This window comes from Crassostrea angulata, chromosome 8, assembly GCF_025612915.1.
Source record: "Crassostrea angulata isolate pt1a10 chromosome 8, ASM2561291v2, whole genome shotgun sequence".
In the NCBI taxonomy this organism is placed as follows: Eukaryota; Metazoa; Mollusca; class Bivalvia; order Ostreida; family Ostreidae; genus Magallana; species Magallana angulata.
The window spans coordinates 2,448,947-2,521,035 of record NC_069118.1 but is presented as its reverse complement, the minus strand read 5'-3'; the positions used below and the strand labels follow the sequence as shown (position 1 = coordinate 2,521,035).

The 72,089-nt window shown below is 33.9% G+C and overlaps 5 protein-coding genes and 1 long non-coding RNA gene across 6 annotated transcripts; 3 read left to right on the top strand and 3 right to left on the bottom strand.

The window, feature by feature from the left end:
- Positions 1-1,242: 1,242 nt before the first annotated feature.
- LOC128161623 (uncharacterized) lies at positions 1,243-21,037 on the top strand. Its single transcript, XR_008240395.1, has 3 exons — positions 1,243-1,515; positions 1,666-1,720; positions 20,633-21,037. It is a non-coding gene; the product is annotated as an uncharacterized LOC128161623 (long non-coding RNA).
- Positions 21,038-39,869: 18,832 nt separating this feature from the next.
- Positions 39,870-45,727, top strand: LOC128160607 (F-box only protein 7-like). The gene is made up of 11 exons (XM_052823941.1): positions 39,870-40,044; positions 40,710-40,834; positions 41,141-41,538; positions 42,476-42,704; positions 42,834-42,914; positions 43,372-43,461; positions 43,722-43,774; positions 43,865-43,988; positions 44,510-44,547; positions 44,746-44,920; positions 45,276-45,727. Exons 1-11 carry the CDS (start codon positions 39,917-39,919, stop codon positions 45,473-45,475), a joined length of 1,641 nt encoding a protein of 546 aa, XP_052679901.1. The 5' UTR covers positions 39,870-39,916; the 3' UTR covers positions 45,476-45,727.
- A 34-nt stretch (positions 45,728-45,761) lies between these two features.
- On the bottom strand, positions 45,762-48,899 carry LOC128160608 (uncharacterized). Its single transcript, XM_052823942.1, has 5 exons — positions 48,747-48,899; positions 47,457-47,492; positions 47,010-47,197; positions 46,395-46,629; positions 45,762-46,039 (listed from the first exon to the last, which is right to left on the bottom strand). Exons 1-5 carry the CDS (start codon positions 48,808-48,810, stop codon positions 45,837-45,839), a joined length of 726 nt encoding a protein of 241 aa, XP_052679902.1. The 5' UTR covers positions 48,811-48,899; the 3' UTR covers positions 45,762-45,836.
- A 731-nt stretch (positions 48,900-49,630) lies between these two features.
- LOC128158278 (paired mesoderm homeobox protein 2-like) lies at positions 49,631-51,069 on the bottom strand. Its single transcript, XM_052821037.1, has 4 exons — positions 51,007-51,069; positions 50,758-50,859; positions 50,291-50,487; positions 49,631-50,094 (listed from the first exon to the last, which is right to left on the bottom strand). Exons 1-4 carry the CDS (start codon positions 51,067-51,069, stop codon positions 49,791-49,793), a joined length of 666 nt encoding a protein of 221 aa, XP_052676997.1. The 3' UTR covers positions 49,631-49,790.
- Positions 51,070-57,340: 6,271 nt separating this feature from the next.
- On the top strand, positions 57,341-61,595 carry LOC128159579 (uncharacterized). The gene is made up of 5 exons (XM_052822707.1): positions 57,341-57,515; positions 59,079-59,318; positions 59,795-60,485; positions 60,579-60,633; positions 60,887-61,595. The coding sequence occupies exons 1-5, from the start codon at positions 57,482-57,484 to the stop codon at positions 61,319-61,321; spliced, it is 1,455 nt and encodes a 484-aa protein (XP_052678667.1). The 5' UTR covers positions 57,341-57,481; the 3' UTR covers positions 61,322-61,595.
- Positions 61,596-61,631: 36 nt separating this feature from the next.
- On the bottom strand, positions 61,632-63,095 carry LOC128159580 (ninjurin-1-like). The gene is made up of 2 exons (XM_052822708.1): positions 62,864-63,095; positions 61,632-62,238 (listed from the first exon to the last, which is right to left on the bottom strand). The coding sequence occupies exons 1-2, from the start codon at positions 62,894-62,896 to the stop codon at positions 61,909-61,911; spliced, it is 363 nt and encodes a 120-aa protein (XP_052678668.1). The 5' UTR covers positions 62,897-63,095; the 3' UTR covers positions 61,632-61,908.
- Between the last annotated feature and the right edge of the window lie 8,994 nt (positions 63,096-72,089).

Genomic DNA, 72,089 nt, shown 5'->3' with positions numbered 1-72,089 from the left:
CACATGAACAGAGTGCGTAATTTGCTGCAACTCCAAATAAGCATTTATGTGAAATAGATTACATGATTCTTCATAGCATTTCTGCCATAAGAGGAAACGCACAAATGATGCTGAGCATTACATACAACCTGAAATGGTGACGGTAATGACCGCAAATACCGCTCATATTATTAAAGGCAAGAAAACAGTCTCTTTATATTGCAAAACGCATTAGAGATAATGGAGTACTAACAGAAAAGGGGGATTCGCGCTAGGTAATGGAGCAATTCTTCTTCGGAAAGACGGACATTTCTAGGACTTTTTACAGTCAAATGATTCGCCATAAAATCTAACGACGCGATAAAATATGGAGAGAAGCAAGTGATATACATTACTGCTATTGACAAACAGTTGTAACGCCATCCAGTTCTTCAAATTTATAATTGTTGATTAAAAATCTGATTTGTTAATGCTTGGTATACAGAATTCAAATGTATTTTGAAAGCATTTAATTAATTGCTAGTATTGGATTTATTGTTGATATATGTAAATAGAAACTCGATTATAGATATCATTATTATATCTCTACGTACATATTATTAATTTATTAAATGTTATTTTTACGAACACAAAAAATTAAAATCATGAGAAAAAAACCGAAAGGTATTCAGTTTTGTTTTTTTTCGAATATGCCAGTGTTGTATTCTTTTTTCTTAGAATCTCATAATTCAATTCGTTGTTTTGTGCTTTTAAATCAAATTCTGTAAGAGAAATGTATGTTCATGGGCAATATTTTTTGCTGAAAGCATCTGTATTTTTTGTTGTCTTTTGTATCGTTTTTGTGGATATTTGTTTAAGTTTGTAACGCTGCAAGCTGCCCCTTTGGTGTGTTATATCGTATTGCAGTGAAAACTTTCAATTAAATTTATAAATCTGCCTGTCATTTCCACTGGAATTTTAAAATTGCAGCCAAATAGTTAAGTAAATAGAGCTCAGCTATTTGAATCGAATGAGGAATTAGACACACGAGGTGATAACAGATGGAGGGATAAGATTATGTTCACCGATTAATTCTGTCCACGAAAAATATAATACCCGAGTTTCACGATACTCAGATGTTACATTCAACACTCATAATCCCATCATTAGCTGTAATATACAAAGTCCTGGAAATGATGTCCAGATATATACCCAGCAGTCGTAAATCAAGCAGTGATTATATCTAGAAGAGTCACAGAGCGTACTCAATGAAGCAGCGCCGCATTATAACCTTAAACGAAATGAAAATCAAGCAATATCGGGAGTTACTACAGATTTATGTAAACAGAAATTTAAAAGATTTACTCCACCCCAGGTGTGATTTAATGAATTTTCTGCCTATTCATATCAATAGGGGAGTTCAACACACATCTTGTAACATGGCTTTTTGACGGTAGGAAGCGCATTCATGGCTTAAACTGATCTCTCCTGTTACACCAATGGTGAAACGGCAAAAGATGGGGTGATAAACGGCGGGAAGATACCGTACGAATGCTGGTAAATGATATCTTGTCTATCAGCGTCTGAAATATCAAAGCAAGAAAAATCAGATTCCATTGTGGGTTAAAGTGAAATATTTTATCGATAAGCATGTGTATTTTATCCCTATATTTCTGTGTGTGCATAATATCTGTACATTTATTTCAGGTCTGGCTCTTGAAGAGGTGTCGAGGATTGGATTGCGTCCCTTGTTTTTTGAGAGGTAAGCTATGGAGATTTTTGTTCAGTGGATTTTTTAGTGCGTGATACCATTATTGATTCTGTGTAGTTTATATAGCGGCTGCGTGTATACCATGTTTATTGTGGGAACACTCACACCAGCCAATGCTTTCCAGACAAATAAATATCGTGCGCAGTTAAAAAATATATAAACATGACCATAAGTATTATTATTGCCACAAAGATACTTTTTATAGGAAAAAAATTCTCAGTGATTCAGAAACTCAACTTTTAAACATGATTGAAATATATGTATATGAAATGATATTTTTACGTTAGAATTTATTATTTTAATAAATTTCAGAAGAATGTTTTATATATATTTGTTTATTTTTATATAAAAATCAATTATAAATTTTAAACGGAAATGTTGTATATCACGTTGATACACAAGTAGATTAATGGTTTAGACTGACTCTTTGCTTAACGTTGAAGTGCCTTCATTGTAATTTCTGAGCCGATGAATCGAACTCGGCCATGGCTAGATAGCAAGCATTGATTCCTGTAGTTTACAAGTTTAATTTTCAGTGTCTACCTTCTATAGTTACATGTATAGTACATATATCTTTCACCAAAATTTTGTATCATATTGTCAGATTATTTTATGGACGTAGTTTTTTCTATTAACTCTATAATGTTAAAAGACAAACCTAAAAAAAATACTGTCCAATGTAGGGGGAAAGTTTGTTTATATATTTTTCAAAGTTTGAAACAAAAAATAAAATACTACCTTGACGCTTCTATATTTTTTAGTTTCGTTAACCTAATGTAATGTAAAGAATATATTCAGTTTCATTAACCAAAAAATACCTCTTTTTAAATTTGGAAATTAAAATGTATTTTTTCTAAATAAAACACATATCGTTTTCTTTTTTAATAAAACAAAAATTTAGAGAAAAGTAAGCTAAATAATTACAGGTAACAAATCTTTCCAAATTTTCAACATTTCAAAAACTTTAGATAATATTATTTTCAACAAAAATTATATACGTGTGCGGTCCAGAAAAAAAGACACAGTTAAAACTAGTGGGACACAACTGCACGTGTTGGTGATTTTCTACAAGTCACGTGCATGAAAAAGACAAAATGTAAAGGGAATGTATCTTACACACGATCTTGTATACAGGGTAGTTTTTGCCAATCGGCGCCAAGCTATGAATTCCAGGAATCAAAATTGCTCTCTTTATGATAAAGGCACAAACAGACACACGTGCAGCTGTCACTCAAAACAAAATCTTCACCACGGCGAATTAAAAATTTATTTTCCTATTTACCGGGGAACATGGTGTAGATATTAACGATGTTTGGAAGACGGTGATGATGTTTTCATGAAATGTTGTCTGTTGGTCTCCCCTCAATAAAGACGTTGGTATCTTGGTTTGTTTCATGGCTTTGATAAGCCAGTTTTACTAGCAGTTATCTTTATCCCCATCTTAATAACGGTGTGTTGAAAAACAGCTCCGCTGCATCTCGACTCGGATCTACCGCTATTTACCACCTATTCCATTTCTGAAATAGAATGTTAGAAACCTCTTGTATGTTTTGAACTGAAATTTTTAAAATATTTGCAGTTAAATTAAGTTTTTGCCTTCCGTGCCCACAAATAGTTTCTCATGGTATTTCATGGCCAAAAAAAAAAAGTAAAAAAATACGTGACTCTGAAACAAGATTATCGTGTTGATAAGAGGTAACAATTTCTCAATATTTCTTTTTAAAGTTCTTTGACTTCTCAGTTCAATATTTCCCAAATATGAAAAAAAAAATACAATATTTCAAATCAATTCCGATGCAAGTCGGATTTTTATGAACTTTTACAGTAGAAAATACTTATTGGTATTTGAATGATTTTTTTCTAAGATATCTATTTGCACTCACCGCATTGTCACTTATATGTCATTCATTAAAAAATAATTTTTGATTAATGACAACGAATGCGGTGATTTGGATATCTAGACAAACATTTGATGAATTATAAATTCTCAGATCCTGGACGCGAAATATGACGAACAAAGCCTTGTCATTATTGTGTAGATATAAAAATGAATATAAATCATAATTAAGCGTAACGTTAATACTCGTGGTCAGAACCTAATCAAATTCAAAGACAAGTTCACAGGACGTGTAAATAGAAGTCGATTCGATTTAAGAGCAATTAACAGCGATCAATCAACGGAAGATAGGCTACCTCTATCCGGAGAATCGCTGTTCTATCGTCAAACGACCATCTGCTCTCTTCTTTACAATGCCTCCTCTGTTTTATCGCCTTTCGAAGAGACTACTGCGAATCATCGCACCTCAATTGTTTGTAGCGCACTATCTACTCCCAACCAATGCTGAAGCGCCTGTCAGGTCCAATGTGACTTTATCATGATAAATGTATCAACATCATTTGATTATATTAATCACCGTATAATTACACCGAATATTAGCTATTAATATTATCAGTTTCTGCTTTTTCCTGAGCAAAAGGATGCCTAATGAAAAACATTGTCTTATTATGCCCGCGTTATCTCTGTCTCTCATTACTTGCTTATCGGGGTGGTTATGGTGCACTATTGGCAGAAGTCACCTTTAGGGAATGGTAAAGGAATGACTTGATTCAATAAATATTCCTTTTGTAAATGCTTAATGATGATAAATCGATCGCGATAAATGTTTAGAAGTTAAGAGCTCATCTTGGTCTCTAAGAGGTCCGCTAGTCGAGGACACTCTATTTTTCTCCCCTTTAACGGCCCCTTTGGTCAATTAAATAAAACCCTGTTTACAAAAACATACCCATCCGGTGACCGCAGACCTCACATTAACATAATGTTAATTTGTTATTTTATGACAAGAAGTTGAAATTTTAAAAGCCTTTCTATTGCACCATTACTAATCATTAAACTTTTATGTTAATTCGCAGTAATCCACGCTTTTTAGACTTTTAAATGAAAATACTCTCCTTTTAAATTTTGATCAAAGGTTGATGCCAATGGACTGCCTACAATATACACAACATAATAATTTATTCGAATCGACGCTGGCGCCGCCGTTTACATTACACACAATAGAGTCCTCGTATAAATAAAATTATGAGTTAGTTAAATACAGAGAACTCTCCCCATTCATCAGAAAATAAACACAGTCCGCCCCGAACTTAATCATCCAGGGGCAAGCGTTACAGCGAGGGGGCTCATCTCCCTGTGTTCAACCACTGGACGAAATTGAAACTTATTACAGAGAGAGGGTACTCATAAACACTCTCTAGATTCTCTTTCTTTTTCTCTTTTTCACTTTTTTTATCAGATTTTGGACTACGATATCCTATCTCTTGTAAATATCAAAAACCCAGGTGACCCGCGCTTTTGTCAGCGGGCTTGTGTTCTTAATCTGTTTACAATACCTATTTAAAGATGATCGATGATCTATTTTATTTTGATTATGTAAACGACGTGGAAAGATTTACCATTGATATGTATTTATTTATGATGAAACTAATTTCTACTTTTGAGGCAATGATACGTATAAATGAACATACACATTAGAAGTACACGAGTTTGTGTGTGTAATAAAACAGTCGACATTTTCTAGTTATTATTTTAATTTGACTGACTTAAATACTGGTAATTCAAATGTATAGTTTTGTTTCCTGACCCATAATTTAATTTCTTTTATTTACAAAGAATTTAGCTTATTCTTAAAAGATTAAAGAAAAAAGGTTTTAAAGATTTTTTTAGAACAACTATGTAATAATACTAAAAGTGAACACATAACTTATTTCTTCAATAGATAGAAATAATATTTTATTAATTATAAGTCAAAAATATTTATTCAAAATTATAAAATAATGATAACTGTACAGATAAGAATAATAAAAAAATATATTTGATTCAAATGTATGTTACTTTAAAAATTCCAATGTCAACATACATGTATTTATTATTTTAAACAGAAAAAAAATATTTGTGTTTTCATAACTTTGGGTAAAAATTCAGTATTCAAAATAAAAGAATTAAAAGTTGTCAATGCAAATAAAATAATAAACATGTTACCATATACAAAAGTAAAAAAAAAAAAAAACCCTGACATACAATATGTCAATTTAAATCATATTAAAAAAGATTTTGGATTATAGGAAAAAAGATCAAGTTTCGGTTTTAAATGTAACCAGGTAAATTTTGTTTTGCATAAAACAACACATCATGTCATCTTCCTCATTTATCTTAATTTTAATAACAAAACCCCGCAAAATAAAAACATAAATGTATTGATAGAATCAATAATATCGGCGAGACCCTGCATACAATGTACCTTTAACAAAAAATGACAAATAACGTTAAGTTTACAGTACATAAGGATTGAGTCGTAATCATCATTTATTTCATTCATAACAAACCAATCGTTGAGCTCATCGTTTGTTTTGCCTGGACAATGTACACTATCAATGTATGATAATATCATTTTAATTACAATGTGTTAAAAAAATTTACAACAGAAGAAACAAAAAGAAACAAAAACAAAAAATCTTACAGATATTGTCTGAATTTTCTACAAAATATTTTTGTCATTTGACTTTCTCATTTTAACCACTGAACACATGGAACAGAAGTCATAAGTTAAAAATATCTGATAACTTTTAAAACAATCAGAGATTCTGCTTGTAATAACTAGACTTTAAATAAAGCAAAATATTTCATATTCTTTGGATATTGATTTAAAATTGAATATTCAAACTTATCTGCATTAACCCAATGAGTTCTAGAAAATAAACAAATTTAAACAATAATATAAAAAAGTCAAAATGTTTTACATGCAAAATATTTGACAGCGTTCTGTGTATTGACAAAGCTGAAAATAAGAATTAAATACTGTAGAATAAATATATAAACAAAATTAGTTTATAACCTAGAATGAGTTTCTTCAACAAATAAACATTCAATAATTATTTGTGTTTCACTAAAAAACAGTTCAATCAATTATGACGAAGTCACATGACCAGCCCTGCATGGTCATGGAACTCTCTACTAGCAGAAAAATGATTGGTTGTTTTTAATTTAATTTAACCAATATTTTGTTATGCAAATAAATACAAGTACATTGGACACGAGGCAGCGCCTATCCAAGTCCTGTCCCCAACCTACTGGTTATCACTATAGGAGTTGATTCTAGTGAATATGTTGCCATCTACCGCTCATACAGAATTTTGTTGTTCAGTCTTATCAAAAGGACTACATCCAATAATCACGTGTTGTAGAGTTTTTGTTTTTATGAAATGTTATTTAAAATTCAAATACAATACACCATTAGATAAAATATGTGTAACACTTAATAATTTCCATAAGATTCGAAATTTCAAATTAAAGGTTTAATATTCGATCTTTTAACATGACTAAAACTTTTAAGATTTTAGGATATCTCCGACTACTTTAAAGCACATTAATTCAAGTATGCCAGATGGACTATAATTTCAATTCATCTAAAACTTTAAATACTGAGCTTTGAAAAACTGGTACTTCTTAGTGTGGATTTTGAATCTTTTGTACTGTAAAAAAATATAAATGTCAATGAAAAGTGTTAGTTTGGCCAGAAGAAGGTACGTTTGCTTCTTTTTAGGGGGAGAAAAAAGAAATCAATATGAAAATGTAACATAATGAAGTCACCTTGTTGAATGGTGCATATCTAATCATTATCTTATTTAGAATCTGATCATGTTTCAAACGGGAACCTGAACCCGGCAGCAGTTCATTACATGGCCGTGTGCTGGGTTATGAATACCATGTCGGTTCTTAAGCGGCCTCCTTATTAAATATTAAAATTTTATACGAGGATGGCCATATCTGTAACTAATGTTTTTTCAAGTTGGATTGAAAATTTCATAACAGATTTCAAGGGAACTATCAGACTGTCCTTTCTGATACAATTTATTTTACCAAATAAAGTACACATTATCATATTGCATACATCAGTTGATAAAATGAAGTATTTCAAGTTGTACTTTAATTTAACAAATGAAATAGGCATCATGAGTACTAGACCCATATTGTGTATAACTTCGTTTGATAAACTAAAGTATTTTCGGAAGGAAAAATGTGAAGGTGTTCATAGAACGTGATTTTGAATTAAATTTAAAAAAAAGAAGAAATGCAAACTTGTTGGCCTTAAGTTTTTGTTAATTCACGACTTGCAGACATGCGGGCGATGAAGATGAGGTATATTGTATTACAGATATATGTTGTCGCCGACTCGTATCAAATAGATCACCCTCCGTATCACATTAGCTGAAGACTGACCCCCGACTAGTATTGTTGTGTTAGGGGCGGGCGAAGTCATGCATGCTATATATTGGAATGCAACACTGGATAGTGATGGTATTGTACCCCCGCTGATACAGGCCATTATTCGTGGAACATTATTTAAACAGTGAACATTCTTACATCAAAGACCTGTCTTGTTGCCATGGTAGAACAGGAACCTGTTTTACGTTTGTGGATGATAAAGTTAAGTTTATAAGACAAATCTTGGTTCAGCCCTAAACGATCTGTAGCAGGGGACACGACCATAGTCTTAAAATATCACGATCATTCGTTAAGGTTCCGCATCAGATTATCTCAGAACCATCTTCCGTTGTGTGGGGGTTCCGAGTTCGTCCTGATATTTATAGAAGTCCCATTAATCATTCTCTTGAAATAAATTTATGAATAAGTTCTTTAATACACTCATTCAAGAAAATCCGGAACATTTTGTCATGATTTTTTCTATCTTATTTTGAAAATATTTAAGTTGTTTATTCTCAGTGTTAGGTCAGAAGTGATCACGACGTTTTCGCAGGTTTTTAAGTGACATTGAAATTCTTCTGTTCCCCCTCATATTCCATTTCTGTAACCGTAAATAGAATAAGTATGCAGCTCTTTTACACAGATAAGAATCTTATAGAGGATTGGGAAGAATATATGAAATGAATCTACCAACTTAATTTCTGATAAACAAAACAATCATCAATTTCAGAAGCGCGATAGCACAATCCGGCGACCTCCAGCCATCGTGAAATTAATTCTTACATAACGCGATAACGGCGAAAATCAGGAGACCTGTCGATGTCTCAACGATTAGATGGAATGGTTTAACATTAAACCTCATTCCCTGCGACGATATCTCGACATCGATTCGATGTTTTGTTTCAAATAATGTTTAACAAAGGACAGTTCAGATAAGGCGTTTAATCGTTTCCCGCCTTTATCTGATGTGCCAGCATAGATTCTCCAGCCCCGTCCGCCAAGACATTATCACTGGCGTAAAATTGTCGGCTCAAGGGGGGGTTCGACTCACGCCGGTAATTTTTCACTGTTAATTGTTGAGGCTAAGTTGATAAACGAATACTATTTATTCAATATAACTGGACGTTTATAATCTTTCGTACAATTGTTTCTCTGTAAAATTACCAAATAATGGACTTATTTTTTCTGGAATTTGAAGTCAATGCGCAACTATTTACATAATATTTGCATATATAAAAGAGTGTTCGATTTGACACGTGTATTTTCTCTTATTAAGGGAAATTAGAGACATTTTATATTGCAGGAATCGTATTAAACTTGGTATTTTCGGTATAAAGTGAATATATTATACGAAAAATATAATCCCTTGCACAATGAAAAAAGCGCTTGTTTGACAGTTGCGGATCAGTGTCAATTCAAACGTTTTACTGACCCAAAAGGAGACGCAAAACTGTGGCCTTTCCGCGGGGAACTCAGCATCGTATTACATCATATTATGTGCCAAACTAGTAAACATAAATGAGGATTAATCAGCCTTTATAACATTAACTAATGCACGAAATTACCTCAGCACGGTGAAATACGAGAAGACTTGTTATGTACACACAAAGTTGACGAGGGACATTGGGAGATTATGCATTTTCACAATATAAAGACGATTTTACTGTGCGGAAAGTTAATTCCTTCTATACAATTAAAAAAAAAGATAAAAGCATGGTATAATTAATAACTCTAAGTATTTTTCTTACACCTCCAAAAAAAAGTTTTTGATTTTTTAAAGAACGTGTAGTTGCAACTGAATAATAATTTCTTACAAAGTCACGATAAAAGGCATTTGTGTTTCGTCACAATCGGTTGAATCAGGACATTGCTATGTCGAGATATCCTTAAATCAGCGATAATGGTTAGACACCATCAAAGTATACCACGATGATACCACTTGGGTATTCCCTACATTTGTAAATAAATACATTGAATTTGATCAATTCAGAACAGTTTTTCGAATTTACCTTTCTGCTCTTCTTATTTTGAAACTGTAGATGTCTCAGACATATAATAGATACTAGGAAATTAACCCAGGGAAGTTCTTTAATCGTGTTGTGTATAGTTGAAAAAAAAACCTCTTCATGTACAATAAAACAATTCTAGCATCCTCTGGAAACACTATTTTTCTTATCATCTTAATTCCACAATTTCCCAGATAATATTTTGTACGACTTTTCCTTTTTTTAGACATTATAGACTTCACTTTATTCATGCATTGATTATTCATTAAGAAATAAAAGGCCGTAGTCAGTTAATTGTAAGCACTATGAAGAGACCATCTTTGCTAGAACTTTTGGCTATCATTGCCTCTTGTGGCGGTCTTCATGTTGTACAAAAAGTCGTTCGTGACAATAAACGTGGTCTTGATACTTTTCCTCGTCTGATGTAGACTCTGTTAATTTGTTCTTTGATCTTTGTTCTACGAAGGTCTGATTCTAATCCAGAGTGACCATTTAATCAGGAATTGGTCAGACCAGACCGACCAAAAAAACTCCCAAAAAACAATAGCAGAGACAGCGTGCCCCATTACAAAGTCTGGAAGCGGGGACTTTTTGCTTTTTATCAGACGGTTTAATATTCCATTATCAGATTCCTACGCCGAGATACGATCATGAGGCATCCCAGATCTTGCTTGTAAGATCTAGGGTTCACATTATGCTATTACATTGACTTATTTCATTCCTCGCAGTCTGAGTATCGTACATGGCGTATCGCCCCTGCTCTCCTTTCTAATTTGACAAATATACTTTGACAGGACTATAATACCAAAGCTTGTTTTTCTAGCAAACTCCCTTCGGTTCGTCTCTGCGTTTTCTTTTATGTGCCTTTTGTACGTAAAATGTCTCTTGTCGCTACTAATAGTAGCAAAGTGGTTTTGGGGCGCCCGAAAGAGCCCCAGTTTATGTATATGGGTATCGGGTATCACACAACTTTTCTTTTGATATAGAGGAGACCAATTAGAAGCATATTTCTCTCCTCATTTTCTTCGATGTTCTTTTCTTTTTGGACAAGAGAGTCCTGTAGGCGATGAGGGGTCGCACTGTGTTATTTGGTGATGTTTTGTCAGCATTAATTTCGACATTCCAGCGAAAGTCATCATTGTTGCCAATGGGGAAATACATTTTTACGGCCAGAATGCTCTCGCCTTCGTTCAATCGAGCGCACCCTAAACAGTCCCTGTGACATAGATCAAAAAGCGGGCTGGCTTTTGGTTGGTGTGCTAGGGGGCCCTCGTCCAAGGCACATCATCATAAAAGTCGCGTATTGACTTGAATTTGGCTAGATACGATCAATTATTGTTCTATTGTTATTCAGAGGAAACTAGAGTTAATTGATGAAGGACGACTTTCAAGCTTAAAGACAAAAACCTTAGCGTTCCTTTCCCTCTATTTGTCCCGATAACATCTCCCGTTTTCCTTGTGGAAGCCATATTAAATCAGCCATGAATCTTCCCGGGGATTTTGTGTTACAAAACGAAGGAACATTCTCTATTTCGATTAATACCAACATTAAGTCTAAATTATAAATCTTTTCATTATATAATCATATTAATGTTCCATCTACGAGATTAATGTTCTAAAGAAATTTTTATTTAATTATCAATGGTTTAATATATTAAAAAAAGCTGTTGATTTTATCGTTTTGTCTTAAGTCATTTCTTTTTTATTTAAACAATATTTTATTACGTAAAAAATATTACATAATAGGATTGGGCAGCAGTCAATCTGCCTATTTGAGCCCTCTCCTTTGACAGTCAATTTGACAAACATTGATGGTACAATGTAACAATAGAATATAGTAGAGAAAAACAAAGGAATTATAAGTGGAATTAAGATGCTTGGTACCGGGTATTATTTATGTACAGACTGAAAAATAGTTGTAGAAAGCTAGCAGTTCAGCTGTTTGAATGACACTGTGAATAATGCATTAAAACTTAAATCTTTTGGTAGCTAATACATAATTTCTTTTAATTTGTCTATTAGTAAAACTATGAGTGTGGTGACAATTATATACATTTTCTACCCCCAAACAAATAATATTTTCGAAAATTTAATGGATACAAGATAAAAAATCTACCAGGTCTTATGTGATTTTTGCAAGATCATGATGTAATTTGTGATTAGTTAGAATACTAGTAGATTAGTAAGTATACTGTACTGTTAATGTCAACCAACAGTCCTTCGCTAAAACATGGTCATCCTATATTGGTTCTGATATACACTTGTATCAGTTTTCCTGATTGAAAAGCCAATAAGATATAAAATATGTAATAGATTGAAATTAAGCATATATGCGGTATTTAACCGTTATTTACTTATATGAAAGTAAAAGCGGAAAAAAAGAATGGTCCATAGAAACAGTTAGAGATTATATGTGCACCACCTTTTATTTATAAATCAACACTGAAACAGCAAAAGATATATGAACCAATGAAATACTAGTTATTTCACATGTTTTGGAGGTGCCTTACGCCAGCAGAGGGGAATAAATAAGAAAAGATCTTCAGATATACCTCAAATTAACATCATCAATTGATTTTGTCTCTGTCTGCTGATTGTAGCAATAAGAAGGCGTGAGTGGGGATTGTAAATAATGTCCATGTTGGCATCAGACATCTAACGAAAAGAAAACAAATACCGCGGAGGAATTTGATTGTTTTCATTCCGATAAGAACTGTACACGAGTTTTGTTTTTATAGGTGTGAGAATTGCACCCTTTGTAACAACAAACAAGAGGCGCATGCCCGCCCCTCTATGCCTTCAAGGGACGACAACTCCTTTACCGAGGTGGAGATAAAAACGTTTATCTTGTAACGAAACATATATAATTTAGCCACCGTAACGTTTTCCTCCAGGGTTCGGTGGAGAAAAGTGAAAATTCGCGATCGGTGTCTGTTTAGATTTGATAAAGATCAGCTCAGTCGATCAAAATGCTCTTATCAGCTCTTAAGATATATTTTGTGGGTTTATCTATAGTCCCATCTCTTCTCAAAGTAAATAACCACATTCCTTTTGATAGAAAACTACAAAAATAAATCTAAATGTCAAATGCGTTTTTAAAGTCAGTTTTTGAATATATATTTTTCTTATTTTGTTGGGGAAAAAGATATATTTTTGAATAAAATAAGCAAGATGGTCATAAAAATTTAACTACGGATTTTTAAAAAGATAGTGCAAGCTAAATATAGAATTTCAAGTACGCATACCGAGTTTAATAGTTGCGATGACAGAACTGCAATATTTCTTGATTTCGGTGCATTTGGTATGTTTTCCCCCTCTCTCTTATCGCTGTCTTTTTGTATCAGCGACCTTGATCACTCGTTCTGCTCCCAAAGATAAGCTTTTTGCTGCTCATGAAAAATTAATGCGGAACCCCGAGTGTTGCCCCGTGGTCGTTTCAGTTTTTATAGTGTTCCAATCAGTGCATAAATTAGCTAGAAGCAGGAGGCCTTTTCTGCATTCTGTTTTAATGCAAATTTTTTATGCAAAATATACTCTATTATTACACTTTTTATTTAATTTGATACCACATGTATAAGTCGTTCCTTAAATTCTTTTTTTGGCGGTAAATGAAATTTATATATTTAGACAGGGTTTTTTTTTCATACAATGTGGTAGTATATTTCTACTTTTTTACAAAAAGTTACAATATTAAGTTAATTTATTCATTGAAATGCTTGAAATGTCGTATAAAATAAGGTTTTAAACATATATATATATAGTATCAGGTTTAAAAAAATTTGTACTTTTCATTGAAATAAGGACATAGATGAAATTACAAAAAAAACTCCCATAACAAAGATGAAAGTCTTTCATTCATATTGAAAATCAGGTCACTTTTATCAATGTGTTAAGAGACATTAAAAAGATCATCTGTTTGTAAATTAACATATGAATCGCTCAGTCAGTCGGTAGAAATTCACACACTTTTTCAATCAAAATAATAATCTGATCTTTTTGAAACACTAATATCTTCCGAGATATTGAATATTATAAAGGCGGTATCTTAAGATGAATGTCATGATAGTTTTTAGGGGTGAATAAGTCATTTAAATCATACTTAAATAAGAGACGACTAACTTTTACCTCCATGTATGGGAGTTATCTTGTGGAAGTGGATATCGGGTTTATTACAAGTAAAAATCAAATTCTTTGGCCGTGAAAACAATTTTATTAAGATGTGAAAAACGCGATTGTGGCTTACATATATTTTGGATTTATATTCTGCTTTGAAAATGCTGCGAACACTGTACATATTATTCACTTATAATTAGCTCGATTACAGAAGAAAGATATTTTATATTCAGAATGTATCTTTGATGTTAGGTTTGTTTAAAAATTTTAATCTCTCTCTCTCTCTTTCTCTCTCTCTCTCTCTCTGGGCTTATTCTCTTATCTCCTTACATGCATATTCATGAATCTCAAACTGATCATTATCATATAATCTGTAGTTCGATCTGTATTGAACAGTTTATGCTTCTAGGCGAGAAATAACCTTCAACGGATTAAGCAAATCTTTTGATTAATCTAAATTAACATATATAATTCCCTCTTAAAGCATCAGTTGGATTAGCAATGCGCTGCGGTGTTGAATTGTAACTTTTGTTGTAGAATTGGTGCATGTTTTATTCCAGTGCAGAGGGCATTATGGGGTACATAGAGATAGATTTATAGTGCGATCATTTACACTAGGATTTAAAACTCGTATATCTAAATAAACCCTTGCGTATAGAAAAAAGTCCATTCTAACGTGCAAAATTTACAAACGGTCAAAATGAGTGATAGTTCATGTGACAATTTCTCAATTTTTTGTATATGAACAAATGAATAGATAAGAGAAAAAAATATTATTGTTATATTTTATTGTTAAATGAAATAGGCTTACAAATGGATTAAACAACGTATTTTCTTCTTACCATTAACAAAATTACAACAGTCTGTGTATTCAGATCAAAATGATATACTTAATAGTACACATTGAATAATTGAATACATGTTTCATGTAAATACTTCTTGTTAAATTTGGTTCTCTGTTGCAATACGTAAGGAAATTCGTACTACTGTCTCTGATATATAGCTGAAGATATGAACAGATACATTATAGTTGAACTTGATATTCAACGGACAAATCAAGATAATCAAACTGGAATCCTAGATAAATAATTCATTATAGGTTTATTTGTAAATGTGGCAACAATATATACTCTGTTGATAACATCATTGTTCAACCAATGTCTTCAAAATTATATAGACAAATTAATATATGTCAGATGTGAATATAAAATCAAAATTATATTATTGTAGATGTGGCAAAAAATAAATAAATGTCTTTCAACAAATGTTTAATAATAGGTATTCTTTTTCATGTATTAATTGTCAATAATATTTTTTTTTGGAAAAACAAGAAAAAAATTAATAAAGGTTACCACTGGAGTCCTAAATTTTGCAATCATTTATTTCCAATTACTGCTGTCGTTTCAAACACAACAATAAGTTAATTGAAATCAAATATAACCCCCAAGTCATAAACAATTGTTATGAATTACATATTTCCGCCTTTTGTCACTGAACAATACGAGGTAATTACCTATCAATTCTCTAGTTTCTTTCCGCTCTATGTTACCTTGTCAGTATACCTTTAAGAAACAGTCTCGTGCCATACCTTTCGGGATATATCGTGAATTATCGTTGACAAGTATAGAACTCCCCGATTGGCAGTATTTTACTGCTTCCTTCCGTTTATATATAACGGACCTCGGCAAATTTCATCTCAAAAGTGGGCAATTTAATTGGCGAAATTAAAGTCACCATGAACAGGAATGTTTCCCGATTTTTTTAATCTAGAGGGTGCTTTTGAAAAATCAATAAATAATTTTCCGCTGATCGTTATCAGGGAGATGAGATTATCGCCATAGATAAGGTTCATATTGAAGAATGCGATGAATTTTATATCATGGGACGATCTAATTGCAGTATTGTGCTAAAATTCTACTTGCTCAGCACAAAAATTAAAAAAGAAGGAAAAGTACAAGTGATTTAAATCCAAAAAAATTAAAAGAAAATTAAAAAAAGAGTGAAAATCCAATTTAAAGTCTTTGATGAAGTGAATAAACTTCATCTTCGTGTTTTAACAGAATCACGATCCCGACCTTTTCTAACGAGCGCCACGCCGTCTGTCGGTCGTCGCTCCTCCTCATTATCTGTCGTGTAACGAGTCATCACCAGAACCCGACCGGATTGATCTACACACAGTAATTATTCGGAACCTCACCAATTCGCGAAAAGCATGTCGTTTTCGACATCGGAATTATGTGTTTACTAGTTTGTCTGACTAGCTTGGTATCCTTTGATCTATATTTTGATGAAGATAATATCAGTATGATTATCTAAAGTGATTATCTTTAAGTGTCCGATTATTATCCCTCGTTACTTTCTCAGCGCTCTCCCTCTATCAAATGGTTTGTGGTACATGGGAGCACTGGTGCATAGATTATCAGCTGAATTTATCGTCGTTTTACACAGTTTTCATCAAATTTACCCTTTTCTTTTTAAGTTTTCTAATGCCTTTTTTTTCAAACAAAATTTCAGCCAGTTCCTCTTGAAGTTTCTTCAAAAGGCCACCAGCTCATCATGCGTACTCGAACATCTGTAAACAATTCTATTTTATAGCTTCATAAAGTTTTATTATCAAATTTTGATTAATCGAACAGCTAGGGCTACTTGGGAGCGATGAAATCTCCTGGGGCGGGTCATCTCCCTCTTGTATCAGTATTTTATGTTTAGAGTAAAGAACAGGTGCGTACTTTAACAAATTGTCCATGAAAATGTATACATCTTTGCGCATCTTTAAGAACACGCACTTTCCTCTCGCATTTTCCATTCTGTCTGATGTAAACAGATTATCTTCGATAATTACAAACTGGTGTAGTTTCTAGATAGCTAAGACTTTACTGAAATAATGTCAAGTGTCATCTGAATTTCAATGATTATGTTTTATCTATTTATTTGTTTCATCTTTTAATGTACACGTGCAATAATGATATGATAAAGCAACATCACTCCTTTCTAAGATAATATTTGAAATTGTTCTTAAATCTAAACTGCAAATTTACAAACTAATATTTTGTTTTCAAAATGTGCTTTTATCAAATTTCTAAAAATTCAGAGTTTTGTTAGTTTGTTACTCTCAGACAATGTAAATTGTGCATGAGGTTCAAAAACAAAATTTTACAAGTTTATTCATACCTTGCCTGTGGTTAAACATAAGATTTACAATTACGGTACAATAACGATGGTACAATTTATCCTATTAATACATTTTTATGATGTGTAGATTAAAAGTAATAATTCTGAGTTGTGGACAAATCTCCAATATTCTTTGCCATGCTTTGTTTGTTCTTCCGTATCTCGACACATTTATTTTGGTATCAGGTAATCTCTAATCAAGTCCAACATGGTATTTTTGAATGAAATATTCTCATGAAACCAATTTACTTTTACCAATTTGTATACCTTTTATATCATTTGTATTTTTTAATTATCTGTTAATTTATGGCTTTCATTTTTCAAGTTTTGTATTTTTAATTTTCTAAAGCCTGATGATTGAAATTTATTGAAATAAATAGTAAGTGTACAGCAAAGAATATTTACAAAATGTACAATGCTTAGCAGAAATATAGGTTCGTGTAACAGAACAGAATAAAATTAGATGGTACAGAAATGTTGCATATACGGTAAATTGCAACCAGAAGCAAAAAAAAATGTTATTAATAAATTTTGTTTTATTTTAGAAACAAATCAACACATACAAGTACATTTAATAATGTTCTCATAGTAAAATGATGTTCTTTGTACAAATAATCAGATTTGTGGACCTACTACATTGTAACATTGTAATGTTGTTCTTTAATTCTTAACAACCTTCACTGTGTCAAACAGATACAGATCATGTTTCACATACACGTGTATTATCAATAAATAACATCTTTTGCAATAAACAAATGATTGCTATCACAAATATCCCTCACCTTTGATTTTCAGGAACACAAGTTAAACTCTGTTTAATTATCGAACATAGATATGTTTTTGATCTTATTTTACATGTTGTATGTATGTTATGTATATAAAAAAGATCATCATTTTGTTATTAAATGCCCATTTTCGGTTTTTTTTAGTTCATCATTTGAAAATCAGAACAGAATCATTCAGAGTTAGCAAAATCATGATTATACAAATGCTATATACAGATACATATGTAAAAGAAAATCTTGTTAGCTTAATTTGAAAATACAGTTACATACAGATTTCTAAAAGAGGGGAAGAACTTTTTCCTACCCCCTTAATGTAATTCAATTAAATACCGATATGGTCCAACCATATAGACTTCTAACCAACTCAAAGCTTCAAAACAAGTTCATAAGAAAATTGATAAGCTATTTTAAAAAAAATCATACTCCCTTCCAAAAAAAATTAATAAATTAAAAATTATAATTTAAATTATGAATTTAAAAGAAAAATTATATACGTTGTGTCTTCCTTGAAAGGTTTAAATAAAAAGGATTCAAATTCATCAGATTATGTTAAGGAAAAAATATCTAAATTGTTTTACAAAAAGGAATATTCTACTTGACAAATTAAACCTTGACAAATTAAACCAATTCATAATTATAAATGATAAGATATTTTTATAAAAAATATGAATGACAAAAATATAAATAATCATTTAAAATATTGCATAAATTATACCTGACAGACTAAAAACGTGAACTATTAAATGGAAAACATAAAGAACGGGATATTAAGGTATACAAGTATACATAATCAATGATTTACAGATTATTAATAAACAGAAAAAAATTCTCTTCTGATCCATTTAGATTTTACATTCGTTTGTACATGAAAACTACAGTCACTTTGATTAAGCAAAACAATGTATGTCCATATGACAGTCTTTTAATAAAGATAAAATAAAATATATTTTTGTCAGCTGTTTTCTCTGAATGATTCTGTTCCATTTGAAATTAAAAACATATAGTTTAATCGAAAATGGTAAGTTTTCACGAAACGAAACAAGCTTTTTCATTTACAAAATACGTAAACAATGGGAATTTAATTTAAAAAAATGTACTGAGTATGAATATACAAAAATGCATGTCTAAGTTTAGTGGATGGGATGGTTAAGTTGTAAGAAACAAAACAGTCTGCATATGTGTAAGTTCGTTCATAGTAATATATGGCATGTTAAAAACAAAACAGAGAGCTGAATAACATGTGACACAGTTAGTTAGTCATGTGTTCAAACCCTCCCGAATCGATACCCCCCCCCCCCTCGGACGGGGGACCGGGGCCCCTGTTTCCACGTTTCTCTGTAATCAGCCTCAACTGACATTTACAAGCTACAAAGCCTTTTATCTGCTCTTGACTTCTGCTTTTACATAAGAATCCGGACAGGAACAGGGCGAGAGAAACGTTAGTATAACGTCTCCGTGGAACAACTGTGACAGTTTAGAGTTCTGGGGGGAAACAATGTGTGCCGGGATTTAATTGCCTCGGGGTAAAGTCAGAGCTAGGTTTGTTTTATCAAAGCGAAGTTTGGTACTTTTATTTTAAAAAATGAAACCAGTTCATCCATGTTTATAACTCGAACCTTGTTGAATAATGTTTAGTAAAGAGCTATTTAATGTTATTACTAGTATGCACATAATATTAAAAGATGTTTATACAGACACAATTATGTCCCAGGAAGCTTAATCCCGAGGTTTCGTAAATTGTGTGATCAACATGGCAAATAAACCGAGTTTCTTTTTGTGCTGAAATGTCGATTTTATGTTAAATTCAGAATTAATGTTAAGAGGTTTTATTTTGCAGAGTAGTGTCTTTTATTAAGTAAGATAAAACTTCTATAAGCGTATTAAAAAGTGAATTCTTAGTTCAAACTTCACACAGAATTACGTTAAAGAAAGTTGTCTGATGAGATGGTGTAAATTTTTAATATTTACGTTTTTCAGTGTCTTTGTGATAACACTACGAAATGATTTTGTAACGCATTGACCAATATATTTCATCAATGACTATTTAAACATTTAATCGTACCATTGCTTAAAATTATATAAATATGAATGATAATGAATCATTCTTGAATATAATCATCAAATACAGTTGGGCGTTATCAAATATATCATAAAGCCATTCTGGTTTTATTAAAATTAATCACCCCCACCGTATTGGGTCACCTCACAATATTCATTATTCCTTAATTATCCGAACAATGAATATAATTTTATTTTACATGTATTTGTAAATATGCGCTTGTCAATTAATTGTATAAATCAAGTATAATAAAGAATTTCATTGAGAAATATTAAAACAGTTATAAACCTATAATTTTGACATGAAAAAGGCTGCACTGTATTCTTTATTCAAGTATGTATTTTGGATAATTCTTCTATTCAGAAATATCACATCGTTAAAAGTAACAAAAATCATAAGAATACGATATCAATCTATCATTATCACTTTGTTTTGGTTTATATTTTATATTTTACCAGAAAATCACCGATAATTAATTAAACGATGGCTTTGTTTCCTCTTTTTCAGAAAGAAGATTTCCAAGGAAGGACTGCATACAAAGGAAAAGGGCTTTATTTATATTGAATAAACCAATGGGATTAAAGCAGGAAAGAACACGTCATATATGATAACATATTATCACAAAATTTTACTTATACGTTAATAAAGTCTTATTTGTGTGGTTTTTAAACATTAAAGTTAAACACAGAAGGATATCATATCAAAATTTGTGAGTCAAAAGCAATGTAAAATAGTAATTTCAATTATCCAAACTTTGAAAATTCGTAAATCTGCACCAAATTTATAGATCAGTGATCATTTTTTATATATTAAACAGAATAAATATTACCTTTCCTTATTTGGGCGTGTTGTTTTCCTTTCGAACAAACAATAAGTACTTCTATTCATTATTGACTGACATATGAGACAGCCAATATGTTTTATCACTTATCTAACGATACTGTGTTGTTTACAAAACGATGAACTGTATTTGATATCATACTTGTCGTTTACTTTTTATAAATTTCCTACAATTTATCAATCAGCAAACGAAACGTAAAATAGATTCAAAATGATAGATTAAAGAGATATATTTGTTTGACATTTATTTCGTATTGATAACTACAATAAAACTGTAGCGGGTATGTAACGGATTAGAACTCCTGAGATAAGAGAGTTACACGTTCCTTTTTCTGATATATCTTATCCTGATAACCCAGTAATCACTGACTAAAGTGTTCAGTCGTTAAACACCTCGATACTATCACACCGGGGCTAATTGCGCGGTGTTTGGGCGGCATTTATTTCTTTGATATCATAAGAATTATGCAAAATTTTGAAGACTTTTAAACTTTACAAATCAGGTTGCAAGAACGAAGACAAACAATGGGGGTGTGATGAATATTATCTGATTAAAGTATGCGACTGTAGCATGTAAAAGGACATTCTCTGACGGACTGGCTCTATGGATCTTCGTTGGGAGAAACATTTGCATTAATTCGAACAAACCCGTGTAGCATCAGCTTACAGGGGAAGCGACATATCTAGGGATTGCAATGAAGGGACACACAAAGCATTCGATTAGTCAATGGTTGATTTCGTGTCGGCAGAACTATTTGCTACATGAACTTATCTTCCATTCGAACAAAGATTTCAATTGACAATGATGCATGGCTCATTGAAAAGCCATTTCTTGACTTATTCAGCCACTAAATACAAGGTATCTTCTAAATCTCGCGAGACTTACAACGGTAATTCGAGTATTTAGTGGATTCTCTATCTGTTTGCCGTGATCTTGATTCTGAAGGCTTGTGATGTTGATAAAAAGAGTTTATCTGCCTATCGTTTGTTCATTTATTTACACAACCACTGCCTTTTAAGATGTGTGTGGTTGATTAGGAGATTTGCTTCCATTCTAATTCACATTCTACATAACAGCATCGTCTCGCTCCATCTCTCACCAATAAGGTTTAAAGTTTTACATGCAACTAGATGGAAAAGGCAGATAACCGTTAAGAAAAATTGTGTGAAAATTGGGAAAAAATGCAACACACGGAACATGTATAAAAGGATAAACTTTGTCGACACAATACGCATTTACATGAAAGCAGCGGGGTGTTAAGGCAATGATTATGTTCCAAAAAATGTCAGAGTACCCGTCAATAATGGAGGAGGAATTCGCCTGAGCATAGATCACCCAATGGTGTCCCTGTGTTCAGTACGGTGGAGGACACAGTTTTTGGGGGGTTACGGCACCGTACCAGTGAGAGTCCGGGTACCGTCATGCTTGAATAAACAGCCAACCATCCTGTCATGCATGGTGGTTCCCGAACCTTTATACATGTAACATTCCAGGGCCGTCTTGGAATAATACATTAAACCACAATTTATCACTGGCGCCGAAGCAATTATGATTTAACTATTTGACTGCTAATATATTTGTCTGGATTTCTCCCCAAAAATGCCATTCTTGGTTCAATTCTGACGAATCCGCCATTGGCATATTTACGCGCAAATGTACTTTACCAAAGGTGCGATCCAGTTTAGCAAAAAAATATGCATCCATTGTACGTATGTATTTATGGTTTAGACAGGAAAAATCATTGGTCAATATATGTAGTCAAAATTATCCAGCATATAAATAAAACAACGACAAAAGAAAGGTGTTGCCTTTACAATGTCAGACGTGTAAGTTCAACGGGTCTAAAATACATAACCGTAAATCACAACCAAAGTGCCATTAAACCGTACAATAGATGGACGCTGTGGAATCTAGCCTAGGTGTGTCGTATATTTATAATTGTTTCATTTTTTATTTCGAAAGAACACAACAAAAGAAAAAAACCCAGAATTAAATAAACTAGTGAAATAGCAGTATTTTAAAATTAATAATCATTTCAAGTATTATAACATTAAGACTTGAGACATTTAAATTCGAAAAGTATCAAAAAAAATTCACCATATTTACTTGATATTTAATTTTCTTTTTATTTGATTAAGTTGTATTAAATATCTTTTTAAAACATTTTTCAAAGGATTTAAATCACACAAACATTTATTACAGTGGTCTTCAAATACAATGTACGTCTTCTAGTAACTTTCCTTTGATTCGGAATCAGATGATTCACGAGTGATGTTAATTAATAAATTCATATATTAAATTTGTTCAGCATAAAACCCAGCGAATCACAATTATGTTAATATATAGACAATAATTTTACATGAATATACACACCATCCTTAAATATAAAACGATTTTTACAATTTAAAAAAGGAGTTGTCTAAAATAAAATGTAAAGATAACAAATATTTCAAAATACATAAAAAAATTAATCTTAACATTTCCGAGAAAAAAAACCCCGGTACGCCATAACATACATCAATGAATAGAAACTTTCAGTAAAATTCATACAAGTTAAATCTGAACAAAAATTTTATTCATGAAATAAGAAGTCATGATTTAACACCCCGAATGGTAAGGGTATTATAAATTTTCCCTTATTTCTAACATAAGTACCTAGTAGTTACATGATAATTTGCTAACAAGTAACGAAATATTTAAATATATATAGTTAAATATAAATAACTTTTTTATGAAATGCAAATTTAAATCAGGAGTAAGGAAGGCATTAAATCTACAAAATAGATCACGTTTACAAAACAAGGATTTCCAAACTCTGTATCTTACTTATCACTCAATATCTTACTTTCAATTTTGATAAAGCATTAAAAATACCCATATTAGGCATTTTAAACAATAAAAATGGAAAAATAAATTTTGAAATTTAAGCTCAAATCGTGTCCAAGTCCCTTTAAATAACAATAACAGTAGTAATTCTGTCTAACCCTGTCGTTCTGGAGACAACAACTTCGCCGTTTTCATAAAAAAGCAACAATGCAAGGAACATTTTGTTTTGGTTTAAGATATTGCTCTTACATACATGTAATTACTGTTTATATTATCAAATTTTGGTTTTTCTTCTTTAAAAAAAAGAAAGAAACAAAAGGGTTAAAAATTTACGACTACTTTGTTCGACGATGAGCAAAAATGAAACTGAAAAATATTCATAATTAAATAAAACTAACTTTCATGCCGCAAGCAAACATTGTATGAATTAAAATGAAGTTAATAAAATTTGGTCTTGCAAATCAACAAAGATACTATAGAAAAAAATATAACATACTGATGATGCATCAACTTTGTACGCAGAATCTTTGGACAGCCATGTAAAGTTTTTATGTCTGAGACATCAGGACCGAAACCCAAATAGAACATGATTCATTGGGAGCTTTTGTAGAAGAAATGACTGACAGAATGTTACCATTTGACTTCATATAAAACAGCACAAGATATCTGCTTGGCGACAGCAAGTCTATACCCTGACATAGAGGCTGCCCGAAAGAATCCCACTCCAACACAGTCATATGTAAGAATTCAACTGTAGCATAGCTGTAAGTCAGAATTTGACTCTAACACGTACAAAAGAAAGGGGAGCCGGCGTTTGTGTGACTACAATATAGTTCTGCCCGTATGACGAACACACGCTGTAGTTATTTTCACTGTGCATCTTATTTGCATAATATGAAACATTGTCATTCTCAAAATTCATTGCAAAAATTACATAACCTTATTCTCTCTTTCTGTCTGCATTGCATTGGATCGTACATTTCAACACATTAAACCTATTTTTGGACAGCATTTTGACATTTAATAAAAAAGGAAAGTTTCCTCTATGGAAAGAGTCACTACAGTATACGAATGTTCAATGTAGTAAAAGATATATTCAATTTCTTTATTTCGTATTCCAATATTAATATTTCTTCTCAATCGTATACCTGAAATTAAGAGTATATCTACTCTGTGGATAGAGACAGTGTTGATAAATATCTCTCCGAAATGAACTAGTTCTAGCCTATTCAGTACTTTTTATTTGTATACAGATGATTTTGCAACACCCAGAAATGATATCCCAAACAGTGATATAAGGGGTCCTGGAATCATAATGCGTTTAAGCACCTGGTAAATTCCCTATAATTGTTACCAAAATTATCAAAGACTCTTTGAAATAGATATCGTTAGAAATTAAACATCAAACAGTTCTTTTTAAAATACAAATGCATATTAAACTGTCTCTAATTTGTACATTTTCAATGACCTTTCCGAATTCGCCTAAAATGTGGTCATTATATTCGGATAATGGAACAGTTCAAATGCCATGCTAGATGAGTCCCGGGAACATTGCATGAACTCCGCAGAAACTATTCGGCTTCCTTTGATCGTTAGAAAAACGGAAAGGTCGGAACAAAGGTCATGGCTTGTTTGTATGTTTGAGCAAAAACAACGGGGATAATCCCCTATACCTCGCACAGATGTGTGCATATACATGCACCGTATGCGCAGTTTTTATGCCTGTATGACAGGTAACGACATAGAATTTTAAAATAATGAATGCGATTATACAGGGAGACACAAGGTGTGGTGACACAAAATGCAGTTGTGTTAAATGCAGGATATGCCTTCAAAGGATTCTTTTCATTGCTGACCTTATACATGTACAATGGAAGTCAAAGAATGAATGGACCCAGACTTTTGGAATGAAAGGACAAAAGATTTACGTAACAAAGAGAAATGACACAAGCGTTAGAATGTGTCTAACTTACATAAAGGTCGGGGTATCTGTAGGTTTTTTTTAATTTTTGTTTTCGCTAATTCTCGTCTCAAATGATTTTCAGAGTACCCGGGTCACACTTTTCCCGTGTGTTCCAAAATTAACCAAAAGTCAAAATTCAAGTTTTTGAATATCTAATGTCATAAAGAGACCAAAAATGGTGAACTTTTTAATTCATAACAAATATTTTTCAAACATACAATGGTTTATTTTATTTATTTTTTTACAAACTTTGAACAAGACATTTTTATATTGTGTTAAAACGAGTGCGATGTTTGTTTCTACAGATGACGTAGTTTTGAATAAACACTTTAACGTCTTGATTTCCCACACTCAGATAGTTTTCCTAATCGCATTAATCTGCGAATGTGCAAAGAGCATGCACTTGATTGTGAAAGAAGAAATAAATAAGATTCCTCTCCAAAATTAAACTTATTTCTGTTCTCTTCGTTTGAAATTTCATAAATACCCCAGGGGGAAGACTCATTCAAACACTATTTATTAACACCAAATTATCCCGTTATCATTCAGAAATACCATCGTTAAACAAAGTCAAAGGTAGATTAATTAAGCCAGCAATTTTCATCTTTAAAAGTTGTTTTTGATTCCATTGAATAAATGTTCAGTACTTGGGATTGTTTTTGATGTCTATCATCAGTACATCTCGCGCACCTGCTGTAGAGCGACACCCCGCGGCGAGAGCGAATAACCCAAGGAGAAGTGAGGAGAAACATTGATCTTATGCTCACTCGCTTCGTTTTCGCTGATGTTAATCCTTTGATATGTACATGCATTGTGGCTTAATTACCCATGGGGCTAGCAGGAATCTCACGGGAATTTATCATTGCATTCTAATACTTTGATATATACATATACCAAGCGGAATTGAAATTTGAAAACCAACTTTGATAATATAGCCATTCGAGTAAACAAATTTCTATATGTATATCTGTTAATACCAACTGTACTAGATTAATTGAATTTATTTAAATGCATATGTATACCCATGTCTAGAAATTACGAAGATTAATTGATTTGGGTTGTACTTTTAGGTCAGACAACTCTAAGTTGATGATATGTAGATAGTTATCATTAAAAGGTTCTTCTGCCCGATTACTTCATTTGTCTGATAATTCGCCAAAAACATTCTTACTGTCAATTTAAGGTGTCAAGGAATAGAAAGCTTCGACTTTCATTCGGTCTTTTTTCACAAATAAGATTGACAAATACATATCTCCCACATACACATGTATGTTCCCTATTTAAAGTTTGAAACCAGAGACGACAGTCATAATTCATTACAAAAACTTAAAATTAGAAACATCTATTGAAATCAAAATCACTCAAAGTAATTTATGAATTCTCAGACGATAATTATCGCGGGGCTTTATCGGTGGAACTTTGTCACGGGGTCAGAGATTCTGGACAGAATCGTGCTGGTCCCTACAGGTCGATGTATGAGGGAGAGGTGACGGGGAACGGTGGGGAGACATCTCACCCCCAGGTCTTTGTTCCAAGGGTGTCGGACACAAAACCACGGGTCAGAGGTCACTAGACCAAACAGATAAACTTATTCTTATCAAGGGACTGTGAAAAAATGGCAATAAATTACCCATATTTATTTCATTTCCTTTTGTTTTTGTTGGGTTTTAACTCTAAATACATCTAAGTAGGACCTACTGGAGAGATCGCCGTTTGTTAATAAATGTCTGCAGAAATTAGTTCTCAAATCTCAACAACAATTCCTCCTTCCAGTTTGTGTCCCATATTGCTTGTTAACTTGTTTACTTGGTTTTTTTTTTTTTATCCCTTTCATTGTTTATAATTATACCAATATTGTTTTGGAAGAACAACGTTATGTACTTCTCAACAGTTTTGATTATTGTGATTTAATTAATATGCAGGTGATATGCATCCAATGTCTAGAAACATTTAGATATCTGTAGTAACTATTGCCAAACCAACTGACTGGTGCACAGGTGATCGGGACCACGACGAAACTCCACGGAATTTGAAGTTCCTTTTATCCAAAATATTAAAGCTTGTCATAATGCATATAAAAATCAAAGTACTAAAAGTACTTTACTTTGCTTAGCTTTGAGGATTTTTTTTTCTCATTACGAGGAAGACGACGAAAATCCGTACAACAGAATTGAAAGCATCAAACTGACTGTCAAGGACAATGTGTTTTGACATTTATTTTAATGTAGTATTCTTCAATATATATTCATGAGTAAAGGGCTTATCGGTGATAATTTACCTGAAAATTCCATTCATATAACGTATTGAGATATGTTTATAACTGGATTTTCAGACATGGGCATCTTCTTGAAAAAATCCCAATGCTCGTTCTGTTTTCATACATTGGAGTAACATTCACTTCACATCAATTTTACAACACTCAGTTGCACGTTGTTATTTGGCAACACTGCGGTGAAACTTCATTAAAAGTCTTGTAGAACTATTCAGGTATTCATGTAAGAGATTTTATCATTTTCAATTTTGCCTAGTTCATTAGAAGCAGGATATCAAACAATCATCCACTGTAAAGTATAGAGAAACTAGAAAATAAAAATACATTTTACAGCAAACGAATTATTTCTGCACAGGTACATATTGTGTTTTCGTATTGCATTGAATAAACTATGATGGGATTGCGTGAAGCTGCAACAGAGGACGATCAAAATTGATCTATTCTGAGAACATTTACTGTGTTGCACTACCGTCGACGTAGAGAGGATTAACAAGATTATCGGAATATTAACACAGTTTCTGTTACCCCGTTACCTTAGTGCGCTCTCTCTCTCTCTCTCTCTCTCTCTCTCTCTCTCTCTCTCTCTCTCTCTCTCTCTCTCTCTCTATGAAAACATTCTGTTACTTAAAGCATTGTACTATGTGTAATTAACACAAGTATAAAAGCCTGGACTATGTATAGCGATGTCTATACTACAATTTTCCTTTATAAGTCCGGTCTATGTGTACTATTCCATTTTATGTTTCGGGAAGATTGTTTGGGTATCGGCATATAATCAGATTCTTTCAGAGAGCTTTATTATCTTTAGGGGTAACTATAAGCTTTATTTTTTTAAAATCCTAATGCACGTTAGAGACGGCGTGAAAGCTTTTTTTCATCGACTCCGGACTGTAGATATACACACGCAGATAACTACAGAATAAGTTGAAGTTGTCGAGAGATAAACACTTCTAACATGGAGGATGTGCATGTCCCTCCAAAATCTACATAACACCATCATCGCTAATTGCTATATATGAACAAACAAGTGTTTTTTAACATGGAATTGCTTTGTATCGGGCGATGCCAATATTTGATGCGGAGTGGTAAAATTATTTTAATCAAATATCGCCGTTAATGCAATATCCCTAATGATTACTGAATCCCTTTTAGATAAAGTGAAATAAAAATAAAAATAATCGTCCATCGGCACTAATCTTTGGTTTGTAATACCAAAATGCCATTTTGAGTGTCCGTTGATTCGATTAGATGGGTACGATGAAGCTGCACGCTTATCCCATATTAAGGAGCGATATAAGAGATAGAGTTACATAATGACATTTCGATAGCATTACGCAAATTGTCTCAACCCTGTGATGGAATTTGTCCCTATTCCTATCATTGATATATCTCTCAAAACTCTAAATGTTTCGATTTCCAACTAATATTATTACCATGATGCCCTTATCAAGATGGCACCCGTCGAAACCCCACTTTGCGATTGTCGCAATAGGGATCTGAGTTTTCTTTTGAAGTGAGCTTCCGATAGAATCGTACATGTAAATGCAGAAGTAATTCAATTTAACATCACATCTAGGAAATGTGCACGGCTATGTTCTCTCTCCAAAATGTGGTAATTTGTTATCAAGTCAATGGCTACCGGGGTCTGGGGACCGGGAGTTTGTTTGCTTGATTATTTGAGTGGTTTCTGTAGAAGTTTATGGCCGTCCTGGGAATAAACCACTATTGTTGAACTCACGTGCAAAATTCATTGGTTTCATTCACCGGATCTGTTTTCAATAAATTTCCAAACATTTGTATTTAATTAAGTCAATGCATTGTTTCTTGATTAAGAAAAATAAAATTACGTGGATTTACATTTCACGGTGTAATAAGACAGGTTTCCAATTTGTCGTAATTTCGAAAATTTGAATAATTTTTTACGAAATAGGAAACCTTGTTGTGTCCCAGAAAACATTCACAACTTTTTCTCAGTTTACTACATTATCTCTTCTGATCGGGTTTGGATAGGAGCGTTATCTATTTGTGCATCATCAAGCTTTGAAAACCGGGTGCGAGGCTAACAGAATCTTCTTCACACGTTGTAATCAAGCAAAGGCCAAAATCTGTAAAAAGTATTAAATACTTTCAATGAACGTACAGAAAATATAACTGCGGTTCTGAATCGCCGTGTGACGCTTGATTTTGTAATCGTTTACACAATCTGATTAATTTTCCGTCAATCAACCTTTTGGTGGAGTACCCTGCCGCATGCATACCTAGGTATAGCTGGGCTGTGTCACCGACAAACGGGGCCCGATCTCTCTAACGAGGGCTTTGTGTTTCTTCAGTTGAGAGTACGGACTGTGCATGCGGTTTGTTATTTATTTACCCACATCAACGTTTTGCTTTCTTTTTCCCTCAAGAAATCGGTGGAAGAGACAACGGCTCTCCCTCCGTGTCACGGAACCCCTCACAATGTAGGCTTCTCTAAGATCTGATTCCCTCCCAAAGTGAGAGGAATTATCAAATCTTACATCTAGATATGGACAAAGATAAAACGATAAAGCGACTTACACATTTCAACAAATCACACGCCAATGATTTTACTTAAAAACTACAGTTTATTGGAGCCTTTGTGATTCGTTATCAACAGATCGAAGATGTCACGATTCTCAATACGTTTGCATGTAGTTTTTGGGATAATGTATTTTTTAAATAGACAAGATTTAAATTCCGGGACGTATTACTCATACAGCATAATTATATTCCTTTCTATCTACGATATAAAGTTATATTCGCTGTATCGAATACCCTAAACATTGACTCGATGAACCCGTCGTTCTTGACTCCAAAGGGGTTCGAATGACCTCCAAACAGTCACGTGACTTGCGTTATGTTGACGACATTAACAGACAACTCGTAACCTCCAAATTACATCGTCAGAATAGGAAAGGCGATCCCCCGCTCTGCTCCGTTTTTACCTTGATCACTCATAAAACTTTCATGGCCGACCAGACACTTTGGCCGGTTGGGTATCACCTTTGCTACACGTCCGTGGAATTAAGATTTTGCATTTTCTTTTAAAAAACGCAAATATCACATTGTGGTCGTGTCGCGTTACCCAGATCTGATAAATATTGGATCATCCTGACACCACCCCTCGGGTCCCGCGGTCACTAGATCAGACCGAGGCTGCGTGTCCATAAGTAAGCCCCGGTAAGGTGTTGCTACACAAGACAGAATCGGCAGATTATCGACAGATTATCCCTGTTTGATCTCTTTGATGACCTTGAGTCTATCTCAGCTCATCGTATCAGCGAACATCACGATTTCTCTTTTTCATTTTCTATTCTTATTGTTTAGTTACAGCTGTTTTATATATAGGACAATAAGAAATATTTTAGAAATTGTTGTTTTGAAAATTTGAAATATCACTTCTGGTTTTTTTTTTTAATTTTACATTATTTTGTAAAGCAACAAAAATTCAAATATTAGTATTTATTCAAATAAAATCCACAGAATAAAATTTCAGTATGTAAAACAGTAAATCAGTATAATTATATTTCTAATTATCAATATTATAATAATTATTATTTTTAATTTTGAATGTTCTTAATTCACTACACATATTAAAATCAAACATATTCATGACAACCCATAAAAACGCTTTCTATTTTATTTCAAATAATAATTGTGAGAGTTTTCCCAGAAATACCTGTATGAATTTGCTTTTAGATTTTTAGAATAGAATAGAACTGGTTTAATGGATGATCGTGGCTTTTTTTTTTTAGACTAAATTAATCTCACTGAGATAAAGAGTTTTGTTTAAATATTTTAGGAGAATGCTCAATGCTTAGAGCTGAAATGTTTTGATTTTTTCTTTACTGAATGACTTAACATATGGTTAAAATCATATATATAATTCTATGGTAGATCTGATGGGCAGTATTTGATCATCCAACCCTTTTAATGATTTCAAATTTGCTTGTTGAATAAAATCTATATAATGCATAAAATATATATTATGTAAAATATATGTGCATGTGCATTTATTTTGCATGTTCTGGTTTTCTTCCTTCTAATTTCTCTATCTTTTACAAAATGATAAATGGCAAAGTAAGTTAAATTACACTTGATTTTTGTTTGATTATGATATTTGTAATAACACTGGTTTGGTTCCATGATTTATACCCCGCATGTTTTTTTTTTATTCATTTTTTTTTTTCGTATTTTGCTTTTGGTTTTACGTGCTCTAAAAGAGGCCTTCTGCGTTTATGGAGTTTGTGAACATAAATATCATATTTCAACATTTAAAAATAATGAAACTTAATTTTCCCCAGCATATCTTCGCCTTGACTTCGTAGTCCTTGGATTAAAAGAAAGAAAGTTCAGTTTAATACAGTTCTTCTGCCAAGATTAATTGCAAGGCCTGCTCGGGTAAATCTAGGATACAGAAGGTACGGAGCCGCACCACAAAAATCAGAGCCGTTTGAAAGATGATCCGTTCTCGTAAAGAAATAATAAATCTCCTAACTTAATGTGATCTAATGTATTCACAGAATAAAATTTGTATTCATTCGGGCAGTGATGTAACTCGGTGGGCTTAATTCCACATGCTAAATTATTCCAGCGCGAAAATAATGTTCGGGAAACAGCGAGGGATCAAGGAAGCTTAATCCTGCTTCTGTGGATGTACCAAACATCCAACGGTTCTGTAATTAGTAAAGTGTTTTGTTTGGTAAACTAACTAATGATATGGAGTTCCTTGTAAGACGTTGTTCAAGATGTATTGCTATTTAAGGGGGATATTTAATATCCCGCGATCGGATGTTAAACGAAGCATTGGAGAAACCGGGTCCAACATTGTTCAGAAGTTACCGAAAATCAATTTTCTCCAAATGGGCATCCAACACCGGACATTTCAGCACAAAAGGCGGCTACTTATGAATTTTATGACTGATTGGGCAGCCATGGTAGCAGGGATTCTGGAATCATTTTATTCTGTTGTAAATATGTCGCCTTTATTCCTCGAAGTCTAGCTCTTATTGTCAGAGGAAATCCCGGTGATTTATCCGGAATTAGGGACTGATTAAGGAAAGGTTTCTAAGCCATCTGTACACACAACAAATCGGTTATTACAAAGAAAACGTGAAGGAGGTCTGAAAGATGGAGGAAGTTGGTCTACGTAAGACTGAGAATTATAGGGAAAATAAATCTATGTATACCATGTAAAAACGATCATTTTTTCTGAAAAATTAATAGGTTCCATTAAAGATGTAACGAAAAAGAAATCATGGTGCATTGATATCGTTCAAAATTTATGTAAAAGTTGCGTAAGAAAAACTTGATTTATTTTTAATTAATTAATTAAAAAATATTTTTCTAAATCAAAAACATTACATGTACAGGAGGAAAATGGACAATGTTTTTACAATTTCATAATGAACGCTATTTATCTGATAAAAGGGTATCATGTTTTGTGTAAATAACGATCATATCTCCTTCTTTTGAAAGATTTTAACACCGTTACCTATTTGTTAATACGTTATAAATAAGCGGCGACGTCTATAATGTAAATACGTTATAAATTAGCGGCGACGTCTATAATGTAAATACGTTATAAATTAGCGGCGACGTCTAAAATGTAAATACGTTATAAATTAGCGGCGACGTCTACAATGTAAATACGTTATAAATAAGCGGCGACGTCTACAATGTAAATACGTTATAAATTAGCGGCGACGTCTATAATGTAAATACGTTATAAATTAGCGGCGACGTCTATAATGTAAATACGTTATAAATAAGCGGCGACGTTTACAATGTAAATACGTTATAAATTAGCGGCGACGTCTACAATGTAAATACGTTATAAATAAGCTGCGACGTCTACAATGTAAATACGTTATAAATAAGTGACAATGTCTAAAAAGTGAGTGGCCCAATAATACAAATTCCATTCACTCTGTAATTTTATTTTTTCCACGTGTTCTATTTGTCAACAACCTATGATTGTAAGGTACCATCACTGCCAGTCAAACGGTGACGTAAAGGGAACCATTATATTTGTAACAATTCGTGTCCATGCTTATAAGAATGCGCTTTTAGACTCTTCATTTGCTATCATTACTTGACTTTTAAAATCTCGAAAAAGATGTTAATGCCCCATTTATCTGGGTCTAATTTGCTGTCGAATGTTCATTTTAGGGTCGAAATGACAAATTTCATTCTTCTAAGACAGTTACCGCCGCAGGTAGTGAGCATTAAGTAACGCCGTCATCCCCCTACAAAGCAGCCTCTTTGTGAAATTGACTGCTGAACGCGATCTCGTTGACATAACGTGCAATTACGCCATTAACGAGATGTCGCCAAACTCGCCGGGGTATTAGGACTTCCCGCTGGTCGTTGACGCCCATCTTGTTATCACGTGGCAAAACGTTGTATTTTCATTTTCACCACCACCCGCAACTTTTCAAAAGAGAGAGGAAAAGTAAAACACGGCCGTGTAAAAGTTGTAGGCCTTGGGGGCCAGGAACAGATACTCGGTGGGTAGGGTTACGCAGAACGCGCGTTCAGGGTAAAACGATCCGAGCAGTGAATGAGTAATTCGGGTTATTGTTGGAGTCATGTACCGGTTTACTAATTACATGAACATTTGGTGAGAGAGGACACTTTGAATATTAACCTTGAAATGTTTGAAGTTCTCTCGAATTTCAAGTTACAGTAAGGGCACACCGAATTATTGGTAGTTAGGTGCGTTTTTGCTTCATATCATTTTCACTGACCATCATTTGTAGCATTGTAAATTTCAATGACAAAAAAATAGCTATATGCATTTTACTCTTTTCATGCATTTCATAAAAATGCAATTAAAACTGCGTTAATGTGCGTAAAAAACTGCGGTCTACATAGAAAAGATTCAATTTCCTGATAAAGATCTTGGCAACTAAAAATATACAAAACAAAAAGTTTACATTAAGACTTCAAGACAATAGCGAAACCTGCATGGGTGTTCTTAGGGCGATACCCCACACAATTAGACCACAGGAAAATATAGGAGAAAGAATAAATTGATGATTGGATACCAACCGACAGCACAACGATATACTTTTATTAATTTGAAATTTAAATAACATAGTGTTAAAGAAAAATGGACAGTTGAATTTCGAAAAGTTTTATTGGTAAAGCAACTATCTTTTTTTTTTTTTTACCAAACTCAAACATTTTACAATATTTTTTCATTTAGACGCTGATAATGAAGCGAACGTTTGGTTTTTTTTACCCGGAATGAAGAATCCGGAGAAACAGCGCGTTTGGCTGAGTTGACTGCGAATTTGCATTATTGCATCGTATTACACTGACGTGCATAATAATGTGTTTATCGCTTTTTCTTTTCAAGGCCTTAAGTAAACAGTGACTGGGCACTAACCGAGCCAAACTTAGGCAGGAATTACATTTGTAGAAAAGTCAATACGCCATTGTTCCCTCGCCAATAAAACACAGTCGTTTATTACCTGCATATTACGAAACAAGAATATAAATCATGAATTAAGTTATTACTTTTATTGAAAAACGTCATTCGAGGTTTGTTTCCAGCTTCCTCTGTCGTTGTTAATGCTGCGAATACAGCATTATTGAATCCTGACGCCAGCCAAGCATGAATTAACTCACCTGATTAATGTGCGCTTTGGTCGATTTCATTATTATTAATTTTTTTTTTCATTGCAAAAAACAATTTCTTTTATTTTTCATTTATTATCTCCTCTCTCCTTTCTTTCTTTCTTTTTTAGGTTCATTTTCAAAGTTAAAAAAAAAGTACATGCATGTCAGGAAAGTTTTTCTTTGGTCCTTATTTATTCTCTGTTCTAAAAGCCGTTACTCAAAATTAAGTTAGATATTTAGGCAATGTATAAAACATGAATAGGTGCCCTTCCTTGTTTCCGGACGAGGCCAATCAGCCTTTAAGACCACGCCGACACTGGAGTCGAGATAGTACGTCCTTACCGAGAGCACCACGAGGATGTGGTCGTATTTTTGTTTAGATTGTATTAAATAGTCCCTCTTTTGACTCTATGCGGGCTAGATTTACGACTTCTGGGACGGTTCCTGCTAAAGGTACTAGTCAGGGACGACCACGAGTTGTAGGAATCTGACTACGGTCTTTGACAACTGCTTTCTTGGCTCGTCATTACGCCTATGACAGCATTCAAACAAGCGATCAGTTACCCTCATAAACATCGGGTGTCTAAGCCCGAGCAATAAGTAAGGGATTAAGGGCTGACAATGGAACACAATCTACGACACAGAAGTCTTTACGTGAGCAATTAACCGGCAGGTAAATGATCCGGGCCAAAAGTCGGGAAAGCGGTGGTCAGAGGACACCGCCCCTCGTACAGATAGCACCGGGGATCAAATTGTCAAACGAAATCAAACAGATATACAGAAAGTAATCAAATTAGGATCTGAAGATATTGTCAGTCGATTAAAGTTTGTGTTGAGACTTCCACACAATTAGTCTAAAACAGAACTCCGGTATTTGTCGCCGTTTTTTTTTCGATCTTCGATGTTCGTTTGGTCGCAATTAGCAGATGTCATAAAAACGTCATTTCAGTGACAACACTCTTCGGATAAGTCTATTTTAAAACATTTAAATCGACTGACAGAGTCGACTGAACAGAGCACCAAACAGTCAGCGTGATTGATGACATTTCAAATATTTAGAGCCAAGACAATTTCGATTCACTTAGATTTTGAAATGCGCGTAATTCATACCAGGAAAACCTCTGCACGAAGGTCTCATTAGACTGAGGTCACGTGTGAGGAGTTTACATGTAGTTAACAGAGGTCTCCCTCAAAGAGGAGATTCCGACATTTGTCTCTTTTAAGAATTGTGATTGATTATTTTTTACATGCATTTGTGATTAATGGACATTTCCTAATATTTTGTGTGTTAGTTTATAGATAGGAAATATGAATTTATTCGTTGAAAACAATGAACAATCAAGAGGGGACAACTTTTCTGCCAAATCCAGTCGTCCGGTTTCGGCGACTTTGACTTTCGGCTGCATACTATAAACTTGACCCTACGGAAGACAATGCCCTTGACACCTGAACTTGACTGAACTCTTTCCTTTCAAATAATTGAGTTATGTCAAAATTGTAGAAATAAAATGGTCAAGAGGGGTTTGTGCGTGTCACCAAAGTCAGGGGTAACATACAAGAATTCAATTCGGTGACCAAATTAAATCCGTATTAACCCCCACGTAAAAGGCTACCGGTAATAAGAATAAAGATTCTCGAGTAGACGTCAAACAACAAAAGGCAGTCAATGTTACAGAATGTCTTTAGGAAGAGGACGATATAACTTCTATAAACCATTGTAATGAGACAAACTAGATTTGTTCAATTCAATGCATGGTTTGCGTTTTATTGAAACTTATCATATATTGTATACTATACACCTGTTTTTATCATATATATGTCATATCATTTATATCGTTTGTGACTTTTTAACCAATGAATAAGAAATTAAACGGAAGGAACATGCTACATTAATGGATATCAATTGTAATAAAATCTTTTAAAATAGCGTAAAAATAATAAGAATTAAAATTATATATACCAAATACAATTAAACAAATTTTCAATATATTTAGTAATTGAAATATTTTTTATACGATATAATTTGAGTTGATTGTCTTATTTACACTTTATGTAATCCAGATATAAGTTAAATTGGTCGGTTTGTTTAGTTCATTGTTCGTTTGATGACAGTCATACTATAGATTCGTTCGCAGATAAAAAGCCGGGAAATGAAGTCAAACGGAAGGCATCCCGGGTCCGCCATTAACAGGGTTTGCAAAACTTGGTCTAATTAAAAGAATGACTTTTAGTTATGAGACTTCGCTCGGCAGATGGAAATAAAATTCAAAAATAACAAGAGTAGAGCACACGTGCTCTGAAGAACAGAAGAGAATAGCTGATTTCTATGGAAATTACCCCCGTGTAATGGTGCTAATGAATGCAGTGTTCGGTACCGTAAATTCTAAAGTCGAACCAGGAAAAAAATCAGAGATAGAAACATTCAATTAAACTCGCAATCAACACTCCTTAATTGACGATTTTCATTCATAAAAATGAATTATAGGAAAATAGTCGCAAGAGATACAACTGTTAATGACGAGAAATAGGAGCCCATTATCATGAAATGAAGTGCGAAGATGTTCAATGAATGCAGGCCCCTGTCATCCGTATAGATGACCAGACGCTAAAGTGCACGTGCAGCTTGACACAGATAGATCTGGGAAAGTACAGGGATACCTTAAGCGGACCGGGTCATTGACCTATTGACATACATCATGCATAGCTAATGCAGGAAGCCAATATTCATATACTATAGTATTTATTTAAACAAACATTTTCAAATTGGACTAGACTTTATGATATACATTGTAATTAAATTATGTCGAGTGTATATATATATTATTGAACATTTCTACCCACGGGTACTTAAATATACAATATTTATCAATATTTCATTGAGAAAAATTACTGATAGGGATTCACTCGATGATCATTGACATTTTAAATGGACAATATTGTTGCCTCTTGCTGTAACAGGCACTGTGTGGTTAATCTCTCAAGAATTTCACATCCCGGAAAAAAAATAAATTATAGAAAATTTTTTTGAATTCGACATATTGGTTGTAAGTGGAGTGAACCAAATTATTCAACATTCAATTTTCAAATAAACAAGAACTAAGTTTAGTTTTTGGTCGCATTCCGGGTAAATTTCGTAGAATGTTTCGATATAGCATTATAAATATTTATTTTATACAGCTGTCAGCGATTTTTCTCCTTTAAAAATTCAATATCCGGAAAGAAATAATTGAAACTAATCATCGCTTAAGTAATACAAAATTGCTTTTAACGTCATAACATTTCAATTAGTGTAAGTTGTTGATTTAAGGTAATAGATAACTGGTAGTTGATTTAATTAATAATCAAGGGGTGTAATAGACAGGTGCTCGGCCGGGGCGCACATGACGGGGGCAGAGGGGTTCGGCAGATAGCAGGATGTTCATTCACTCCCCTCTTGTGCTCTATCATTAGGGGACCGTCTTTCCTTGGAATAGATAGAGAGGCGACATCAGATTACCTATTCGCCGTGTAGCACCTGACAGATTAGAACGTGGAAACGGAGGTTCTTTTATTTTATAAATTGATTAATTTTGTTGTGTACATGTGTTTTTTATATTTCTTTTTTTTAAATTTGTGTTATGTATTTTGTTTCGAATTATTATTTTTTCATTTATTGATCCATTAAATAAAGCTATTTTAATTCTTGAAGATACCTTTAAAACAATAAATACATGAACAATTTTTCAAACATAATGAAAATTGCTGTCGCTGTAAGATTTGATTTAATTGTATTAAATGGTATAATTTATTATTTTGTGAGGGTGGTATATTTTCCTAATTTTATGAAATATACATATACTTTTACTTCTATTTCATTAATTAAATTAGAAATTATTTGTTTGTTTTTACTTTGATATTTCCTTTGTTCCCCCAAAAGACAAACCACCTATCATGTCTATATATTTCCTTAAATCCTGTATCAATTCTTTTATAAACAGTTTACGGTTTAAAAGGGGTTTCCACTATGATGCCTTTTGTGTCCATGATTCAAAACTGTATTGTTTAATAATTAACACAGTATAGATCATCATTTAGTCATGTAATTTTCATATCCGTGTTTTTTTATTTCGTTCAGCAAACACCCGAACGGTCATGTTAAAAGAGAGACAACTCTCTTACCCATTGTGTCAAAGTTGGAACTCTTTTTTTTAGGAGTTATGAAAAGACTTTAATAATTTTCACCAAGCTTCCCTGGAGGACTTACTTATGATGAAGTTTCGTATAAAGTACAGAACTGTTAGTCGCACAGTCCAGTTGGATGGGGATGAATCCGAGCTAACACTCTCCCATATGCTGGCCGCCGTATCCAACACGTTCTCTGATATATTGACAGGGTAACAATCTCTTTTTATCGCAATTAGACAATAGTTCTCTATTGCTACTCTGTTTACAAATAGATGCATGGTATGCGAAATTAGCACAGATGCTTGCTGCAATATATAATGTAGCCCTTTCCGGTTTTTTTATATCTAAAATTTGCCCCCCCCCCCCCCCCCCCAACGAAAAAGGCAGAGGAATACATCAGTATTGCCAGAGACATAAATCTATGCCGTTGCAAGCATAAAAATTATAATTCTTATTCGTATATGAAAACCTAGCCTAATCATTTTGATGAAAAATTAAACCCCAAAAATACAATGTCAAAATTTAATCATCATTAAATCTATATCACTATATCAAATGGCGAATATATTTAATGATGTGAGATCCTTAGCCTAAAAATATTTTATTTCTTTTTTTTAATGCTGCAATTTTTAAAATTTGAATAAATTTTATCAATAATATTAATATATTAAATAATAAGTTTAATGAGCTGCTCCAAGACATTTCATTCCCTAATGCTATAATGATTTTACCAATCTTTATATTTTATTTCATTAATATTACAGATTAACAGTTTTCAGTTCATGAAATGTTTATACATGTACATGTATGTACAAGTAACTGTCAAGTATTACCTTCACATTACAGATAGATAATTGTTTCTTGTCCATTACAGGTCATTTTATTTGAGTCTGAATAAGAAGGATTGCCTTGGTGATGATGACCAGACCCTAAAATCCCTGGGGCTGGTGTCGGGGGACCTGATACACCTAGTTAGCACTGACCCAGATAATGTCCAAGGTAACACTACCACAATGTACTTTACAGTGGTCAGGTATACTAGGGGGTTAGTACATGCACAAAAGAATATCATTTCTGGTACATGTACTAAGGTTTCAATTTGTTTTTAGAAATTTAGGCTAAGCCACTATTTGGGTATTGTCTGTGAATATGATTTCAGCAAGAGTAACAATGATTATAATTTTGGGTTTAGATGCAGCAATTTCAAGTTAAATAATGAAAAAATTTGCATTTTATTCGGATATTAATAAACATTTATTGCAATTGTCAAAACAAGATTACATGTAGTACTTTACTGCTTTATAGAAATTCAGCAACCAGCCTCTGGGCAACAAAGCAACAGACCCCTGGGGTTGCCAGATCTTGCCACAAGTTCTTCAAGCACCAGTGAGCAACCTTCCACATCCATACCAGGTCAACAGTTAGGCCAAACATCCACAAGCAAACATATTGATGAAATGGAGGCAGAACATTTCCAAAGTGGGGTAATGAATTTCCAAAGTGAGGCTGTGAATCCGTTGGACCTGGCTGTTGTCACTCAATGTCTCAGTGAGCCGAGACTGTGCTGCGAGTCCACTCCTGGCAGACTGCCAGCCCTGCTCACTGAGTTGTACTCGGACGCTCAGTGTAGGTTTTATGAAGAGGCACTCTGTTTGGTTCTCCATGTATTGATGTTGGAAGCGGGATACCAGCCAAGTATACTTGTAAGTACTTAGTTAAGAAGGAAATATGACCTGTCATATTTGTAAGTGGAGGTGCAGGTTGCTGTCAGCGACCGTCGTAAGTCGTGTCTTTTGTTGCACGGACTCAAGTATCCTCAGGGGCATGGAGAGAGTAAGTAATAAAGTACAAGTAAGTACATTTGTAAGGGTGTAACATATATTGCTTATCTGATCTAATTAAGGCTCAATTCAGAGTGATAGCTGTCACCATCTGTGTGTAATTGTATTATACGTGTAAACTATGGGCTGGAAATTCAAATTATTTAATCTAATATTTTTTATGCCACCCTTCGAAGAAGGGAGGGCATATTGCTTTGCTGCTGTCTGTCGGTCGGTCGGTCTGTCGGTCGGTATAATATCTAGGTCAATTTCGATATTGGGTACAATCGAGCAATTTTCGACAGAGTTATGGCCCTTGGACGAAGAAAAATTCCAGTAATTTGCAGTTTCCGCTCATTTTCTTCGCAGAGGATGAACATATTGGAATGAAATTTGATATACAAGTTTATCATGATAATATCTAGGTCATGTTTGATATTGGGTATAATTGAGAAATTTTCGACAGAGTTATGGCCCTTGGACGTAGAAAAATTCCAGTTATTTGCAGTTTCCGCTCATTTTCTTCGCAGAGGATGAACATATTGATATGAAATTTGGTATACAGGTTATCTAAATAATATCTAGGTCAAGTTTGATTTTGGGTATGATAGAGCAATTTTCGACAGAGTTATGGCTCTTGGACATAGAAATATTTCAGTTATTTGCAGTTTACGTTCATTTTCTTTGTGGATGTTTCCAAGGGAGGGGGGCATAAGTGTTTCACAAACATCTCTTGTTATTTTAAAGCTGGAATTCCTTTGCATGTAGGACCTCATACATACAATGAATAAGACCACCTCAAAGTATTGTCTCGTTTCAGAACTCGGTCAGCAGCTCTACAGACACACAGACAGACACAGACGGGATGGGCTGTGGACCAGAGAGAAGTCAGGGGTCAGACTTAGGCCAGGGGTCAGACTTCTCTCCCACGCCTTCCTGGAGACGGCAAGCCCCAGCCTTCTACTGTCTGGAGTACACTCACCCCTCAAGTGGCCCCACTGTATACACAGTTACAGCAGTCCCCATGGGGGCCTCTCTTGTTGTGCATGGTAATTCTGAGATAAGGCACTGTTACACGCATTCTAACATATATTTAAAGCTTTAATGACAAATAAGAGAGTTTTCTAAACATAACATTCACCATTGATTTTGTAGTTGTTCAATGTTTGATATTTCAGGACTTGTCAAAATTGATGAAAATGTGGATAAATGTAAATGTCAGATTAAGACCAAGGACTTTGTACAGGAACTAGCCCCAGGTATTACAAGTAGAAAAATCCAAAATGTTAAGGTGGTATGGGACACCTCCATATTGTAATGTACTTCCTTTCAAAATTAACAAAGAAATCAAGTATACCAGTAATTTTTTGAATTATTTCTCTCCCAGCATTGTAACATAACAGCAAAGTGCAATGGTTTAGAGCGAATCTGAAGTCACAAGTTTAAATCCCAACAGGGCTTTTATGCTTTTTATCTTTTCAAAAATTTACATTTTTTTTATCATCAAATATTATGAAATTGTAAAATTCTAAAATGGTTTAAGTAAGGTATTTTGTTAATAATATACTTTTATCCACACTAATAAGTGTCCGATATCACCATAAAAGTGTTTGTGAATTAAATGGAGTAATATAAGTTGATATCAATGATTTGATTGTGTATGTATACCAGTGTCTTGGTGTTAGTACTATATGAGGTTTTTGTATTATTCTACAGAAGCAGGTGCTTGTTATCAGAACTTACCCCAAGTGTCTCGGATATTCAAGGATGCTATATGCTTACCTCTACAGCAGAAATACAGAGAGGGTAGGTTGGATTTTAACCTTGTGTTGGTATTTGGATACAAGACTGCCTAGGACATTACCACATCTTGTTATAATCATTTGGACTAAAAGTGATATTGCTTGACATAAATATGATTGTAGAAGTATGATTTAATGTATAGAGGGAAAAACTGAAGAAGTTTATTTACTTCATAATGGAAAAATTTCAAAAGAACAAAATTTCAAAAAATCGTTTTCTGTTAAAAATGCAAAAATTATGCAAAAACTCCTTCTATTTTACAGCAATGAATTTAGTACCTCTTCATGGAATTCAAGCTCTAAGTAATGAGTTAAAGGTAAGTAGAAAGACAATAACACAATTTTCTACTTTCTTTCATATGGGAATTACAGTTTGATGTTGACCTACAACTGTTGTTTTCTTGTAGCTAAAGATTCTTGGTCACTTAGATGTTCTGAGTCTGTTAACAATGTCACAAGTCTGTAAAGAGTTCCATGGACTCAGTAATGACAGATTTATTTGGAGACGTCTTTTCTTGTACCACTTTGGTAGTGAGTATTCTTAATTGATTAAGCTTTACTTTGATGTATTTCATTTTATTTTCAATGTTATAGCATGCACATGACAATGCTGTATCGATAATTCATAAAATAATTAATCTATCTTTTCTATTAAGAGGAAGATACATTTATCTGTATCTGCACATTCTGGACCATATGTTTTGTTTGAACCTAGTGAAGAGCAAAAACATTAATGTCTATGTAAACTTTATAAGAGGTCAAGAGGTGAACCGTCATATTCATGATGTCACAATGATCTTCATACATGCTTATGTTTTGACCGTTGCATTTCTATGAACACAAAATTACTGCAATGTTTGTAATTTTTTTATGATTTGATTTTCTCGAACGTAAGTATAAGAGCTGATTACAATGTTGAAAATTTCATTGGGGTATGAACTTGGTTGGTACATGATCAATTTTTATGACTTTACATGATTTGATCTTATAACCAACCAAGTTCATACCCCTGTGAACTTTTTAACACTGTTTATTTCTTAAATTTATTTCAGATCGAGCTCAGAATGTATTGAACCAGAATTGGAAAGAGGTAAAACATTCAATCATGCATGTTCTTTGACATATATTGCTATACATGTACTACCAGTGACTGAAAATCAGATGTAAGTACATGTATGAACTGTTTGTTGATGCACATTCATTCATAAAATTGACAGGTCTAGAGAGATGTAGGAAAATATAGTAAGAAAAAAATTGTCTGTCCATTGAATGATTCTTTACTTTTCAGTTGTATAAGGCAGAGTATCGAATCAGAAAGCAGCACAGGAAGTGGCTCAGTCAGATGACCACACTCGTGCCCCCCTTCATTCCCGCTGACCCGTACACCCAGCGGGTTCCTCCGCTGGCCCCGTTCAGTCCTGGAATGATCGGAGGGGATTACGACCTTTACCCCCAGTTCCATGGTAAGTAGATTGTTATGTATTCTGTGATTTTACAATATGAGTGAAAGGGTAACGGAAGATCTACTTAGTACAGGTATAATTAAATCACCCTCTCCAACTGATAAACATAGATACATGTTTAAATTAGTGCATTTGAAGCCCAGCATTTTTATGAATTTCATTTTATCATATTGAAAAGAAGCATCTGAAAAATGCAACAGAATAATGATTTTCAAAAAAAATTATTAGAATAGTAAAGATATTCATAGAAAGCATCAAAATGTTTTTTCAGCTCATTTGTATTCTTTGACGTATTCTATTAATTTGTATTCTATTAATACATGTAACATATATTAATCATGGATGTCTTTTGTAGGTGTGCCTAACCCTTTATTTGGTCGTCGGGGAGGAAGATTTCCTGACCTAAGGCCGCGGTTTGACCCGTTTGGTCCAGGACAGAATTTCCCTCCAGGTCCTGGAGGAGGGTTTCAGGATGGACAGAGAGGAGGTTCTAGGTTACAGGGCGGGTCAAGGTCAGGCAACTCATGGCTCGGGGGAGGACCTAGGTGGTTCTAATCAAGGGACGCTCAATGAGGACAATTAGCTCATCAGACAGGTTCTCCATGTTATTGCTGTGTTCATACATGTATGAGAAGAGTCTTAACTGTGTCAAAAACAACTCCATGCACCGGTACATATTGATTACTGGTACAAGTATTTTTTTCTGATTGATTGGTACGTTACCATGGAGATTGATCCTTGGTTGTACCAAGTAAGATGTTCCTTTCTTGTTACTGTTGTTAATCATTAAATATAAAACAAGTTTAATGGAGACATTTGTTATATATCATAAAAGAAAGAACAAGTTTCTGTAGTTTTTATTCACTAAGGCAGTATATATACATTGAGATCACCCCTCGTCTTCATCCTCGTCCCTCTACAACGTGGGTGGCAGGTCTGGGCTAGCGAATGGAGACAGGCACTTCTTCGCACTCTCTCTCCATATCGTACCCTCGGGACAGTTCAGCACGTAGGCCGTGCCCCCCGCAGCACACTGGATGAACTTGGAGGCGTCGGGGTGGGGGAAGTAGATTTCGTCTGTAGGCTGTGTTGTATTGGGGCATTTCTGACGAGAATAGTCTGAAATTAAAGCATCGGATTAAATGTAAAAATGTCTGTTGAGACCTTTCATTCAGAACATGTGTGAACATCTACATTGAAGTGGTACATGTACGTTTGTGTAAATAATATAAATGTAAAAAAATCACAATTTGGCAGTATGTCTGAATCAGAAATTGCTTTCCAATCAAGACTAGTAATTTGACAGTAACATGTTACATGTGAAAGTGTTTATGATATGTGTGTACCAGTGTCTGATACAAGTTTTGCTGTGAATAGGTACAAATATACAATAACCTGTATAACTAAATAATACTACTATATTTGGACGTTATACCTGTGTTACCTGTGGTCACCTGTCACTGTACACGCTTACCTGGAGCCACGGTGGTGACGACATTGGGTGAGGGCTGACTTCCGGTGAGGACGGTGTAAACACAGGACTCCCGACCCTGGTCCCACACCAAGGGAGAGGGGCAGGTCATGATGTTAACCTGCATGACCCCCTCACACATCATAAAGCGGGACGGGTCGTTGGGGTAAGGGAAGAAGATCTTTTTGGCGGCTACAACGTCTTGTGTGCAAGGATTCGTCACTGCTGGTAGAGGCGCCTGGAATCAGGAATACGTCATTTACCACTTGATAACCATGAACAAATGTCAGTTATGATTGTATCGTTTATATATGTATATTGTGTAGGCAAAAATGTTTGGAAGGAGGGGGGTTAACAAAGGAAGATGGGATTTTCAATTAAGGAAGATTGGGATATATCCAGTCAGAACAACTTTCCTCAAGTCAATACTCGGCGTCAAGTCAGAGTTTTTACCTCAAGTTTATGCACCTTTATTTTAAGGATTGGAGTTGAGGAAAGAGTGACTGGAAAATTTTGGTGACGGTGGGGCATGACACACAGTGAAATGTTCTACATGGAGGCATCTTTTTTGAAAGACTTTGACGGTCTGAGTGTTGGTGGGTTGGGTGAGATACTGACCGTGGTGGTCACGGGATGGGCACACTGGGTGACTGACGGGTTGTACTCCTTGCCCGCGGGGCACTGGATGATGTACATCTCCCCGTCCTTTGTACACTGGATGAACTTGGCGGCGTCGTGGGGGTGGGGGTAGTACAGCTGTTGGTCGGGGTTATGTTGGCAGGGGTTAGCGACGTTCGACCACGTGTCTGTCAGAGCCAAAACAAAAAGTACAGGAAAAACTGTCACTAGCCTAAAGACTAAATATATTGCTACATGTATTATGAATATTATATCATTTAATATTAATGTCATTATATTATCATATATCATTTTATTTGCTATCTAAGCAAACATCACGAAATAAAAACTATTAAGTAAAATTTTTGTTTTATGAACATTTGATAATGTGTTACGTAATATTTAAGAATGAGTCCTGTTAATAAAAAAATCATAAACTTAACGTACCTCCACAATTCGGAACTAATCCAGCTTGTCGCTCTTCTGTTATCAACAAAAGAAACACAAGATGTAATATAAGTAGTATGCATTAAATACACAGATTAATTTGATAAAAGGCATCACTCGCAAAAAGTCATAAGCTAAAAACTACCTGCAATATACATGTGTATATATCTATTACTTTGTCTTTAACCTAAAAAAAATAAAGAAATTCAAAGTGGCCAAATTCCAAGGAAACTAATGAAATAAGAATTTCCTGGTAATATGCACATCTACACATTGTGTTCTAAACCCAACAAAAAGTTTCTCTAAATTCCATGCAGCGGTTTTAGGGAGTTGTGCTTACAAAATGTTCATTACTAAATTCAATACATGGCCAAAGTTCCAAGATCAAATGGCTCAAAATTTCCAGAAAAATACTGGAATTAAGATTGTTTGGTATTATCATTCATGTCTACACATTGTGTCCTAAATGCCTACAAAGAAGAGATAGCTGGGGGCTACAAGAACATCGCTCTAAACTCTTTGACAATGACCATGGAAAAAGAACTGGCTACTGTACTTAAACGCAATTACTGTAGACTTCAATATGTAGATTTGAACTTGCGACTTCGTGCATTCGAAACGTACCGGACGTCCTTAACATATAGATGTAACAGTTACTGCTAATGTTAGATCACAATAAAAGTTGAATAAGATGGTAATTAGTATTATAATACTGGTTTCATCAAAATTTGTTTTTAAACGATGTTTGCAGCTTCATCAAAATATTGGTCTATATCATATATTGTTATACTTTCATGTTAAATACTGAAATCTGATTGGTTAAGACGCAGTTAATAATATTTACTATTACCCTCAGCGTTAGCAACGCACTTGGCAACGGGTAACATTAAAAAATGTTACATGCGCGAAAATTATGCGCGTACGGTTCGCTGTAGAATTCACGTTATTCCTATATAAAAGCAGCAAAATTTTCTTTAAGATTTTAAAAAAGACATTCAGTATAACAAAATAAATAGTGCCTGTTTGGGAGGATAACAGTTTAAATTGACACCCCTCGAAAACCATTGTCAACCTCCGCTTCGCGTCGGTTGACAATGGTTTTCGAGGGGTGTCAATTTCAACTGTTACCCTCCCAAACAGGCACTATTTATATAGTAGTCCATGCAAAGTACTGGATGCCTGCCACGTGGTTTTCGGTCTCATTTTTAGGGGGTGGCTGGTGATTGTGTTCGAATAGAATATCAAAATCCACTTTAAATAGTTGGAATAGAAGTTGAATTGAAGAATTACCTGGAAATTCCCAGCTTAATTTCCACAGGTTAAGGAGAGAATATATCACTAAACAAAACCTCATTTTAGTAGATGTCGTTGTGTCTTTCAGAGTGCCCCGATCATTAAGTGCCCGAGATAACTTTTGACCCAGAGAGAACCAGACAAAACGCACTGGTCGTAAGAGATAACGGAATTGGTGACCGTGGGCCTTGTGCTGTAATAGGCCAGATCTTTGGTATACTAAATCGTGGGGGCTGGACCTCCAGGTCTCTTCTATCATAATATGGATTGCGTAATTTATACTTGCATGAAAATTCTCTTTAAAAATTTCAATTTCGTTGTGTATGTTTGTATTTCGTTCTATAACTGCCGGTGTGTTTAGCATTTTTAGTATGCATTTTTCTATTCCCTTTGTCTTCATCTATTGCATCATTGTGTTATTATTTTTAGGTACTCACAGGTTTTATTGCACAATGTGATTACAGTTTCCGATGTCGCTTCATTTACCTACCATGCGATTTATAATCATGCTAACAGTTAAACTACAACCCGTAAGTTATTGAAAACAAGATATATTTTGTTCAGAGCATAAAAGGAAATTCATCTTGTGATTTCCAAGGAAATGGTTTTGTTTGCATCTATTTCCGGTTGAGCGCCACCTACACAGCTATGCTACATAAAGATAAGGCGTAAGATAGTTCCTTGTCCATTTTGGTGCTATGGTGCTAACCCAAAACTCCATAGAATGAGATTTAGAATTCCTAGGAGATTGATCAATGCATTGATATTTAATAGGAACGTTCTTTTTGCATGTTGATTCTTCCAGTACTTTGATTATCCAACTCACCAAAACCCCACATGATCAACAACAATAAAATTATCTATGGGACACATGGACCACTAATACCGGTATATAACACAACAAGACATAATAAAATAATTGTTTTATTCTAATTTCTTTATATCAGAGTAGCACATTTACAACGGTCGATCAAGTATGTACATAATTTATAATAATTCATATTCAGTCAATGTCATTATGAAATAAATTTCCTAGTGACGTCATTGGAGCGTCATCATTTGATACCCTGACGTGTACGGCAAATGCATTTGGTTGACTGGCATCAAGGGTTGGGGAGGAGCATAGTGCCGGAAGTACGACTGTTGATAGTCCGAGATGTATTGTGGGTAAAAGGCTGGATAAGATGACGGGTACTCTGTAATGTTTTGTCTTTGTGGTATGGAGTAAGGTGATGGTGACGTCATCATCACTGTTGGTGGACTTGGTGACGAAGAAGCTCCGGAGGAGAAAGACGAGTTTCCGTCGTCCGAACGGGCCGCCAAAGAGTTCGGTAAATAGTGGAAACTGATAAAAAAAAATTAAAAAGCAATTAAAATCAATACTCTTAGGTACGTTATTGTAAATGTAATGTTTCAGTTTTAAAGATATGCTGAGAGGAAAATCTTAATGATTTAATGACGTTGATAATGGCGCTGACGTTATGCTGGTGTCTGAGCTCTTAATTACGATACAATGTAGATGATAATAAATTATTATTTACTTTTTCGATGGAAGACGGTCGGGCTGCAGTCGACTTTCTCCATGCATCTCGGGTGGGCTACAGGAAATGAGATGTGAATTATTCTCTGATGTCACGGGGACGTCTTGATTCGTTGTGTAGAACTGTTTCCTCATCCAGTTCATCTGAGCGTCTTTAGATTCGCGCTTGAACTTAGCGCGTCTGTTCTGAAACCAAATCTGAAAAAAAGGGTGAATATAATATTACCCAAAAGGCATGTTTTTTTAATTTTTGTTTTTGTTTTTGTTTGAAGGGATAAACATCAATATATTTAATGAAAAAACTGTCAATTTTAGAATTGATGCCTTAAATTCAAGATTATAAGCGACTTCTTTCTTTAAAATTATTTCCAATAGTTTACTGGTTTGATTTTTTATAATATCTTAACGCCAAAATATAGAAATCTGTCTGATGTTGGATATTGCGGGACTGTAGGTGACCAGACTTACCGCCACTCTCTCTGACGACACGCCCACTTTCTCTGCCAGGTTCTCGATACTCTCAGAGTCTGGGTACTGGTGTGAACGGAACGATTCCTCCAAAGTCTCCAGCTAAATTAGAATAATGCAAATTTATATTGATAGTTTATCTTCTATATTGATATAACAATCGTTTTTTTTTTAAATTGTTCCAAACGATCAGACACGTTCGTTAGATTTCGATATAAGTCAAACCAATTTCTGTGTTTAGATTGTTACCTGATCTTGACGGTACTTAATTCGGGATCGAGTAGGAACTTTTTTTGGCTCGGAAATTCCCATGATTATTGTTATCGGTTGGAACTTGCTACAAATTAACATAACAATAAGATTAAATTTTTTTATCTGTTTTCATTAATCACGATTTCCAAATTATATAATACTAAGTAAATTGAAATATTTATTATCATATCAAAATTATATGCAAGCACTTTTCTTTAAAACTATTTCAACGGATCTTATAAAATTTTACATTATTACATTTAACAATTTTACATTACCTTTTGATACCAGCAAAGTTAATCAAATTAATGATGAATTGATATTTGTCCTTCCCTTTTTATATGTTTTGGTGTTCGTTGTTGATTCTTTGATCTCTCCCGCTGGGTTCGATGAGGAAAAAGTAAGTGAATTTTGGACGAAGAGCACTACCCAGATAATGAGTGTAATTACCCGCGGGGAGGGTGGGAGGGGGGAGGTGTTCACGGCGGGTCGTCTGATCTGTCTACGTCACGCGCCAAATGTTGTTACTAGACCACGCGCAACAGGAGGCAAATTAATTAATTAATGATTGGTCAATTATCAATTGACAATTATCTTATTTAGACAGAGAGTTGGAGAAATAAATTAGGGGTAATTTTTGACTGATCATCTTGAACACATGTGTCAAAATATCTGAATACACAACAAGATATTGCCGTATGGAATTTGTTATTTGATGTGAAAATATCAGCAATACCGTAAATTTTGAGTGTATTACGTCACAAGACGAACTTGACGAACGTCTACAAACACTGGTTAATTTGTTAGACTCCTCTTTTGGCCAACATTTTAAGCTTCAATCCAAAAATCCGAAACAAACAAATACAGTACGCAGTACCCATAGACGTACAGTATACCTATCGGTTGACGATAAGCCCTGGTTTGATAGGAAATTAAAATCTTTGTATAAGGATTATGTTGTCGCGTTGCGCAAATTTAACAGTTATAAATGTAATTCTAACCATGCGGATCTTTTAAGTAAAAAACGTATCTACAAAAAACACGAAGCCAAAGCCAAACGTATCTACAAAAATACTGAAGGTGACCAATTATCTTTGTTAAAACAAAACAACCCAAAACAATTTTTCGCAAAATTTAAGAAAAGGTCTAAAACTAATTCAAATATTTCTTTGGAAAATTTTTACGAGCATTTTAAATCAATTGCTTCCACGCAGGATGACGGTGACATCGAAAGTGGAAATGAAGGTTTAGATATTAATTGTATTTTTGAAGAGCTAGATAAAAACATTAGTATTGATGAAATTAAAGAGGCTATCGGTAATCTAAAGCCTGGAAAATCCCACGGTGAAGATGGAATTTTGAACGAATATTTTATTGAATTTCAAGACTATTTTTTACCTATACTACATAATCTCTTTAATTGTATATTAAATACTGGTATTTTTCCCAGTACGTGGTCTTCCTCAATAATTATTCCAGTGTTTAAAAAGGGTGATTCTACAGACCCTAACAACTACAGGGGTATAAGTCTTGTTAGTAATATGTGTAAGTTATTTACTTCAATTTTAAACAAACGGTTATTGGAATGGTCAAAATATAATGATGTTATAACGGATGCACAATTTGGTTTTAAACCAAGCTGTGGAACACTTGATGCTATTTTTGCTTTACATTATATTATTAGTAACAGTCTATGTAAAAAGAAGAGGTTATATTGTGCATTCATCGATTTTAAAAAAGCGTTTGATTCTATTGATAGACGACTTTTGTGGCTTAAACTTTCAAAGGTTGGCATTGAAGGAAAATTATTGTCAGTTATTAAAGCGTTATATCGTCATGTGAAATCCTGTATTGGTGTTGATGGATTTTTAAGTGAATATTTTTGTAATAACCTAGGATTAATGCAGGGCGAAGTGTTATCACCTATTTTATTCAATTTATATGTTAACGATTTCGAAAATAGCTTTTTAAATGCCGGTTGTTTGTCTTACGAGTTATCTTCCCTAAATCTGTTTCTTTTAATGTACGCTGATGATATGGTCCTGTTCTCTGAATCTGTGGAAGGTTTACAATGTCGTTTGAATGAACTACATAGCTATTGTAATACTTGGAAAATGCATGTTAATGCGGAAAAGTCAAAAATTGTGGTTTTTAGAAACAATGGCAGAGTAAAAGATAGTGAGTGTTGGCATATTGGTAATGATGTTTTAGAAATTGTACAACAATTCACTTACTTAGGAATACTTTTCAACTTTAACAACAAGGTTACCAAAGCTGAAAAACAATTATCTGAACAAGGAAGAAAAGCATTGTTTGCGCTTAGAAAGAATATACGGGGAATGTCATTTAATATAGAAACTTTATTGTCGCTTTTTGACTGTTTTATTGGTGGAATTGTTAATTACTGTTCAGAAATATGGGGAAATAATATAGGTTGCAATATCGAGAAACTTCATACAGACTTCTGTAAACAAATTCTCGGAGTGAAGAAAAGTACAAATACTGCTTACTTATATGCTGAATTAGGCCGTGTGCCCCTTGTACATTATAGAATGTTTAACATTATTAAGTTTTGGAAAAATGTCTTAATTAGTGACAATTGTATAATTAGACATTGCTACGAAGTTATGTATATCAATTGTGAAGAACACAGTTATAAAAACTGGGTTTTCTATGTAAAGAAAATTCTCATTGACCTCGGTTTTTTTGATATATGGTCTAACCAAAAAATAAACAATGGTATTTTACAACTTGTAAAACAAAGAATTTTTGATCAGGCAAAACAAGATATTTTTGCAAATATTGAAAATTCAAAGAAATGTTCTTTTTACAAATATCTTATCGATGGTATACATCTTCAATACTATTTAAGAAAATCTATTCCCATTAAATTACAGAAATATATAACTAAATTACGACTATCGTCACATCGCCTGGCTATTGAAACTGGTAGATATAATAACACAAATAGAGAAAATAGATTTTGTCCACATTGCAAATCTAGTGTTGAAGATGAATTCCATTTTTTATTTGTTTGTCCTCTATACAGAACATTGCGCAGATTATACATGAAAGAATATTATTATAAAAAACCTTGTATGTTTAAATTAATTCAACTTTTTAATACTGACAATGTTAAAGATCTCTGTAATCTTGGCAAATTCATCTCAAAAAGTATGTTATTAAGGGACAACTGTATTACATAATTGTAGTCTTTTGTTTTCTCAACCTGTATATGTAACAGTAAATGTTATCATCTGTACGTGCACAAGTTCTCCTGTAAATACACTACCACCTCATGTTATACATATGTCATACTGATAAGCTGTAAAGCTTAAAGAAATAAAGAATTGAAATTGAAATTGAATTTGTCGTGATTAGTAAAATACCGAGACATTTTGTTGTTACATATTTTTTTTTGTTATACTTTCATGTTAAATACTGAAATCTGATTGGTTAAGACGCAGTTAATAATATTTACTATTACCCTCAGCGTTAGCAACGCACTTGGCAACGGGTAACATTATAAAATGTTACATGCGCGAAAATTATGCGCGTACGGTTCGCTGTAGAATTCACGTTATTCCTATATAAAAGCAGTAAAATTTTCTTAAAAATTTAAAAAAAGACATTCAGTATAACAAAATAAATAGTGCCTGTTTGGGAGGATAACAGTTGAAATTGACACCCCTCGAAAACCATTGTCAACCTCCGCTTCGCGTCGGTTGACAATGGTTTTCTCGGGGTGTCAATTTCAACTGTTACCCTCCCAAACAGGCACTATTTATATAATATTATTTGTACATATATATTGTATGAGTCAGCATTAACAATGAAATGGTTATTATAGTGATTCTGTAGGTTTTTGACTCTATTGTTTCTTTTTTTTTTCTTATTTCTCTGTTTTATTGTTAAAATATTGATAGATATAACATTCGCTAATATTAATATCATTGAAAAATATTATAATCCTCTCAACAAATTATGATTTTAACAGACCTGAAACAGTTCTTAGAAATGATATCAACACTGAAATTTTGACTCAGTTCTATCATATTTATCATAAAGATATTGTTATTGTGAGCTGATTATAAATGTGTATATCAATATTACTTACATTGTACAAAATATAACGTGCGATTTTTTAGATATATTTTTATTCATAATTTAATTTAAACAATATTTTATTATGCATTATATAACATAAACGGATGGGATAGCAGGCTTTGCCTATATAAATCCTGTCCGACATACATTAATATTTATTCCTGGTGTGTACAATGCATTTATCAACAAGAGAACGCAGATTTTGTTAAACATAACCAATACAATATCAATATATACATGTACATATTAAATTTTTAGAATTTAAGCACAATTCTCTTGTTTGAAATGATTACACTAGAATATGTTCAAGCTACGTGTACATGTTATACTCAACAAAAACAACGTTTGACATAAACTTCAATATTTTTTAACGTTCGGCTATTTTTTAGGGGATCTGGACGGTTTTTACATTGTTTACAATTAGATATAGAAACTTACTATTATTTTTTTTTTCTTTTGTCGATGTATATCTACTTTGGTATAACTTCAATGATGATATTTTTTATTATAATCTTTGATATTGTCATTTTTTTTCGTAATAATGTAAATTTTGTGTCACAATTTGACAGGAGAGGGCGTTTTAAGTTTGCAGAACTTGTGCTCGATCCTTCCGTATATACCATCTTAACAATAAAATACGTTCAAACCAAACCATATAACTGCACATAGACAAAGTTTAAGAATGATGATGCTGTTTTACAAAATTAAGACCCTCATATGAGCCAAAAAGAGGTTAACAAAGGTGGAAAATTTTTGGTATGGGGAAGTGATTTGTATTTTGAAAAACATAATTGCATTAGTTGAACCACTGTACAAAATAATCATAATTCACAAATAGATTCAAGCAAAGATATCTTATACATTGTTTTCAATCGCTTCTTCTTTCAGCTGAATGGTGTTTACTATGTCGTTTATTGTGTATCTTGTGTATTTTGCTTAGCTCTCATATTTGTTTTCTGTTGATATTTTTATCTCACACGTTGTTTTGTCTACCCTCGTCTGCATATGGAGAAAGCTTTTAAAGACTAATAAGTAAGTCGGTAAGCCAGTATATATCAAATAGTAAGAATGTCTTTGTTACATGTATGTACAATATATTATATTAATTGTAAGCATTAACTGGTGTGTCAAATCACCTTAAGTAAATTGTTTATGTACGTTATATACCAGGTATAGAGTAGAAAATGCGATTTCTTCATATTGTTTATTTTACGAGGTTAAAAAAATGCTTTCTGTTCATTTGTCCGATAATATGTAAATATTGTGGAAATGACAACATTCTGGCTATAAATGAAATCAGTGGTATGTTCTAAAAATAAAGGGAGTTGAATTATTAAAAACCGTACATACACGCTTTTCTTTGCATATCATATTTTGAATAAATTTCACGCAGTAAGTAAAATGTTGTTCCAGGACTGCTTCCACTCATGCAACTCTCAAGTTTGGTTTTAAATAAGAAAATGATTAAGTAAACCAGTATTAATTTTACGAATCAATCATTTTTGATCGTCAAAATTTTAGCTGTTTTCACAAACAAGTAGTTCGAGCAATGTATATATTTTAATGCATGATGATACTACTGGAAAATTTAAACTCTTTCTTAAATCCAGTCGTTGGAAAAATTGGTATTTGTTTGCATATAGGAGCGTTGACATTGTCCCGATTTCGTGAGAACATGATCATCTTAATTACGTTTATTACGTTTATTATTCCATAAACGCTATTGCTTCGATTTAAATTTTATTAAAAGAATGAAGTATTAAAATCAATAACAAGCTGTTGCAACTCAAAACTCCACGTTCCCGGAAAATTTACCCTTGTTTATACTGTTATCGCGAGGGAATATTGATATACTTATATAATATGCAATATGATATGTAGTTACCCCCCCCCCCCCCCCCCCCCCCCCCCCACCACCACATCACAACTTTCCGATCCAAAGTCAACGGCAGAGCTCTACGTTGTAGGTAGCACCCAGACAATCATAGTCCATCGTCAATGGTGCAAATTCTATCCCTAACCGAGCAGAACGGGGGGGGGGGGGGGGGGGGGGGGGGCTCAGTGACGTACATGTACATGTAGACGGTTTGTTAGAATGTAGATGATTAACTGGTTATTCATGACTTTATTTCCTCTATGAATGAACAATGCACGGCTGGATAATCCCACACAGACACAGAGATAATGCAGTGCGCGTCACAGCCGCACCCCCGGGCCCAGTCAGCTGATCATGCGTGACGGATGACCACTGTAGGAAATCCATCAACTTGTTTTTTATCCCCTCCAGATAGCTGTAATCTGTTGTCTTTACGATAGTTATTTTTCTATTTATTGTTTTCACCATTCGGTGTGTTTGGATCGGATAATGGGAAATTGCACGAAGTTTGAAAACAAATCAGGTATGTGAATCAATTGAATGACAAACAGTGTGTTTATATACTTCAGTTACTATGATTTAAGGACTCTTTACGACTAGCTAATGATATTATCAGTATATTGAGGAGTTTTAATCGGTCAACAATAAGGTGATACTTAACATACATATAGTATAAAAAATAAAATGCGAAGTGTCATCTTATTAATAATTTTCCTATCTAATATATCTTACCTATAATACTTATTCACTGTTAATAGTATGTCTCTGCCGTACGACCTAACACAGTTTCTATCAGATCACATCAAAGCTATGTTTATTCTATTAAAATCGTAAGTAGCTATATGTAAACTCTGACTTTCGTCCAATTGTTTTCGTCTCTTTTGCCGTTATCCTTCTCTCTATACATATTAGTCTCTCTCTCTCTCTCTCTCTCTCTCTCTCTCTCTCTCTCTCTCTCTCTCTCTCTCTCTCTCTCTCTCTCTCTCTCAATTCAACCTCTCGTTGAAAGAATATGTAGTTTTTTTGTATTAAAATGAAATAGAAGACGAGAGTCATTTTCTGTTGAATTGTGCAATGTATTCTGATTTTAGAGGGGAATTTTTTAATAATGTAGGATATAATCCAACACTTGTAATGTCAAATTTAGACTGTATTATTTTTCTAATGTCAAATTTTTCGAGACAAACCTTTAAATATTTACTTGAACCTTACCTTTACAGACAATCATTATTGTATAAAATGCGTAATATGTGTATATATATTATAATTGTATTTGCATATAGCCGGGCCGGGTGTTTCATTATCTATTTTGTATTTCATTTTGTAATTTGTTATATCACATGTCACTATGATAAATTATTTACTCACTTACTTACAAACTTATTTATATACACCCCTTTAATCCCGTTTGTCTGTCCCATAAGCTCTCAATCGATACTCGATTTCTTATATCGCTATATTTCCCCTCTTTGCATTATTTTTTATCTATCAATGACCATCCTTTTACCATCTCCCTCTATCTGTCTGTCTATTTCTTTAACTATCTCTCAAAATAGATACTTTATTAACATTGATGGTATTCCGTGTAGATGTTAACCTGTTGTCCAAGACACTCTAGGATGTATGGGGACAAAAGACACCCCCCCATTCTGTTTTTCATCATCCATATATTTTCGAGTGAACCTCAATATTGTAATATCAATTCTCTGTGTCATCAGGCTATTTCGGGTCTTTCCCTTCGTTTTCCCTCTCTATTTTACATATCATTTTTTTGTTTATGTTGTCCTGTTAATGATGACAGTGTCACTGGCCCTTTGATTGGATCTTCGAATTCCCAGGACATTTTGGTTGGGATCGTACATTTTCTGAGACATAAATCTTATGCTTTCTATAAGACATAGCTATCATTATAACCAGTAAAATCACATACATGTATAAACACTTGCGATTGATTCAATGATTGCTAAGAATGCTACATATTATATTTTGTATCTTTGGTAATCACCTTCTCAAATGTTCTTCGAACTGTATGAAAATTGACTGTAATTTTACACACATGTATATTTGTTGTTGTTTTTATCCAAAGATCACACATGTAGACTGGTGGACTGTGATGGCGAAGTTTCCCAATGGACAACGGACGACCTTAAACAGTACTGTATCCTGAAGGACGCCGCGCACATCTCCTGTCTAGACGTGACGTTATTGTATCGCGTCATCACGTGCAACGTACCCGGATCATACGGGTACTCCAACGACATTCTTCCGGCGGCCATCTGGGTGCGCAATGACTGCTACGCGCAGTTCAAAGTCTGCTACACAACAGGTAAACACGGTCATTTTGTCCGTTATATTTAACGACAGTAAGGGGGACAGGTTTATTGCTTCTTCATTTCTTGAGACACATACCAATGTAGTGTAGGGAATTCAGAGTATCGTAAATCTATCATGGCCATATTTGTTATGTGAAAAGAAGATATATAGGCTCGCAGACGATATGTTTGCGATATTTCGCTTTTCAATATTGAAATGCCTTTATAATTGTATAATATACTGGTTTTAAAAGTTTCTTTTGATTTTTCTTTTCAAAATTTATTGAATATTAATACGATTATTTTTAGTGGACTGATTTTTAAATTTGTTTGATCATGGCTTTTTAAATTCATTGTAGGCGCCAACAAAATGATCAATATATATATAACCAATGCATATTGGAGGCAATGTCCATTCTTACATATTTTAGATGACCTCCTCGTGTTTACAAGAAAAAAATAACATTGTAACTGTCTTTTGATTTTGTAGGTGAACTGAAGACTTTGAGTAGTGAACTAAACAACCCATGGTTCAATGTTCTTTTCGACAACAAGAACACCACAAGTAACTTGTACGGAAACATCACACAGACCGGAGCATTACCGTACAAAAAATTCACAAAACTTCGATATTCTAACGATTTTCCCATCATTCCCAAACCACCAAGACAAAAGCCCTGGGGACATTTCCCCAGGCGACAACAATCAAGTGCTGAAGAGTCAGAGGACGCCCCGACAGAAAAAGTGTTTACGTCACCGGAAACAACAACACAGGGAAAACCAATCTCAGAGACCTCAACGATTCCGGAGAAGACAAACACCTGGTCAAGAAAGAGCACAACTTTTAAACCACCTCACTCATCATCTACGAATCCTTCCACCGCAAGTTCAAGTCCGAGCTCTACCCCAAACGACTTCCTGCATGAAAACAATCTATACTTCTCGAATAGTGGAGTGATACGAGCAGGAGCAGACGACATTGGTGTTGATGTTCGGGGAACCACCACACACCACGATGTTAAAAATACCACTGAGGACAGATCTGAAGAGAGCACTCCTTTAGGGAGTTTCCCTCTGCTTGAAGCTGACCAACTCCTGCTAGGGGCTGTTTTTGGAATTTTATTTCTATTGTTAGTGCTTGCCGGATTGATCTTATATAAATGTAGACACAAGGTCAAAGGGTAAGTTTGGGTTATATGAGCAGGGATTAATCTTATTCGTTTATCCTGTTGTATTTTTTTCTTCAAAACTAACATGCATACTTAATGTTATAGGTGTGTTAACGGTAGGAAAGAATCCCGCGATCACAGAGGAGTCACTGTAGATAAGGTAACGAGACCTTTATCATTGAAAACTGCACAAACGCAAAGTATTAAAACATACATGATATACATCGATCCTGATGCATTGATCCTCTTAAAAGCACCGAGTCATGTACAGTGGCTTGTATATTAGCAATTTAAACTACACTGTACTTTCTTTGAGAAATAATAATGAAGAAAGGTAAAAGTATTCTATGCTGAAACATGCTATCAAATTATGAGTACAAGTACCAATATTAAATGGTACTTAACTTTTCCAGGACATATCTTACATCAGTGGACCAAGTCTAGCACAGTTTGTGGGACCAGGATTTCATTATGGCAACACAATAGATCCTGGTCCGAGCCATCCCGAGCACGACTTACCAATAGACAACCAGTACTTCATACTACAACCAGAAAACCAATCGAACACGCCCCGCCATCCTTGGGAGTACAGTTCGAACACTCGACTCGACGATTGCGACGACGAGCCACATAAGTATTTCGTCCTCGAAAACTTCCCCGCTAATCTGGTCTTTCTCAGAGACAAGGACGATTATGACAATATCTCCCCGCACCCCTGTGGGGGTGAGGCAGCCACACAAGGCCATCAGTCACGTGACGTGGAGGACGAGGACCAGAGAATCGTCGGTTACAGTCGAATAGGCGATACAAATAGACACAACCACCATCATAGGATCTCTCAAGTCTGACCATAATGGGGTCATAGAAACGTTTGTGATAATTAGTGCCAAAACATTGACTAATGACTGATGCAGTCCGACCCTGATCATTTGATCTTCTGGTGTGAGGTGGTGCAGTATACCAGACTATGATGCACATTACGTTCATTAGTTCATATCAACTCTTGTGTGAAGCTATTTATATATTGTGCTTTAATTTATTTCAATTAATATCAAGGATGTAGAAGGAATTTTTTACCAAAAAATAAACTGATTTTTTTTATTTTAAAATTAGATTGTTCACTAGCTGCAACTTGAATCTGATAAAAAAAAATTGTCATAGAAATATTTAGATTTTAATCATTTACCATTATGCATAATCATACAATTAGAACAAAGCATAGAATTTCAATACAGTGCTTTGTCTATACATGTATTTAGAAATTAAATGATTGATATGTTTGAGGAATGATCAAAATAATACCTTTTAGTGCATTCCTAATTTCGTTTCATCTATAATAACAAAATGTACATGTAAAGGCGCAAGCAAGACAATCGGTGCAAAATATACAGTATTTCACAATTACTAAACACTACAAGTATATATCCCCGAGAAATCACACTGACACTCCGAACACCCCTATTACTATATTTAGAACCACGATTCCAAATATGAGCGCCACCACCACATTGTTCATTAGGTTGGAGCGGCGGTCCTTCTCTAGATCTCCCTCCGTGGTCCCCAGGAACAGGAGGAGGAACCCCACCACTACCTGGACAATGATTGACAGGATCAGCAACACCAAGAGGGCGTAGTAATAGCTGTGGGAGGAGCCTCGGTCCAGCAGGGCCTTCAGCTGGGAGGAGTTGGCCACCAACAGCCCCACGTCTAGCAGCCCCTCGGCTACTGTCTTCTTCTGGGAGTAGGCCGACTTCTTCACCACGCTCTGAAAATAGACGGGACGTTCAACTTCCGCAAATCGTTCATGGCAGGAAAAAGTACAATACAATTGAACTTTCGTGCAGTGGATGCAGTCCCCTGGGGTATATTTATGATGATCTCGTTTAAAATATGAGCCAACTGTCTTTATTTCTGTTTTTAGATGCTCTTACTACTATTATTAAGCCATCTTTAAATAACTACAAATAAGAATAACTGAAACTGGGCTTGTCTAAATGTCCACAAACACTCGTACTGAGTTATAAATACTGAAATATCGACCTGGTATAATGACCCAGACTCATAACTCTTACTTTTTATAGAATTAATAACACCTTCATGTAAATAATGAGGACTTCGATTCGAAATGAAAAAAAAATTAAGCGAATATTTTCAAACTCTTGATGAATATCCGTAAACGTTATGCCATGAAGTACATTTTAGAGATGAGAAAAAGAAAAGTAAGGCATTTAATTAACTTCTTGAATCTACTTTTTGCAGATAAAATAAACTAATTACATACAAAACGACGAAAATTGAAGGTCAACTCAAATCAGTTAAGCCAAAATGACAATTTGTAGCAATACTAAATAAGTGGTGTATAATGAACCTGGAGAGCTTCTATAGCCTACCTCTTTATTAGGAGGTGCTCCTTCTTCAGACATTGTGTGAGGAAACTTTTTTGTTTTGACAACGAGTCACATTTTTATCAATTCTTCCTTCACTGACGCATGCACACAAATAAACACATGTTTCCAGGTATATATATTTTGAACTGATAAGACGAATTTCGAGCAGACCCACCCGGTATCAGCATTTATTTACAGTTGCGATAAGACGCCCAATTTCTAGCTCCATATCTTCAGAGGAAAAGAGAAATAAATTTATGGTCCAAATATAACGAGAGGTCATCGCATATTGTATATAAAGGCAACATGATCTATGCATCTACCGCACACCCCTGGTACTAGTGTCTCAGGTAAAAACCGCGTGCCCCCGTGGTTAGGTCGTCCAAGTAATACTATCGATTATTGGACTGAAAAGGCAGATAAATCAGGGATAAATTAAATAAAAAAGATCCAGAAATTTGTCGTCATTTGATTTGAAAAAACATTCCTTCCTTATACGTACATGTACATATATTACATAATTTTGATATTTATAATACAATGTTGACGATGTGAATTTAAAAACCGTATCGGACCTTTGGCGGCTACAGAAATTGACAAAATGAAACTGCCAATTTACTAACACCAAGATTTGTAAGTCAGGAGGTTTTCTTTTTGATTAAAATGCAACACCGTTAAGAGATAATGTTGTAAAAATTTTGTACTTTCACGAAAATATTGATGCACTTTGATTTAGTTATATCGTACATGTTTATTTTTCACAAACGTAAAGGAGAACACCTTTCAAGAACCAAATATCAATACAAAACAATGAAAAAATAAGTCACATTCAAAATAAAAGTACTAATATGATAATTAGCACGACCTTAGGTATGATAAAAATAATAAAAAGCATGTAAATATTTGTTTTTGGTCATGTTTTATTTTGTTCTCTTTTGATATGATAAAACAGTAATCAGAAGTACACTCGGAATCAGTCTATAGGAGGAAACAGCGTGGCAGTGGCACTAAATAGATATATTAAGTTTTCAATAACAATTTCTTTTATTAATATCCCTCTATCAGTTTTCAAATCCCTACCTATTTTTGATTAAATTAAAAAAAAAAATGAATGGTAATAATACTTAAAGGGACTTAGACACGATTTGAGCTCAAAATTTTCAAGATTTGTTTTTTCAATTTTTATGTCTAAAATTGTTAAAATAGATTTTTTCAATGCTTTTGACAAAATTTGAAAGTAAAATATCGAGTTACGAGCGAGTTACAGAGGTTAGAGTTCTTTGTTTTGTAAACAAAGCCCGTGTCCTGTTAATGTTTACATATTTGTTGTATTGGTATAACGTTCATTCTAATGATGCTGTTTATTGTTATGAAATTATTTATGAACCCACTGAATCAGTTTACCTTGTTTTCACAACTTATTTTGATAAAGGAATGGCAATTTCTTTACTTTACAGTATTTGTAAACAAATATAAGACTCGAGCTTTGTTTACATTACAACGACTTCTTTCCTCTGTATCTCGTTTGTAACATAACTTCTAATATTCAAATTTTGGTAAATCATTCAAAATACTAAAGTAAACTATTTTATACATAAGAATATGAAATAAATTTTCATATGAAATCGTGTCTTATATTATAAAATGAATTATATTAACCTTCATCTGCTGGCATAAAATTCATATGAGGTCATATCAATGATCAAAATTTTGATATATGGTGGCTTTTATCACAGAGTCTGCATCATCTGTTTCATATTTGGATATTTTACTGGACATGGACATTGATTGTAACCTAACAACAAAACTTTATGATAAACGCAAAGACTTCAATTTCTCTATAGTCAACATTCCTTAATTATGTAGCAATATACCTTCATCACCTGCATATGGCGTTTTGTCTCTCAGTTGGTTCGATACGCAAGGGCATGCTCTTTGTATTTACAGTTTCTAAGACGAAGCAAGCTACAGGCAAAAAGTTTATAAAACAGGACTATCAACAGTCTCGCTTGAAGTCATCTTTTCGTAAGTTCTATGGTCCATACAACGACCTTGTCAGCAAATACAATCTTCCACTGGGTCGCATGCTGACTGACGTTCTTCATACTAATTATTAGACCATAATTAATCATCTAATTGTTTACGGACTTTTCCGATTATTTTTTCCCCGATTACGACAAAGAGCACACGGCGGTTGTGACCGGTCAGCAGAGGATGCTCACTCCTCCTAGGCACCTGATCCTACCTCTATCTATTTGGAGGTCTGTGTTGCTCTGCTTTGAATTTGTATTTCGTTTTATGGATTTTTGAGATGGTTCATGGTTTGTTATTGTCATTTTTTCATCGTTAGTAAGCATTTCTCAATGTTTTGTGTTTGTAGTGTGTGCCATAGTTTATAATAAAGAACAAGAGGCCCATGGGCCACATCGCTCACATAAACAGCAGTTCCTTGTGACATTCTATTTCGTAGCATATGCTTTTTCTATTTCAAACATTGAACCCCTTTCTGGGGCCCCAGTATTAATCCGAGGTTTATAGTTGGCTTTAACGACATAAACAGTAACATAGGAATGAAAATGTGAAGCAATGCGGTGGGACCGCACGAACACAGCCTGAAAAACAGAACGTAGAAGAGTTCAACATCAAGAGGAATAACTCTTAGACTGTACAGAACGCCATCAAGAAAGAGAACTCTTGGTTCCAGACTGTACAGAACAACATCAAGAAAGATAACTCTTGATACCACTACATTAGAGTTTACACAATTTAAGGATCCTTGCATAGTAATCTCACAAACTGTAGCATTATAGTTCTCGCGAAAAAACTTTTTAAAAACATTTCCAATATATCTTTTTATGTTAAACTTTGAACCCCTCTTGTGGCCTCAGTTTTAGTCCAGTGCCAAAGCTTTATTTATTTGGAATCTACATTCTTTAAGGATGCTTGCATAGTAATCTGACAAGCTGAAGCATTATAGTTCCCTAGAAAAAGATTTCCCTCTATATTTCTATGCTAAACTTTGAACACCTCTTGGGGCCCAGTATTAGATCGAGGGCCACGGCCTTTATAATTTCGAATATACACTATTTGAGAATGCTTACATATTCATCTGACAAATTGAAGCATTGTAGTTCTCGAGAAGAAGATTTTAAAACATTTTCCATATATACTTCTACATTTAAATTTAAACCCATGTTGGCTCCCCAGTATAAATCCAGGGGTCTCTATTTTAAAACTGTCGAACCTTCATTATCTAAGATTGTATGCATGATAATAATATCATTGTAGTATTGTACGTAGTTCTCGAGGAGAAGATTTTTTTAACGTTACCTTTATATTTCTATAATAAACTTTGACCCCCTCTTGGGGCCCCAGTATCGTTCCGGGGGTCACGATTTTACCAATTACGAATCTACATAAGCCAGGGATGCATGCATAATAATTCCACAAACTATAACATTGTAGTTCTTGAGAAGAACATTTTTAAACGTTTCCTTTATATTCTTTAAAATGTTTAAATTTTGAACCCCTCTTGGTGCCCCATTATTTGTCCGGGAGTCACGATTTTTACAAATTAGAATCTACATTATTTAAGGATGTACATTTATGCATAGTAATATCCCAAACTGTTTATAGTTCTTGAGAAGAAGTTTTTAAAACATTTTCCTGTATATGTTAAACCCCTCCTGGGGCCCCACTTTTTGTCCGGGGGTCACGATTTTTACAATTTAGAATCTTCACTATTAATACAACCTTTTGAGTAAATATTGGCATTTTTGGTGCAGTAGTTCTTCAGAAGAAAATTTTAAATCATTTTTCCTATGTAGTATGTTAAACTTTGAACCCCGCCTGGGGCTCCAGTTTTGGTCCGAGGGTCATGATTTCTACAATTTAGAGTCTTTACTATACATACCAAATGCCGGAACGCCCACAAAGGCCTCGAGCTGACATTTTCTTTAAGATAGGTTTCATTAATTCAAATTGCTGTACCAATAGTCGTATATCATATAATATCAGAATAACAATATTTTGTGCAAGAAAGTTCGTACATATTGTAGTATTTATTGTCAAGCAGACATCATACAAATACACATAAAACATGGGTTCATCAACAAGAGGTCACTATAGCCCTCGCCATGCATCGGGACACATCCGTCCTCGCCCAGGGAGCCCGTGGAGATCCGTGCAGGTGTCACTACCGCATCAAATTTTACTATATATTCTTACCAAAATTGCACAACTTTACATACAGATTAAAAATTCAAAACGAACTTCTGGAAAAAATCGTCTTGACATCTTTTTAAACAACGCTTTATTTACAAATTTCTAGCAAAATACACACGTGCATCCAGCAAGGCGTGAGACTTTGTTTACCTCCAAGTTACACGTGCCTAAAAATGAAGATCGGGCCTTTAACCCCCAACCCCCCCCCCCCCCCTCCGGAAACAACACGCATCAAAAATTCAAATGACCTCGCATTATTACAACACTGAAATAGTTAGACCTCTTACAAATTGTTTTTCATTTCATAAAAAGTTCAACTCCTGTCGCGTGCGGAAACGCCCCGAATTCAAAGGAAAATTCGGGAACTATTTTGCCTCGGCCATGTTTTGACGTGAACCTTCAGTGAAATACTGTTATTTGACACCTGCACGCGCTGTCTGAGTTAGGTCGTACGTACAATAAGTCCATAAATACCACAATATGCAACTATATTTTTATATGCAATTTTAACATCACCATGTGATTGTATACTCAGTATATTTCCTCATAAAATACGTAGTGATGCATTTGTAATACAATGAATCATAACTCATCATGGTTACAAAAATCGAAGAAATTTCAAAGTTCATAAATAAATTATCTTCTTTCTGCTTTAAACACTATTTGAACAAATTTTACGGGTTCATCATTTGTATACGAGGGTAACGCATAAACAGTGTTTCCCTAATTATAATAAAACATAGTTGTTTTTAAATTTAATTCCAGTGTGAAACAAGATTATCTATGGTATGGTTGTTTACAAATAAATCCACACCACGTGCGTTGATCTGCCGTATCTATATTGCTCAACCAAACAACAAAATCACAAGATAAATTTATCGCATATATTTATCTTGGAGACCGTGCCCGATAACTAATAAATTTATATATTAATTTTTATTTTTATCGGGCACGGTATCCAAATAAAATGTAAGCGATGAACTAAAATAATTTTTAGTGAATTTTTACACCTTATCGTATTCATCCGTCATTTCTTGATTAAACAACCTTATATACTTATGAAGTGAGTTGTCTATAATCAGGGAGACACAGTTGGGTTTTTTGGTGCACAATTTAGTTGAATAAATGGAACAAAAGTCATGTAAACATTTTTTCTATGTATTTCCATGTTAAAGTGGTTCTTGAGAAGAAGATTTTTTAAACATTTTCCTGTGTATTTCTATGTTAAATTTTGAACCCCGCCTGAGGCCCCAGTTTTAATCCGAGGGTCACGATTTTTACAATTTAGAATCTTCACTATATATACAAGCTTTTGTGTAAAAATTGGCATTTCTGGTGCAGTGGTTCTTGAGAAGAAGATTTTTAAAGACACGCACCCTATACTCACTGTTTCACAATTACCTCCCTTTTGAAAAGGGCTGTGCCCTTTATTTTAACAATTTATCACCCCCTTTCCATAAGGATGCTTTGAACCAAATTTGGTTCAGTAGTTTTTGAGAAGAGGTCGAAAATGTGAAAAGTTTACACACGGACGGACAGACAGACGGACGGACGGACGACGGACAACGGGTGATCAGAAAAGCTCACTTGAACCTCCGATTCAGGTGAGCTAAAAAGTGAGATAAAACCAACAAAAAATATGCAAAAAAATGTTGACTAACAAGTATAATCTTAAGTTTTAATATTATGGTAGTGCCAAAAATTTCAATGAAAAGCAAAATCTGAAAAATTTAGTCTGAATTTTTTCTGTTTTGCTCAAAGCCAATTATGTTTGAGCCTTACTCCATAAAATAGTAAAAATATTGAATATCATGTCAGTATAATTCGTTTTATTAATACTTTTTGTGTTTTGAACAAATATTACAAACGACATTGAACAATCATAATTTTAGAACTCAAACCCTGAGTAATCAACGCCCTTCAGGGTATATCGGCCGTTTTAATTGAATATTATAAAGAGAAAATACCGTGCATCTTGATAAAAAAAACAGACTTGAAAATTTTGACGTTCTATTTTATAATTATAATCTATTGCGAAAGAGCTCTCACCGATTGTCATTGACAAGGATACTCAGCCATCCGTATACAATGCAGATGAAAAAAACTTATATTTTTCTGTTTACAGCACAAAGGCCTGTATATATGAATTTAAGCAATTGTAAACAAACCTGTCGTATCACCTGCTTTTCTGAATTACTATTCCCTCGAACATGTATATGCATGTGAAAATCAATCTCAAACGACAATTGTTTATGAATATGCATTGGTAAATAGCAGTTATTCATTTACAAATTATGGCTAGTACCTCATTAATACTAATTTTCAAATTTCGAAATTTTCTATTAACTTCTTTAAATTTGGCCATGCTGACAAAATTTGGATTTGGTTTTAAGAATCGCAAAACTGCCGTTATATACGGCATACACACCTTAAAGGTCAAGATCTAGTAAATGATTCCAGTGTCTATTTGGAGCCAGAACCATTATGATGTCATAATTGATTTGATGAATCTTTTCCCGTATTTTACGGCTTTAAAGGAATTATGAAGAAAATAAAACAATATTTTGACATTCTATATTTAATCACGGGAAAAGTAATCCCGGTACCTATATTCAATTTGACATCATTTTAAAGAGGATGTCAAGGGCTTGTTTAATGGCGTTTTTGGAAAGACTGTAGGCATTCTAGATATATTTCATTTGTCAAAAATGGACAAAAATCTGAGTTTTGTTACTTTTATGACGAATCAGGTCGTACCAATTAAAGAAAATAGGGTAGTACAGGGTATTTCCATGGTAATAGCCTGTTCCCTCTTGGAAGTAAAAATGGAATGTCTCGAGGCTGTATAAACAGCGGTAGTCGGCAGAAGCCAGAGTGCGAACAACTATAGGAAAGTATAGTAAACAGGCTAAAATAAGGCTGAATAAGCCTTATTTGCATAAAAAGGCTACATAATAGGGTGGAATAGGCCATATTAGATTAATGGCTACGTAGGGCTGAAGAATCCTTATTGCATATGTTGCACCAGTTGACCAGTACACCATATGAAACAAAGATATTGTTATGAAGCATCATTAAAAGAATTTATATCTTGAATTTCATAAACATGTAGGCCCCTTTTATTAACTAGATCTTGACCTCAAGATCAAGATCTAGTAAATGAAACGCAGGTTTATGAAATTCAAGATATTAATTCTTTAAAAGATGCTTCATAATAATACCTTTGTTTAACAGGATGTATCGGGTCTTAAGTTTGTGGTAAACACTATGAAAATAATGTTTTAAACTGTAATTTTCTATGAAATATGAAAGAAATAAAGAACAAATTTCGAAGTTTTGTCCATTTTGAAAATGAAATATACCTAGAATGCCTACAGTAACTATAAAAACGGCAGTAAACAACTAATTGACCTCCTCTTTAAAATGATGTCAAATTGAGTGTAGGTATCGAAATTAATTTTTCCACAATTTGATATAGAATGTTGAAATATTTATTTCATTTTCTACATAACTCCTTTAAAGCCATAATGTGACGTACATGTATCTGTAAGACAAACTATCTGTATCAATTGAAAGGTAATGGTTTTTTTTTAATTACAGGAGAAAAAATATTGATAATGTCTTAGGTACAACTTTATAACTGAAATACCGGTATACTCGTTTGATTAAGAACACACGAGCTATACAATTACTTAAATTAATTAAACTTTAGTTAAAAGCATTTTGATTTGTTCATTAAGTCTATTTATAAAATAGATAGCGAATTATTGTCTTCACATGTACTATTTACCTGTTTAAACAAATTTTGGACAAGGTATGTCTTTGTAAAGTGAATCCGAGACATTGCAATTTTTCATTATTAAATTCTTGATATCATAACTGTTTGTCTTCAATTTTGACGATCTAATGGTTTTAAGGCGCAAAGTGCTAGAATATGTGATATAGAGATATAAAAAGTAAATTTATAGAACTGTAGCTCCGAGTTTTTCAGACAACTGTGATATTGTGTGGAACAGGGATGTCTATTTTAGATTCTGTATGTGGTGTTTTTCATTTAAAAAAAAACCACACAAAACATCCAGACATGTATTGTTAATTAACGGATGATTTATTCAAGTCTGATTCCTTCCTTTGTTCTTTATAAACTGCCATACGACGCTATGACGATGGACACAAAAAGGCAATATTTCAGAATCGCCGACAAATACATTGATATTCATATGGTTGAGGACAGTGTTCGTTATAGTCACACTCCCAAAACAGAAAAAATGTCGGCATACCAAGACAAACACTTCTGCATCGACGTGTGCAGGTGATGTAGGCCTCACAATGCCCTATGACTATAGGAAAATCTGCGCCGATTGCTTGACTGCTCACCCCCGTAACCATCAGTCCCAAGAAGAATATGAAGGTCAGCGACATCTATATAGAAAAACAAATATTGTTGACATTGAGGTAGAATATGTAATATCAATAATGAATAACCTATCATCAATATATTGCAATGAACATGTACAGTAATCTACATTTAAAAGTACTGGTAAAATAAAGATGATAGTAACTATCATAATAAGTATGCGAATCCCATGAAATTAGAGTTATCCCGTAACTGAATTTTCTTGCACAGTGAAAATTACTCTTTGTACAATCTGAAAATTCTTGTTTTACGCTAAAAGCAATAATTTAAGACGGACTATACAATAGACGTGAACAAATTTGTATGCATTAAGGCAACTGTATCACAACAAGAACTGCATGGTAGAGTTAGCCTTTACAAAACTGAAGAAGATATGAAACTCCAACAACATCAGCAAGAAAAAAGACTATATAAGACACTAGTCACTCTAGTGCTATTGTACGGATGTGAAACATGGAAGATAAACATAGGGGACGAAAAACGAATAGATGCCTTCCAGAATAATAGTCTAAGACAAATTCTCAAGACGGATTCTCAAGACCAAATTGCAGGACAAAATTACAACACAAGAAATACTATTATCAAACA

Bases quoted from the DNA above. Each gene is read 5' to 3' on its own strand.
- LOC128160607 (XM_052823941.1), top strand. From the start codon at position 39,917: ATGATGAAGTTTCGTATAAAGTACAGAACTGTTAGTCGCACAGTCCAG. The intron at 40,045-40,709 runs GTAACAATCTCT...TGTCCATTACAG, and splicing joins TTCTCTGATATATTGACAGG to GTCATTTTATTTGAGTCTGA. The intron at 44,921-45,275 runs GTAAGTAGATTG...TGTCTTTTGTAG, and splicing joins CCTTTACCCCCAGTTCCATG to GTGTGCCTAACCCTTTATTT.
- LOC128160608 (XM_052823942.1), bottom strand. From the start codon at position 48,810: ATGAGGTTTTGTTTAGTGATATATTCTCTCCTTAACCTGTGGAAATTA. The intron at 47,198-47,456 runs GTACGTTAAGTT...TGGCTCTGACAG, and splicing joins ATTAGTTCCGAATTGTGGAG to ACACGTGGTCGAACGTCGCT. The intron at 46,630-47,009 runs GTCAGTATCTCA...TCCTGATTCCAG, and splicing joins CCCATCCCGTGACCACCACG to GCGCCTCTACCAGCAGTGAC.
- LOC128158278 (XM_052821037.1), bottom strand. From the start codon at position 51,069: ATGGGAATTTCCGAGCCAAAAAAAGTTCCTACTCGATCCCGAATTAAG. The intron at 50,488-50,757 runs GTAAGTCTGGTC...CCTTTTTTTCAG, and splicing joins TGTCGTCAGAGAGAGTGGCG to ATTTGGTTTCAGAACAGACG. The intron at 50,095-50,290 runs GTAAATAATAAT...TTTTTTTATCAG, and splicing joins GACCGTCTTCCATCGAAAAA to TTTCCACTATTTACCGAACT.
- LOC128159579 (XM_052822707.1), top strand. From the start codon at position 57,482: ATGGGAAATTGCACGAAGTTTGAAAACAAATCAG. The intron at 59,319-59,794 runs GTAAACACGGTC...TTGATTTTGTAG, and splicing joins CAAAGTCTGCTACACAACAG to GTGAACTGAAGACTTTGAGT. The intron at 60,486-60,578 runs GTAAGTTTGGGT...TTAATGTTATAG, and splicing joins TGTAGACACAAGGTCAAAGG to GTGTGTTAACGGTAGGAAAG.
- LOC128159580 (XM_052822708.1), bottom strand. From the start codon at position 62,896: ATGTCTGAAGAAGGAGCACCTCCTAATAAAGAG. The intron at 62,239-62,863 runs GTAGGCTATAGA...GTCTATTTTCAG, and splicing joins GAGCACCTCCTAATAAAGAG to AGCGTGGTGAAGAAGTCGGC.